The sequence below is a fragment of the Triticum aestivum genome, chromosome 5B (genome assembly GCF_018294505.1).
Source record: "Triticum aestivum cultivar Chinese Spring chromosome 5B, IWGSC CS RefSeq v2.1, whole genome shotgun sequence".
Taxonomy (NCBI): Eukaryota; Viridiplantae; Streptophyta; class Magnoliopsida; order Poales; family Poaceae; genus Triticum; species Triticum aestivum.
The window spans coordinates 209,986,174-210,058,262 of record NC_057807.1 but is presented as its reverse complement, the minus strand read 5'-3'; the positions used below and the strand labels follow the sequence as shown (position 1 = coordinate 210,058,262).

General features: G+C 42.9%; 1 protein-coding gene across 1 annotated transcript; it reads right to left on the bottom strand.

The window, feature by feature from the left end:
* Positions 1–41,218: 41,218 nt before the first annotated feature.
* LOC123111031 (CBS domain-containing protein CBSCBSPB3) lies at positions 41,219–48,687 on the bottom strand. Its single transcript, XM_044531707.1, has 14 exons — positions 48,384–48,687; positions 48,141–48,300; positions 47,242–47,374; positions 44,304–44,474; positions 43,642–43,720; positions 43,445–43,558; positions 43,290–43,356; positions 43,088–43,193; positions 42,943–43,001; positions 42,748–42,857; positions 42,540–42,667; positions 42,337–42,419; positions 41,942–42,031; positions 41,219–41,844 (listed from the first exon to the last, which is right to left on the bottom strand). Exons 1-14 carry the CDS (start codon positions 48,542–48,544, stop codon positions 41,665–41,667), a joined length of 1,641 nt encoding a protein of 546 aa, XP_044387642.1. The 5' UTR covers positions 48,545–48,687; the 3' UTR covers positions 41,219–41,664.
* Between the last annotated feature and the right edge of the window lie 23,402 nt (positions 48,688–72,089).

The following is a 72,089-nucleotide window of genomic DNA, read 5'->3' as shown; positions in this document are numbered from 1 at the left end:
TTTGTTGTTGCTAAGCTTGCTTCATTTAATTAGCTATAGACTCAAAACTGTCTTTCCACTATTTCTTCCTGCGGTCACCAAACTAGTCTCTCTCTTCTTAATTAACTTGCCACATCATATTTTATGCCTACACGGCAGGCTTAGCAGCTATACATGGTGGAGCACTGGGAGAGGCCAAGGCTGGTCATAGTGGGGAGTAACTTATACTGTAACATATTACTATATTACTCTAAACATCTCTATAAACCGGAAAGGAGGGAGTAGTAACATAGACTAGTGTCATATGCATGAAACTATTAGTGAGTATGGGAGCACATGATATTTCCCCGTCCGAACCGATCCCAATTTGGCTTCTCACCTTCTTAGCCCAACAAAAACCCCCCCCCCCCCCCCCCCCGTGCACTTCCCGCCCGGCGCCAGCTGAGCCCACCGCTCCACATTGATGGCAAGTCAGGGCGACGCGACCTCTCACTGCTTCCGCCGTTGAAGCGGCGCGCAGCACCGCCCGCTGCACGCCCGGCATTCCAGACTACATAGTGGAGAGTAACTTTAGAGCAAGTACTACAATTAGATGATATAAGCAGACTATAAGGATTTAAATATAGTATTTGTGCTTAGTTGAAGGAGAGAGAAGAGAAGCGGGTTGTAAACTTGTAGCCGGTTGTAGCAGGAGCCCCAACATATGTTGTGAGACAAAAGGTGGGGCCATTATTAATGATATAGTATTATACTAAAGGGACTAACGGACGCCTTATTACTCATTTTTTAGACAAACCTTGGTGGGGCTACTATTGACATGGACGTAGGGTTTGGGGGCCAAAGGCCTACTATTATACTTGGTCTTACTCGCACGACCGACCTGACGTGCTCTACCCTAGCCGTCACTGTATCATATGGTTTCGCACCATTCCAGATCTTAGCGCTGTCACGCAATTCTTCTCCAGCCCTCCTTCCGGCGTGCACCGTGAGAAGAGACAACAGTGCTCCGAACCCCACCTTTCGTGATCCTATACGGGAGAGGGGTGATCAGGTTTTGGGGGATCACACTCCTGTGACTGCTGCCAGCGATGACTTCCTCAACAACAGCCTTCTTCCCTGACCTCGGTACTCTTCATCAACGGCATGTGTGACAACATCAACCACAGCGGTTCTGCTCCTGCTGTACAGTATGTGATTCTGTCCTCCTGGTTTAGTCCGCATCATTACTTTGATGTTTGCAATTGTCGTCATGATCTATTTACTGCTGATTTGGATTAAATCTCATAGTAAATTTGTAGCGACCCGACCCGAATGGATCAAGTCTCTGTGCTTAAGTGTCATCCCTGGATCGGCATGCTGACACACACAGTACTCGAGGATTTATAACAGAGGTAAATCACATGTATAAAATAACGTAAATACTATTACCTCAATCCAAAATAGCGGAAGTAACAAGGTTGTGGATTCCCATCAACACCAACGGCAAAGTTGAGTATAGGAAATCATAACCCTAACGTATCACTTACTCGTCGTAAGATCCTGCAACATGAGACGTTGCAGCCACAGAGGGTTAGTACATTGAATGTACTGGCAAATTCACACCATAGAGCAATGATGAATAAAGGCTATCACTACATGCATATTTGGCTGGTGGAAAAGCTCTATGGTTACAGTTTTGCATAAAGCTAATTTTTCCCTACTACAAAGGAATAAATTTATTTAACTATCATGGTGGTTGTTAAACATTGAGAATGGTTGACAGCATTCTCAATCCCAATTAAAAGTACTCATTAACATCCCAACACTATTAATTAGAAGTAACATGATGAGATCAACAGGATAATCCAAGTACTAGATAGTCAAGATGTCCATAACCAGGGACACGGCTAATCATGATTAGTTTATACACTCTGCAGAGGTTTGCGCACTTTTCCCCACAAGACTCGATCGCCTCCGTTGGATTTCTCGCACTACATGATGTTTGAGAAACGGATGACCGAGACACAGTCTTTCGGAAGTGCTAGCACCTTACATAGGGTAGACCGGTACACCTACTTTCCCCTACATCTGCTAGTCTACCCGTAAGAGTTCGCACGACTTAATCAACTATGCCAGAGCCCATAATGGCTTGTGGCTGCACACGTAAGTTTCTAGTTTGAAGAATCTCATGATCCCTTTGAGCCTGGGTGGCGGTCCGAAGAAAAACAGGCAAGTCTTGGAAACCAGGTGCCTCAATCCACCCAGATGTGTGTTTAAGTTGCCACCTTAAATAAACCATTAATTAACAATCTCACATCTGTCATGGATACACTCACCCAATCCACGTCTACTAGCATAGCATGGCATAAAGCAAACATAGAAGTAACTCCCAAGGGTTTGAAAATAAAACAGGTAATAGGTACTACCTCAACTACTTCCCATAACCCACAATTTAATTAGATCCTAATCATGCAATGTTTGAGGATTGATCTAATGCATAAAAACTGGGTATGAGAAAAGGTATGATCAAAGTGTTAACTTGCCTGCAATGTTGATGAAGATGATTCGCACTCAAAACTGTTCTATTCGTCACACTCCGGTCAATCTATCGCGATCAAGCAATGGTAACCACACATAAGCAATCACTCAAAAGATCGAAAAGAACGAAGAGTATGATTCGGAAAACATCAAAACCAAGCGAATAACTCTTGCAACATAAAACAATTCCTAACAGTACCAAAACTATGTGTATTTGGCCTTATCAGAAAGTTTAGGTCAAGAGCTTCGATTTGCAAAAAGAATCAACTCAAACGGAGTTATAAAACTCAAGTTACGATCAAACGAAGTTCAAATTCAAATCTGATCTAATTCAAATTTTAAACTTTCAAAAACATGTTTGAGTTGTTTTACTGGATAGAGGGGATCATAACGAAGAGGTGGGCGTTGGTTTCGTTGGATTTGGATGAACGAGTAAAAAGTAGTGATCGTTTGAAGTTCAGGGACTAATCTGTAAAAAAATATTAACACACGGGTCCCTGGCAGAAATTAAAAAGAAAAGAAAAACTCTACCGAATGAGTGTTTGCTACGAAATCCTAACAAACGAAACCGTTCACTACAGATGCTAAACTAGTGAGCGTTCGCTATATAACTAAACCAAATAAAAAACGATCTAACGATAAAAACCAAAATGGAATAATAAAAAACCGGGGTGATTTGCGGTTTATACCGGTTCAAGAATTTAAACCGGCGGCGGCGGTTTCCGGCGAAGTGCGCCGGCGAGGCGGAGCGACGTGCCGACGGCAAGGCGGCTTTCGACGGGGAGGCGGCTCCGGGGTCGACGGCGAGGGCGGCGCGGGGCAGCAGAGTCGGAGGTGCGGGACAGGGTGACGGCGCTGCGGCGGCGGAGCTCATCGACGACGGTGATGGCGAGATGCGGCAGAGGGCGGCGCGAGATGCGACGGCGGCGGCGGCTCAAGGCGTCGCGGGGCTCGAGGGGCCCGGCTATTTATGGAGGAGGGCGGCGCGGTGGCGTGCGGAAGGGGGCAGAGGAGGCCGGGGCGGGCACGGCGAGCATGGCGGCGCGGCGGCGGACTCGGGAGAAGTCCCGGTCGGGGACGACGGGCGAGGCGGTGTGGGCGCTGGGCTGGGCTGGCGGTCTGGCTGGCTAGCTGGGCCGGCCCAGTCGGCGGAAGTCTTTTTTTAAACAAATTTTCATAAAATAAAATAAAACCAAAATAAATAAATAAAACACTATAGGCACATAATATATCAAAATTTGCAGAAAAAGATTTCCTACAAGATGAACATTTTCTAGAGTAAAATAAAATACACACAAATTCAAATAAAGCAAAGAGTGCTTCTACCCTAGTAAAATCCAGTAAAAATCATTTTAAAAATACCAAAATTAATTCAAATTTATTTCTCTCCAATTTTCTGATGTAGGGACTCATGTTACCCTATTTTCCATATATTTTATTTTTGGAGAAAAATAATTTGAATAAAACTCAAATAACTCCAAATTGAAAAATAAATTCAAAAGAACTTTGAATTTAATTATTTGAAACTCCCAACTCATATTTCATATGTTTTGAAGAAGTCATTTTATCTTCGCTCGTGAAAATCATTGAGTTGCATAAAGTTCCAGAATTGGAAATATTTTCCAAATGAAATTCAAATATTTTCAACACCCTTGTCATTTAAATAAATGGAAGAAGTCATGTCATCTTCTCTCCAGGGTTTTGTGGTGAAAAGAATTTGAATTCACGAAGACCATAAAAGCAAAAATGAAAGTTTGGGAAAGTCATTTTATTCCCTCTCATTTAACTTTCAAAAAGTTTCAAATTCACTCACTTTCAGTCAATCAATCAAACAATCAATCAAAACTATCTATTTAATATAACATTCCAAAATTTAGAATTTTGGGATGTTACAAAATTGCTCATATATTCAACAATCCAATCCAAAAACCTGATTATAGGCAATTTACTCCGAGTGGTTTTGCTGTGCTTTTGAAGCCGCCTACTTTTAAGGGGGTGCAATATAAAAGGTGGCGCACAGGAGCAGTATATTGGTTTCAGATCATGTACTGCTATGACGCCACTAAGGGTAAGCCTGAGGGCGATCTTAATCCTAGACAGTAGGAAGCTTTTGAGAACATGGATACCCTCTTCAAAGCCGCCCTAGTGAGTGTTCTTGACGATTCCATTATGGATTCATATATGTCGTTTGACAGCGGCAAAGACATGTGGGTTGCGCTCGAGGCCACGTTTGGGGCCTCGGGCGCTGGCAACGAGTTGTATGTCATGGAGCAATTCTGTGACTACAAGATGACTGCTGAGCACTCTGTTGTTCAGTAGACTCATGAGATACAGTCACTCTCTAAGGAACTTGAGTACTTTAAGTGTTTGTTGCTGGATAAATTTGTTGCTGGGACCATCATTGTCAAGCTTCCACCTTCGTGGAACAATTTTGCTACTTCTCTGAAAAACAAGAGACATAAGTTTTCTGTTTTGGATCTCATTAGAACTCTTGATTTTGAAGAGAAGGCGAGAGCAAAAGACACTTGTGCTCGGGTCGCTAAGGGAGCTTCTAGTGCCCATATGGTACATGAGAAGAACTTCCAACCCAACCAGCCCCAAAACAACAAGAACAAATCTCAGGGGAAAGGCAAGTTTGATGCAAAGAAACAAGCCGTCACATTCTATCAACTTGAAGAAGAATTCTCATAACGGGAAGGGATACAAAGCTCAATTTTGGTAGCACCGCACAAAATTTATATGGCCGCATCTACCGCTGTCAGCTAACCTCATGGTGCTCCAGGTATTCCTACATTCGTAACTAGGTACAATGACCATCGCAAGATGAAATAAGCTTATTCGTACGTTGACTTGCTGATTGTAGAGCGGAACGATCCTGTCATGTATGGAGGAGCAAACAAGCAGTGCAGCCGAAGGTGGAAATCAACCAAGGACTTACGAAATTATATATAATCTTCCTCAAGCAGGTCAGTACCCCCTTCGTCCAGATGATCGTGTTTTGTCATGCCGAGCTATTGATATGTGCTACGGTTTTGCAACATCGTTTAAGTGTAGCTATGTTTTCCTATCTTTTCAGATTCAGGACAATGAAGATGATTTCAGGGGAACTACACAATATGGACTCATGTTCAGTCATCTCTATTGCCTCATGTGTTTGCTGCAAATGTGTCAGCATCAATTGCAAGATGAGGCAGCTAGCTAGCTGTGGAGTTGCCAACATGCTCAAAGTGCTCGCAACATTGAGAAGAAACAAGCATGCCCAGGAAATTAATGCGTGCGCAGGGAGGCCCTTTGCTCAGAGAAGCATCGACCGATTTTCTTTATTTCCACACCTTCTCACAGCTTTGTATTGGTTATAGTATGGTGAATCATTGAGATGCATAAACATGCTGAACTTTTGTTCTTCTGAATGTTAGTATGCATACCGTATCTTCTGAAGCTTAGTTTAATGTGAGTGTCTGCATCCAGTACCGCATCCTCTAATTTGGTGGATGCCAAGTTGAAAAAGGTTACCGATGAGTAGCCATAAGCTGGAGGCGTCTCTTTTTTTCTTTCGAATGGGCAATAAGCTGGAGAGTGTCTCGGGCTGCCTCTAGCACAAGGCCCTCCAGTACGAAAACGGGTAGCCGACTGGGCCGATACAAAAGCCTATCCATCTTAAAGCCCATTTGTTTTTGTTTTTTGCGAGGAGAAGCCCATATTTCTTGAAGAGGGGGCGGTCCCAGAAAACCCTCCATCCTCCTCGCTTCCACTTATACTCCCTCTGTCCGGGTTTATTAGGCCCATGAGCCAATTGCTAAGACCAAGAAGATGCACACAAAGAAAATAAATCTCCTTAATTTACTCCATAACCACCCTATTAAATAGGCCTAGTAACAAACCATACGCATGCAGTGGCCGGCGGGCACATGCATCTTGCATGCATGGCCAGTCAGCCAAGTCCATGCGCCAGCTCCAATGCAGCAACGCAAAAGAAGAGAGCGATTCTTGGGGAAAATCAAGCAGTTAGTGCAGGGGGCCTTATAAACACGAACAACTCGCTCTCCCGCTTCCGTCTCCCCCCAATTCCCCCTGCTCCCCAATCTTCCTTACTCGTCCAGAAAACCCCCGCTCACCTTCTTCCTCACTCGTACAGAAAATGCCTGCTCCTCTTCTTCCACTCCTACAGAAATCCACAGCCCTCCTTCTTCCTCACTCTCACTGCCACTAGGCTCGTCTCTGGCTACTCTACTCAAACCGGTGAGCACGGCGCGATGCCCAAAAGGAAAATGGAGTCGGCTGGCCCCAGCGCCAAGAAGATGAGGCTCCCGCCAGCAGTGATGCCGGTTGTAGATCCCGCACCCGGTAGCGCGGGGAGAAGCGGTGAGCTCCCCCCCCCACCCGGATCTGAGGAACCGGTAGAATCTCCGGTGGACCCCATCAGCGATCTCCCGGACGTCATCCTTGAGGAGATCATCTCGCTTCTCCCCAGCAAGGATTGCTGCCACACACAAGTCCTCTCAACTCGGTGGCACCCTCTATGGCGCACCGCGCCCCTCAATCTCGACTGTCATCAGATATCTATCCTTCCTGAATTTGATCTCCTCAGAGCCATCGTCTCCTCTCACCAGCAGGGCCCCGTTCAATGCCTCTGCATCCCGACACGCTACCTGCTGTCCATACCCGGCATGGTGGACGCTTGGCTGACATCCCCTGAATTCAGAAAACTCCAGCAGTTTGAGTTGTACCATTACCACAAAAGTTTCATACCACGAACACACCAAGAGTTTGTGCCCACACCACCGTTGTCCATCTCACGGTTTTCCTCCTCTCTCCACACCGCCACCTTCGTCCGGTGCCATCTACCAAACGATCTGGTACAAATGCTTCGACTCCCACTGCTAAAAAAACTTTTGCTTGTGGTGGTTTATCTGTCGGAGGCCTCGCTGCACAGCATCATCCACTCTAGTTGCCCTGCCCTGGAGCGCTTGCTGATTGTTTTGGGAACAGAAATCCATATCAGTTGTCTCCAAATAAAGTCGCCTCACCTTAAAAGCATTGGAATTTGTTTTGAAGGACAGCAACTCATCATCGAAGATGCCCCTTCACTTCAAAGGTTGCTCCTTGATAATTGTTATAAACCTTCACAAATAACTGTTATCTCTGCGCCCAAACTGGAGACCTTGGGTGTAATTCGTGACCCATTTAATGATCACAAGGAGTTGGTCTTTGGCTCCTCACTTTTTCAGGTACCGCATATTATCATCTACACATTTGTAATCATAAGCTGCATTTTTCATTTGTGCGCATAAGTTTTATATCATCTTGGAGTACACTTTGGGTAGTAATATTATGTTATATGCTCAATGAAGAGTTCGTCCATTGATAGCCTATCAATGCTGTTGGATTCTGTCAAGATCTTATATATCAGAATGTTTAGCTTTGATCTGAATATAATTATTGGCTTGTTGCGATGCTTTCGATCTCTGGAGAATTTATATATAGAGGTGATGATTTCATGCACATTGAAAGCCCGTATATATTGTACTAGAATTAACTATTCGGTTGTCGTTCTTTTGACACACTCTTTTTTCAGACCTTAACTGTTTTCAATCTTCATGTCTACTTAGGCACAACCACATGGAGCAAAATATATAACCAATCGGTGGCATAATAAACACCAGGATTTTCTTAGTTCTCATGACATTCGTTTGAGGACAATAACAATGGAAGGGTATGCATCCAACCAGGCAAACAAAAGCTTTGTCACATTCTTCCTGTTGAATGCGAGGTTACTATTGTCCATGAGGCTTAATTTTTACCGCAAGAGATTTCTCACGGACGGACATGTTGAATAGCAAAAAAAGAAGTTTCAGGTGGACAAATGGGCTTCTAATTGTGCTCGGCTTCTATTTACAACAAGTTGTAGTCATCCTGAAATAAACTTTTGCACAGGCTGTTGATTTTATGGATCAGACCGATCCATTCGTTTGTGACTGCAAAAAAGAGTGGTTGGGTTAGATGTTACTGCCATGTTCAATCTGGGTTTTGTCTAAAAATTTGATGAACAATTAATCCTTGGGCTTTTTGTACCATTTGTAAGCTTGAGTTGCATGTTGTTGCCCTCGTACTCCCCTCCACCTGCCACTAAACTGCCGCATCTTCCACAGCTGTTGTTCGTTCCGTCTGAGGCCTTGTCGTCGTTCTCTGCCTTGGTTCGCTCGCTGTGCCCGCTGCCGTCTGGCGTTGTCAACATGGTCAACAACCAAGAGGAATCAGGAGATGTCTGTACGTGGAGAGGCTGAGAGTAGGGACCCACCAGGGTCATTGCATTTCGCAAGCAGGTGCCTCGTTATTACAAGCCAAAAGAATAGTTCCTCCTAATTGTTTGACAACTAGGTCCCATGCCATTGTCAATGTAGTCAATAAACTAGAAAATTACACAACGAGCGGATAACACCAGGGACCCAGCAGCTCGCCCACTTGTTTTTTAGTTTCATAGACGGAGCTCAACTATGCGTTGTGCGGCGTTTGTGGCCCGTCTAGCCCACGCTTGCGCTTTTATTTAAGCACATGACGAGCCGAGTTGATATATTTTTTCTTTCTGAAAATGGCTAGCTCAGTTCTTTTTTTTGGAGAATACCAAAACCGAGGCCTACTTGCTTTTCTTAGCCCTACTGGGATGCAAATCTTTCAAGACGAGGAGGGATGTAAGTAGTAAGAAATGGGCTTCCCCAGAAAATGGGCTATAAGCTGTAAGAAATGGGCTGTAAATTTTTAAACCAAAGCCAACCGGCAATTGCATTAAAATATCATTTTTCAGGATTTCTCTACTCTCTACTCTTATAAAAACCAAAGCCAACTGGCAATTACATTAAAATATCATCTTTTCTCCCACAAGATAAACTACTCATACAAATGCACCTTCATGTTCCATGCAACGAACGGGCATCTTGCTAGTTAAGATTCTAAATTTCATTCATTTTTTTGCGGAGAATTGTTTTTTGAATTTTATTTTGATATAATTTTTAAAAAATTATTTTTAATGTGACTCGAAATTTTGTGATTAGAAGAGTTCGGACCCCACCGAAAAATGCAAAATTTCGTTCAATTTTTTAGCAGTGCCCAGAATATATGGTCCGTAATGCTAATAAAAAGAATATGGGCTTCAAATATCCTTAAGAATTAGCAAATGGGCTGTAAAATTGAAAATAACGGCTAATGGGTTGTATGTTGTTTTCCACATATTTGGAGGCTGACTTCTGGGCCTACTAGGTTGACGATGACACTGTCCTAAAAAAAATTGACGCGTACGCAAGGCTTTGTCAACTTAGTCAACACAGAGTAGTGACTATTGGATGTCCATCCAATGGCCGCCGTGCTTCGTCAATATCTGATCTTCCTGCTCCAGCCGCCCAAACCAGCGCCGATGGGATTGCCTGCTCCCTCCTCCTGTGGCTGGTTGTGCTGCCGCCAGGCCATCCCTCTAACCACCCACACATCCTATTATTTTTCGGTGACGTCAGCCTCACCCCGCAGCCGACCAGTCAGCGCTCGTACTCCCCTAAGCGTGGGTATCCGCTGCGGTGGCTTCGCCGGCTTCGGGTGGTTCCCTTCCCGGGCCTCACCCTCGTCCACCGTGTTTGTGCTCTCGACGCGGCGAGGTCAACATGGTCAACAAACAACAGCCATAGGAAGAGGCTGGCAGTAGGGGCCCACACAAGGAAATGCCTCCTTATTACGCGCAAAATAATGATTCCTCCACCTAACGGTTGGGACCCATCGGAAGGGCCTTTGTATTTCACGAAAAAAAACTTCCCCCGCTGTCAGCTCGGACCCACCGGAAGTGCCTCCTTATTACGCACAAAAAAAATGAATACTCCCCCTGCTAGCTGGGACCCACCTTGGTGGGAGGCTGACTTGTGGGACTACTAAGTTGACGGGGATGGAGGGCTTTGTCAACTTAGTCAATATGAACGATTCTAGGTCCAGTGACCGTACGATGTCCATCCAACGGCCGTAGTGCTTCTTCAACCTCTAGTCTTCTTGATCCAGCCGCCCAAAGCAGCGCCGGTCATGATGCATGCTCCTGCCTCCCGTGGCCAGTTGTGCTGCCGCGGAGGCCTCACTGCCCCCTACTATTCCCACCGCTGGCCAGGCCCTGCGGCGACGACAACCTCATACCGTAGCCGAACCAGTGAACCCTCGTACTCCTCTCTGCGTGGGCTTCCACTTCCGCGTCTTCCCCGGCTCCGTGTCGTCCCCTTCCTAGGCCTTGCCGTCGTCCACCGCCCTGGTGCTCTCGGCGCGGCATGGTCAACATGGTCAAGGAACGACTTCCATTGGAAGATTACCGTACGTGAAGAGGCTGACAGCTGGGTCCACGGCGGCCGCAAGGAAGTGCCTCCTTATTACGCGCAAAATAATTATTCCTCCACCTGACAGCAGGGACCCACCAGACGGGCCACCGTATTTCGCGAAAAAATGTTTCCCCCTGACTGCTGGGACCCACTAGCAACATCTTTGCACGCAAGGAAGTGCGTCCATATTACGGGCAAAAAAAAAAAAAGATTCGCCCCCTTGACTGCTGGGACCCACCAGCTACATCTTCGCACGCAAGGAAGTGCCTGACAATCGGGACCCACCTGGTGGAAGCATATGTAGCATTGTCATTCTGGTCGCGAACGTGTACGTACATACTAGTCGATGTAGACGTGCACGTGTCGTAGTAGAGGCGCGCACGTAGCATGTACACGTACGTAAAATGGCCAGGGTGCAAGAAAGTAAATATGGCCACGTACGTACATGCGGGCGGGGTCTCGAACGCCTACTCGCGCATACGTACGGCCAGGGCTACATGGCTGGGTCAGAACGGAGAAACTGTGTCATCGTCGTGTTCATGGGGAGGCAACTGGCTGGGTCGGAATGGAACGCGTCATCGTGTTCATCGGGAGGGCTTGGACGGAACAACCGATGGAAATGAGGCCTGGCATACCGCAGAACGGAGGAAGCAGCCTTGTGTTCGACCGGCCACGGTCTAAACGGAATCATGTTCATCGGGAAGGGTCTGGCGTACCGCAAAACAGAGGAAACAGACTTCTGTTGGACCTCCTACGATTGAAACGGGGTCATGTTGATCAGGAGGGGTGTGGCGTACCGCAAAACAGAGGAAACGGACTTGTGTTGGAGTGCTACGGTCCAAACAGGGGTCCTGTTCATCGGGAGGGGTGTGGCGTACCGCAAAACGGGACTCCATGGGATACTGTTCATCTCCACCGTCGACCTCCTCCAGCCTCCAGTGGCTACTGTTCATCCACCTCAACCTCCTCCAACCTCCACCTGCGACTGTTCATCCACGGGCTCCTGTTCATCCAACCTCCACCGTGCGCTACTCCACCGGCTACTGTTCAACTAGCCCTCTCCACGGGCTACTGTTCAACCACCCCTCCACGGGCTACTTTTCATCTAGCCCTCCATCGGCTACTGTTCAACCAGCCCTCCATAGGGTTGTCCTATTCATCCAGCCCTCCACAGGGTTGTCCTATTCATCCAGCCCTCCACGGGGTCCTGTTCATCCACCCCCAACCAGCTCGATCGGGGTCATGTTCATCCAGAGGCAACACCACGGGGTCCTGTTCATCCACCCCCACCGGGAACTGTTCATCCAAACCCCCCAACAACGCTCACTGTTCATCAAGGGAAGGAGGCAGCAGGGCGTTCGATCGGCTTCAGTTAGCAGCAGTAGCAAAGGAATCACTCGAGTTCAGTAATGTAGCTAGTGCAATCGCTCGGGTTCAGTTAGAGCCCAACGCCTCGCTCGGGTTCAGTTAGAGCCCAACGCCTCGAACACACGAGCGTACGTGTACAAGAGAAACGCGCATCGCTCGGCCCACGACCACCCACCGTAACTGGGAACTCCCCGAAATTTTCCTCGCCCTCGCTTCTACCATGGTTTTTTCCGTCATGGACGGCCCAAAGAATGTCATGCAGCTGCGTCTCCGGCTCGCCCAGGACGAAAAGCCCATTTTCTATCATGATTTTTTGTCACAGAAGTAGGAGCCCACCACATTTATGATGATACCAGGTTTTGTCACAATTATCATCATAGAAGTGTCATAAGTATGACAGAAGAAATTCGTTCGGCCCAAAATGTCACGGATGTGTCTTTTTTTGTAGTGAGAACATTCGACAAACTACTCCAAAAAAATATAAGTGAAGATCAAATGAGTAGTGAAGTAAATAGGTAGCTATGTGAGAACTCTCTCTCTTATTTAAAACTTTCAAATCTAAGTATTTTATTAAAACAGCAAGTAAAACAAAATAAAATGGCATTCCAAGAATAGCACAACTCATGTGAAGAAGCAAAAACTTCGGTTCAACCGATACTAACCAATAATTGTTGAAGAAGAAAGGTGGGATGCCTACCGGGGCATCCCAAAGCTTAGATGCTTGAGACTTCTTGGAATGTTATCTTGGGATGCCTTGGGCATCCACAAGCTTGAGCTTTTGTGTCTCCTTAATTCCTTTTATATCAGGTTTCCCTAAATCTTAAAAACTTCATCCACACAAAACTGAACAAGAACTCGTGAGATAAGTTAGTATAAATCAATGCAATAACCTTATCATTCTCTATTGTAGCAAATCACTAAAATTATTATTCAACATTGCATACTAAATGCCTCTGCATCTTTAATACTCCTATCCTCCAATAGAATCATTAAACAAGCAAACATATGCAAACAATGCAACCATAACAGCAATCTACCAAAACAGTACAGTCTATAAAGAATGCAAGATTCATCATACTTCCCTAACTCCAACAATTCTGAAAAATTACCACACTGTATAAAATTTATTATATCTTACTATGCAAAAAAGTTTCAACATTTTCTCACATTCTGACTTTTCTAGGGAATTTTTGCAACTGCGATAAACTTTCTGTTTTGAAACAGCAGCATGTAGACTTGCAAAATAAGCATGGCAAAGGCAATACTTGACATTTTTATTGAAATAAAAGATGCAAAACATTATTATAAATAACAGCAAGAAAATCCTAACAAAATAAAATGACGCTCCAAGTAAAACTCATATCGTGTGACGAATGAAAACATAGCTCCAAGTGAGGTTACCGATAATGTTGAAGACGGAGAGGGGATGCCTTCCGGGGCATCCCCAAGCTTATTTGCTTGGATCTTCCTTGGATATTATCTTGGGGTGCCTTGGGCATCCCCAAGATTAGGGTCTTATCGCTCCTTATTCTCCTCATATCGACATCTCACCCAAAACTTGAAAACTTCAATCACACAAAACTTAACGGAACTTCGTGAGATAGGTTAGTATGACAAAGAGCAAACCATTTCACTTTGGTACTGTCAAAGACAAGATTCATAATTGTTTCCACACAATGCCTACTGCAGCATATCATTTCCACAATTTATATTGAGCCATATAAGCCATAGAAACTAGGAAATAAGCAAACTATGCATTGGAAACAGAATCTGTCAAAAACAGAATAGTCTGAAGTAATCTGTACTCCAACCATACTTCTGTAACTCCACAAAATAGGACAGCGTAAATAATTTTTATATCTATCACCTGTAAAAAATTTAGATCAAAATAACATTCTAGTAAATTTCCAAATTCCTAGACTGGACGCAAAAGTTTCTGTTTTTGCACAGATTCAAGTCAACTATCATCCACACTATCCCAAAGGCTTTATTTGGCACTTTGTTGAAACAAAAGCAATAAAACATGATTACTACAGTAGCATAATCATGTTGTAACATCCCAAATTTTTAATTTGGAATGTTATAAAATAGATCATCTTTGCATATCATATTTCATTGCATTTTGGCTTGATCCTGGAAATTTCATGCAACTCAAGGACCCACGGAGAGAGTTGGAGATTTCGTTATTTTTCATATTTGAGTTTTTTCAAATTTTGAAAATAGGATCATTTGATTTTAATTATTTTATCTTCGAATATTTCTTATACAAAAATAAAAGAGAGGGAATAAAATGACTTTCCAAAAATAAAGAAATATTGAGGATTTAATAATAAAATCAAATAAGATTTTGTTTCGGAGTTTATCGCTATTTTATTTGATTTTAGGAAAAATGCGTGTTTTTCAAAATTGCATTTTAGGCCCAAATAAATGTTCATCTTGTCCGGCTTATTTTTAGAGGACGGGGAAATTTTATTTCAGGATTTTTGGAGTCCATTTAGTATTTTTCTTTTAATTGTTTTTATGCACGTCCGAAATATTTTAAAAAAATAGCGAACCGACTCGGGCCGCTGTGGGCGACCCGGACATGTCCATCGCCCGACTTTAAAAGTTGCCCCACCCCGCCGGCCTACCCCAGCCCGCCTCACCCCGCAAACCCTAACCCTAGCCGCGCCACCGCCGCCGCCGCACTCCGCGCCCCGCGCTGGAGCCGCCCGCCGCCGCCGACCTCGCCGGAGCCCGCCGCCGCCCGAGGTAGCACCCGCGCCGCCGCCGGTTTTCTTTGGAAAACCGTTGGTTTTTCTGTAGTAACCGCGGCTAATTTTTTATATATAGATCGGTTTAGTTTTTTCCGGTTTATTTATTTTGCGGACGTTTGTCCGTACGTTCGTTTTAACGAACGGTTTTCGTCATTTAGCCGCAGACAGCGAACGTTCGTTCATTAGCCTGTTCGTCGGTTTTTCTTTTTCTCGGATTTTCCGCAATTATTTCCAATCGCGGTTTCTGATCCGATTTCCGTTCTAGTATAACTTTTCGCTCGTTTATCGAAATCGGGCGATTTAAGCGCCTAGAGTTTCGTCTCGAAACCCTCTTTTCGTTTAACCAACTCAAACAAGTTTTTGCTACTGTAAAATTTGATTGAGGTCCAGATTAGTTAACGAAGCTTGTTTCTTTCGCCGTTTGACTTTCGTTGCTTCATTTGATTTGATTCTTTTTGCAAACCGGAGTTCTTAAGTTGAACATTCTGGTTAGATCTCTTATTTGAGTTTTACTCGTGCATTAGATGAGTGCTTATTGTATGCTTGTTTGTTTGCGATAGAGTACCCGGAGTGCGCCGCTTGCTACTACGAGTCTCTAGGTTTCACGGATCATCAGGAAGGCAAGTAACACTTTGATCATACCTCTTTACTACCCAGTTTTATTGCATTAGGTCAATCCTCAAACAATTGCATGATTAGGATCTGTTTAACATGTGGGTTTTGGGGAAGTAGATGAGGTAGAACCTATTACCTGATTTATTGTCAAACCTTTGGGAGTTACTTCTACGTTTGCTTATATCGCTATGCTATGCTAGTAGACGTGGATTGGGTGAGTGTTTCCATGACAGATGTGAGATTGTTAAGTTAATGGTTTACTTAAGGTGGCAACTTTAAGGCGCCTGGGGAACCCAGTGTTGCCTCTATTTTTGGAAATCCCGGGGTACCGTGTGATTCTCCTATGGACCGCCACCCAGGCTCAAAGGGATCATGAGATTATTCATGCTAGAAACTTCCGTGTGCAGCCGCAAGCTACTATGGGCTCTAGCATAGTTAATTAAGCCGTGTGAACTCTTATAGTGGTAGACTAGCAGATGTAGGGGAAAGTAGGTGTAACTGTCTACCCATCGTAAGGTGCAAACGCTTCTGAAAGACTATGTCTCAGTCATCCGTTTCTCAAACACCATAGTGCGAGAATTCCAACGGAGGAGATCGAGTCTTGCGGGGAAAAGTGCGCAAACCTCTGCAGAGTGTATAAACTAATCATGGTTAGCCGTGTCCCCGGTTATGGACGTTTTGAGTATCTAGTACCTGGATTATCATGTGAATCTCATCATGTTACTTAAATTTAATTTGTTGGGTTGTAATAATGATGCTTAATTGGGATTGAGTTGGGTGAACCTTCTTAATGTTTAACAACCACCATGATAGTTAAATAAAATTTATTCCTTTGTTGTAGGGAAAAATTGGCTTTATGCAAAACTGTAACCATAGAGCTTTCTACCAGCCATATATGCATGTAGTATAGCAATATTTCTATTCATTACTCTTTATGTGTTACATTGCCAGCATATTCCATGTGCTGACCCGTTTCCGGGCTACAACGTTCATGTTGCAGACTTTTCAGATGACGAGTAAGGTGCCTTAGGTCGTGATCTTATACTCGGTGATGCCGTTGGAGTTGATGGACTCGCTTATCTTCCAAGCCTTCCGCTGTTATCATATTTAGATGGCCTTAAGCCATATTTATTGTAATAAGTTCTCTTTTGAGACATTCGATGTAATAAGTGTGTGATTGCTACTCTATTATAAATCCTTCAAGTACTGTGTGTGTCAGCATTACCGATCCAGGGATGACACTGATGCACAGAGATCAGACTGTTTGAGATCTGGTCGCTACACATGTGAACACACAAAAACAGTAGGTAAAAGTGTTGGGTTGTCTCCCAACAAGCGCTTTTCTTTAATGCCTTTTAGCTAAGCATGATGACTTCAATGATGCTCGCATAAAAGATAAGGATTGAAACATGAAGGGAGCATCATGAAGCATATGACTAGCACATTTAAGTCTAACCCACTTCCTATGCTTAGAGATTTTGTGAGCAAATAATTTATGGGGGCAAGAATCAACTAGCATAGGAAGGCAAAACAAGCACAACTTCAAAACTTTCAATATAAAGAGAGGAAACTAGATATTATTGCAACACCTACAAGCATATGTTCCTCTCTCATAATAATTTTCAGTAGCATCATGAATGAATTCAACAATATAACTATCGCATAAATCATTCTTTCCATGATCTACAAGCATATAAATTTTATTACTCTCCACATAAACAAATTTCATCTCATCAATAGTGGTGGGAGAAAACTCAACAAAATAACTATCATGAGATTGAAAATTAAAATCATGATGACAAGTTTGATGGTTATCATTATTCTTTGTAGCATACATGTCATCACCATAATCATCATAGATAGGAACTTTGTTATCGTAGTCAATTGAAGCCTCATCCAAAATGGTGGACTCATCACTAAATAAAGTCATGACCTCTCCAAATCCACTTTCATCATTGTAATCATCATAAATAGGAGGCATGCTACCATTATAACAAATTTGCACATCATAACTTGGGGGAATAAAAATATCATCTTCATCAAACATAGCATCCCCAAGCTTATGGCTTTGCATATCACTAGCATCACGGATATTCAAAGAATTCAAACTAGCAACATTGCAATCATGCTCATCATTCATAGGTTCTATGCCAAACATTTTATAGCATTCTTCTTCTAACAGTTGAGCACAATTTTCCTTTCCATTATTTTCATGAAAGACATTATAAAGACGAATAATATGAGGTAACCTCAATTCCATTTTTTGTAATTTTCTTTCTATAAACCAAACTAGTGATAAAACAAGAAACTAAAAGATTCGATTGCAAGATCTAAAGATATACCTTCAAGCACTCACCTCCCCGACAATGGCACCAGAAAAGATCTTGATGTCTACTATGCAACTTTCTTCTTGTAGACACCTGTTGGGCCTCCAAGTGTAGAGTTTTGTAGGACAGTAGAAATTTTCCCTCAAGTGGATGACCTAAGGTTTATCAATCTGTGGGAGGTGTAGGATGAAGATGGTCTCTCTCAAACAACCCTGCAACCAAATAATAAAAAAGTCTCTTGTGTCCCGAACACACCAAATACAATGGTAATTTGTATAGGTGCACTAGTTTGGCGAAGAGATGGTGATACAAGTGTAATATGGATAGTAGATATTGGTTTTTGTAGTAAGAACAATAAAAAACAGCAAGGTAGCAATTTATAAAACGGAGCGCAAACGGTATTGCAATGCTTGAAAATGAGGCCTAGGGTTCGTACTTTCATTAGTGCAATCTCTCAACAATGCTAATATAATTGGATCATATAACCATCCCTCAACGTGCGATGAATAATCACTCCAAGGTTCTTATCTAGCAGATAACATAGGAAGAAATTGTTTGTAGGGCACGGAACCACCTCAAAGCTATTCTTTCCGTTCAATCTATTCAAGAGTTCGTACTAAAATAACACAAAGCTATTATTCCCGTTCGATCTATCAGAGAGTTCGTACTAAAATAACACCATATGAACACATCAACCAACTCTAATGTCACCTAGATACTCCAATGTCACCACGAGTATCCATGAGTTGATTATGCGATATGCATCAAACAATTTCAGATTCATAATACTCAATCCAACACAAAGAACCTCAAAGAGTGCCCCAAGATTTCTTCCGGAGAAACAAAGACAAGAACATGCATCAACCCCTATGCATAGATTACCCCAATGTCAACTCGTGAATCCGCGAGTTGAGTGCAAAAACACATATCAAGTGAATCAATATAACACCCCATTGTAACCACGGGTATTCATATGCAAGACATATATCGAGTGCTCTCAAATCCATAAAAGTATTCAATCCGATAAAACAAAATCTCAAAGGGAAGACTCAATTCATCACAACAAGATAGAGAGGGGGAAACACCATACGATCCAACTATATTAACAAAGCCCGCGATACATCAAGATCGTGACATCTCAAGAACACGACAGAGAGAGAGAGAGATTAAACATATAGCTATTGGTACAAACCCTCAGCCTCGACGGTGGACTACTCCATCCTCATCATGGAGACCATAGGGATGATCAAGATGGCCTCCGCTAATGATCTCCCCCTCCGGCAGGGTGCCGAAACTGGCTCCCGATTGGTTTTTCATGGCTACAGAGGCTTGCGGTGGCGAAACTTCTGATCTAGGGTTATTTCTGATGGTTTCTCTATTTATAGAATTTTTGGCATTGGTTTCATGTGAAGATGGGCCTCGAGGTGAGCACAACCCACTAGGGCACGGACAAGGGCCCAGGCGCGCCCCAGTGTCTTGTGCCCTGCTCCTTCACCTTCTGGTCCTTCCATGAAGCTTTGGGGGTCTCTTTTGTTCCAAAAAAATCGTCAAAAAGTTTCATCTCATCTGAAGAACTTCCATTTCTGCACAAAAAACAACACCACATAGTTCTGCTGAAAACAGCGTCAGTCCGGGTTAGTTCCATGCAAATCATACCAAAACCATATAAAATTGTTGTAAACATGGCATGATTACTTCGTAAATTATAGATACACTGGAGATGTATCAGGCACCCCCTCCGGTGGTTCTTGGTTCCAATAATTTTCTTTTATTCTGAAATAAATCTCCAAAAAGTTTCGTCCAATTCTGAGAACTTTTATTTCTGCACAAAAACAACACCATGGTAGTTCTGCTGAAAACAGCGTCAGTCCGGGTTAGTTTCACACAAATGATGCAAAATAGAGTCCAAAACAAGGGCAAAAGAGTTAGGAAAAGTAGAGACGATGGAGACATATCAGTACCAATAGGGCATGTAAAAGTAGTTTTTTCTTGATCCTCTTATGACAGGTATTTGGGAAAAACCAGAGTATCCATCTAGAAAACAGAAATGTGTATGTTTTGATAGTCTTTTAGCATTTGATCAATGAAAGGTAGAGGGTAATGATCTTTCCTAGTAGCTTTGTTTAATTTTCTAAAATCAAGTACCATTCTATAACCTGTGATAATTCTTTGTGGAAGAAGTTCATTTTTATCATTAGTAACAACAGTAATACCTCCCTTCTTGGGGACACAATGAACAGGACTTACCCACCTACTATGAGCAATAGGATACATTATACCTGCTTCCAGAAGCTTTAATATTTCATTGCTTACCACCTCTTTCATCTTAGGATTCAACCCTAGTCGGTGAGTAACAACTGGTTTGGCATCAGGTTCCATATTAATTGTATGCTCACATAGAGTGGGACTAATGCCCTTAAGATCATCAAGAGTATATCCAATAGCAGCATGGTGCTTCCTCAGAGTTTTCAATAATCTCTTTTCTTCATGGTTTGAAAGGTTAGCACTAATAATAAAAGGATATATCTTCGTTTCATCAAGATAAGCATATTTCAGGGTATCGAGTAATTGTTTAAGATCAAACATAGGATCTCTCGTGGCAGGTAGAGGATCTCCAAGAGTCTCAATAGGCAAATTATGTTTCAAACCAGGCATTTGTTTAAACAATATCTCATTTATTTCATTTCTTTCATTCGTATGCATATCATTTTCATGGTCTAGCAAATATTGTTCTAAAGGATCAGTAGGAGGCACGACAATAGAAGCAAGACCAATAATTTCATCCTTACTAGTCAATTCTTTATCACGAGGTTGTCTACAAAATTTGGAGAAATTAAACTCATGAGACACGTCACCAAAACTTACACTAACAGTTTCTTTCTCACAATCTATCTTAGCATTAATGGTGTTCAAGAAAGGTCTACCAAATATAATGGGACAAAAATCATCTTGTGGGGAGACAAAAACTAGAAAATCAGTAGGGTATTTTATTTCCCACACAAGACTTCAACATCTCTAACAATCCCAAGTGGTGTAATAGTGTCTCTATTAGCAAGGTTAATAGTAACATCAATATCTTCTATTTCAGCAGGTGCAATATCATTCATAATTTCTTGATATAAAGTAAACAGAATTGCACTCAAACTAGCACCCAAATCACATAAGCCATGATAACAATGATCTCCTATTTTAACAGAGACAACAGGCATGCCAACAACAGGTCTATGTTTATCTTTTTCATTAGGTTTGGAAATTCTACTGGCTTCATCACATAAATAAATAACATGCCCATCAATATTTTCAGCCAAGAGATCTTTAACCTTAACAACATTAGGTTCAACCTTAATTGGTTCAAAGGGTGTAGGTGTTCTTGTATAACTCTTATGAACCATAGCTAAAGCTTTAGCATGTTCTTTTATCCTAACAGGAAAAGGTGGTTTCTCAATATAAGCAGTAGGAATAACAGGATCAACATTACAAGTGGTGGTTTCTTCTCTAGCTCCAATGGGTTCTACTATTTTTACTTCAATTGGAGGATGCTATTTAAACCATTTCTCCTTAGGGAGATCAACATGAGTAGCAAATAATTCACAAAAAGAAGCTACTATCTCAGAGTCAAGTCCGTATTTAGTGCTAAATTCACGAAAAGCATCGGTATCCATAAAAGATTTACACAATCAAACTCAAGGTTTATACCTGACTCCTTACCCTCGTCGAGCTCCCAATCTTCGGAGTTGTGTTTAATTATTTCCAAAAGATCCCATCAAAATTCAATAGTCGTCTTCTTAAATGAGCCAGTACAAGAAGTATTGAGCATGGACTGATCTTACGAGAAAGCCGAGCATAAAAATTCTGAATAATGATTTCTCTTGAGATCTCATGATTGGGGCATGAATATAACATTGACTTAAGCCTCCCACAAGCTTGAGCGATACTTTCTCCTTCATGAGGCCAAAAATTATATGTATAATTCCGATCACGATGAAAAAGATGCATAGGATAAAACTTTTGATGAAATTCCAATTTCAATCGGTTGTAATTCCAAGCTCCAATATCATCACATATACCATGTCAATGCCTTTCCCTTCAAAGATAAAGGGAAGACCTTCTTCTTGACTTCAACTCCGGGTAAACCTTGAAGCTTAAATGATCCACAAACTTCATCCACATAGATCAGATGCATATCAGGATGTAGTGTTCCATCTCCTGCATAAGGATTAGCTAGCAGTTTCTCTATCATACCTAAAGTAATTTCATAATATATATTTTCAGTAGGTACAGTAGGTTGAGGAGCAACTCTTTGTTCTTCCGGTCAAGGTGAATATACCTCGAACAAGCCCCTCAAAGGATTATTTTCCATAGTGACAAGTGACAATAAATTTCAGTGCATAATATAAATTTTTCCTTACCAAATTCCACTCACCAAAGGTGCTTCACTCCCCGGCAACAGCGCCAGAAATGAGTGATGATGACCCACAAGTATAGGGTATCAATCATAGTCCTTTCGATAAGTAAGAGTGTTGAACCCAACGAGGAGCAGAAGGAAATGACAAGCGGTTTTCAGCAAGATATTTTCTGTAGGCACTGAAATTATCTGTAATAGATAGTTTGGTAGTAAGATAATTTGTAACGGGTAACGAGTAACAAGTGTAACTAAGGTGAAGCAAGGTGGCCCAATACTTTTTGTAGCAAAGGATAAGCCTGGATGAACTCTTATATAAAGCAAACTGCTCCCGAGGACACATGGGAATTATCATCAAGTTAGTTTTCATCATGCTCATATGATTCGCGTTCGTTACTTTGATAATTTCATATGTGGGTGGACCGGTGCTTGGGTGCTATCCTTACTTAGACAAGCCTCCCACTTATGATTAACCCCTCTCGCAAGCATACGCAACTACGAAAGAAGAATTAAGATAAATCTAACCATAGCATGAAACATGTGGATCCAAATCAGCCCCTTACGAAGCAACGCATAAACTAGGCTGTAAGCTTCTTTCACTCTAACAACCCATCATCTACTTATTACTTCCCCTTCCGCTAGGCCCAAATTATGGTGAAGTGTCGTGTAGTCAATGTTCACATAACACCGATAGAGGAAAGACAACATACATCTCATCAAAATATCGAACGAATACCAAATTCACATGATTACTTATAACAAGACTTCTCCCATGTCCTCAGGAACAAACGTAACTACTCACGAAGCACAATCATGTTCAAGATCAGAGGGGTAATAAATATCATTAAGGATCTGAACATATGATCTTCCACCAAATAAACCAACTAGCATCAACTACAAGGAGTAATCAACACCACTAGCAACCCACATGTACCAATCTGAGGTTCTGAGGCAAAGATTGAATACATGAGATGAACTAGGGTTTGATAGGGATGGTGTTTGTGAAGATGTTAATGAAGATTGACCCTACCTTGATGAGAGTATCGTTGGTGATGACGATGGCTTCGATTTAACCCTTCCAGAGGGAAGTTTCCCTGGCATAATAGCTCCGCCTGAGCCCTAGATTGCTTCTGCCCAGGTTCTGCCTCGAGCCGGAGGCGCTTTGTCCCGAAAGCTTCTTTATGGTTTTTTTTGGTCAAAATCCTCCATATAGCAGAAGATGGGCACCGAACGATAGCAAGGGGGCCCACAAGCCTTGGAGGTGCGCCCTGGGGGGGTAGGGCGCGCGCCCAGGCCTGTGGCTACCTGGTGGGTCCCCTTGTGTTGTTTCTTTGCCCAATATTTTTTATATATACCAAAACAATTCTCCGTAAAGTTTGAGGACATTGGGGTTGTGCAGAATAGGTATCTCAGATTTTCTCCTTTCCGGTCCAGAATTCTAACATCCGGCATTCACCCTCTTCATGTAAACCTTGTAAAATAAGAGAGAAAAGGCATATGAATTGTATCTTAAAGTGTAATAGCAGCCCATAAGGCAATAAATATCAACCTAAAAACATGATGCAAAATGGACGTATCAGTCTCCAACATATCTATAATTTATGAAGTATTCATGCCATGTTTACAACAATTTTATATGGTTTTGGTATGATTTGACTAGAACTAACCCGGACTAACGCTGTTTTCAGCAGAACTGACGTCGTGTTTTTTTTGCAGAAATAAAAGGTCTTGGAATGGGCTGAAAATTTATGGTGGTTTTTTATGGACTAGAAGAGACCATGGAGCATCGGAGCCAAGCCAGAAGAGCCGCAAGGGCACAACAAGGCTGGGGGGCACCCCCTAAGCTTGTCGCTCCCTCGTGGGCCCCCTTAACGTGAGACTGACGCCAAAAGTTCCTATAAATATCCAAACCCCCAGGAAGAACCATAGATGAGAAGTTCCGCCGTCGCAAGCCTCTGTATCCATGAAAGCTCGATCAGGATCCTGTTCCCGCACCCTGACGGAGGGGGAAATCATCACCGGAGGCCAACTTCATCATCTCGGCGGCCATGATGAGGAGGTAGTAGTTCACCCTCGAGGCTGAGGGTATGTACTAGTAGCTATGTGTTTGATCTCTCCCTCTCGTGTTCTTGATTTGGCACGATCTTGATGTACCGCGAGCTTTGTTAATATAGTTGGATCATATGGTGTTTTCCCCTCTCTATCTTGTTGTGATGAATTCAGTTTTTACCTTTGAGGTTTCACTAGTATCAGATTGAATACTTTTATGGATTTGAGAACACTTGATGTATGTCCTGCATATGAATACACGTGGTGACAATGGGGTATTATATTAATTTACTTGATGTATGTTCTAGCACTCAACTCGTGGATTCCCAAGGTGACATTGGGGTAATCTATGCATAGGGGTTGATGCACGTTTTTGTCCTACTTTCTCCGGTAGAAATCTCGGGGCACTCTTTGAAGTTCTTTGTGTTGGATTGAATCCTATGAATCTGAAGTTGTTTGATGTATATCGAATAATCAACTCATAGATACTTGTGGTGAAATTGGAGTATCCAGGTGACATTAGAGTTGGTTGATGTGTGTCATATGGTGTTATTTTAGTACGAACTCTAGAGTTGTTTGTGACATTTATAGGAATAGCTCAATAGATTGACCGAAAAATATAATTTTGAGGTGGTTTTGTACCCTACAACAATTTCATCTTATGTTCTCCGCTATATAAGAACTTTGGAGTGATTCTTTGTCTCACATTAAGGGATTGTTATATGATTCAATTATGTTAGCACTGTTGAGAGATTGCACTAGTCAAAGTATGAACCCTAGGCCTTGTTTCCAAGCATTGCAATACTGTTTGTTCTCTGTTTTATTGCTTGCTACCTTGCTATTTTTAGATTTTCATATTACGAAAACCTATATCTACTATCCATACTAAACTTGTATCACCATCTCTTCACCGAACTAGTGCACCTATACAATTTACCATTGTTTTGGGTGTGTTGGGGACACAATATATGTGTTGTATTTGATTGCACGGTTGTTTGAGAGAGACCATCTTCATCCTACGCCTCCCACAGATTGATAAACCTTAGGTCATCCACTTGAGGGAAAATTGCTACTATCCTATAGAACTCTACGCTTGGAGGCCCAACACATGTCTACAAGAATAATTTGTGTAGTAGACATCAAGCTCTTTTCTGGCGCCGTTGCCGGGCAGGTGAGTGCTTGAAGGTATATCTTTAGATCTTGCAATTGAATCTTTTAGTTTCTTTCATTATCACTAGTTTGCTTTATATAAGAAACCTACAAAAGAATGGAATTGAGGTTGCCTCATGTTATTCATCTTTATAATGTCTTTCTTGGAAATGATGGAGCGGAAAATTGTGCTCAGTTGATAGAAGAAGAATTTCATAACATGTTTGGCACAAAATCTTTGTATGATAACCATGATTGCAATGTTGCTAGTATGAATTATTTGAATATCCATGATGCTAGTGATATGCAGAGCCATAAGGTTGGGGATTCTATGTTTGACGAAGAATATATATTTACTCCCCCAAGTTTTGTTGAGCAAATTTATTATGATAATTGCAAGCCTCCTATTTATCATGATTACAATGATGAAAGTGGGTTTGGAAGAGTATCAACTCTAGGAAGTAATGATCACACTATTTTGGAGGGTGTTGAATCTTATTGTAATAATTATGAAAGTGGATTAGGAGAGGTGTGACTTTATTTAATGATGAACCCATTATTTTGGAAGATGTTTCAATTGGATATGACAACAAAGTTGCTATTTATGATGATTATGGTGATGACATGTATGCTATAAAGAATAATGATAACCATGAAACATGTCATCATGATTTTAATTTTCAATTGGATTATGCCAATCAAGTATCACATGATAGTTATTTTTTTGAGTTTGCTCCCACTACTATGAATGAGAATAAATTTGCTTATGTGGAGAGTAATAAAAATTATATGCTTGTGGATCATGAAAAGAATGTTTTATGTGATAGTTATATTGTTGAATTCATTCATGATACTACTGACAATTATTATGAGAGAGGAACATATACTTTTACATATCTCAATAATGGCAAGTTTCATCTCTTTATGTTGAAAGTTTTGAAGTCATGCTTGTTTTCCCTTCCTATGCTAGTTGATTCTTGTTTCCATAAATTGTTTGCTCACAAAATTCCTATGCATAGGAAGTGGGTTAGGCTTAAATGTGCTTGCCATGTGTATCATGATGCTCTCATTATGTTTCAATTCTTTACTTTTATGCGAGCATCATTGAAATCATCATGCCTAGCTAAAAAGGCATTAAAGAAAAGTGCTTGTTGGGAGACAACCCAATATCTACCCCTATTGTTATTGTGTGTTCACATGATTAAGCTACCATATTAATCATGTTTTATATCTTTTGTTTCAATAAAGTGCCAAGTAAAGCCTTTGGCATAGTGTGGATGATAGTTGACTTGATTCTGTGCAAAAACAGAAACTTTTGCACCCACTAACAAAATTGTTTAAATTCACTAGGATGTAATAAAATTCTGTATTTTTTACACATCATTTATATACAAATTGCCTACATTTTCATATTTTGTCGGAATTTGTGGATCTACAGAAGTATGGTCATTGTTCAGGTCACTACAGACTGTTCTGTTTTTGAAAGATTATGTTTTTCAATGCATAGTTTGATTGTTTTCTAGTTTCTATGGCTTATATTGGTCAATATAAATTGTGGAAATGATAAGGTACAGTAGGAATTGTGTGAGAATAACTATGAATCTTTTCTTGATAGTACCAAAGTGAATGATTTGCTCTTTATGATACTAACCCAACTCACGAAGTTCCATTTAAGTTCTGTCTGATTGAAGTTTTCAAGTTTTGGGTGAGATATTAATATGAGGAGAATAAGGAGTGACAAGACCCTAATCTTGGGGATGCCCAAGGCACCCCAAGGTAATATTCAAGGAAGACCCAAGCAACTAAGCTTGGGGATGCCTCGGAAGGCATCCCCTCTTTCGTCTTCAACATTATCAGTAACCTCACTTGGAGCTATATTTTTATTCGTCACATGATATGTGTTTTGCTTGGAGCATCATTTTATTTTATTAGTATTTGTTTTATGTTATTTAGAATAATATTTTGTATCTTCTGTTTCAGTAAAAATGTCAAGTGTAGCTTTTACCATGCTTATTTTGCAAGTCTATATGGTGTTGTTTGAAAATAGAAAGTTTTTTATTGTTATCTTAATTCTTTAGGAATGTAAGAATATGATAAAATCTTGAAATTTTTACACAGCAAGACACAACAAATTTTCTATAGTGTGGTAAATTTTCAGAATTTTTGGAGTCAAAGAAGTATGAATCATCTTGCATCCTTTACAAACTATCTTGTTTAGGTAGTTTGTTGTTATGTTTGCATTGTTTGCATATGTTTACTTGTTTAATGATTCTATTTGAGAATAGGAGTATTAAATATGCATAGGCATTTATTATGCAATGTCAAATTATAATTTAGTGATTTTCTACAGTAGAGAATGATAAGGTTATTGCATTGATTTATACTAACTTATCTCACGAGTTCTTGTTGAGTTTTGTGTGGATGAAGTTTTTGAGATTTAGGGAAACCATGATACGAGAGAAATTAAGGAAACACAAGAGACCATTCTTGGGGATGCCCAAGGCATCCCAAGTTGATATTTCAAGAAGCCTCAAGCATCAATTCTTGGGCATGCACTGGTAGGCATCCCACCTTTCTTCATCAACAAGTATCGGTTAGTATCGGTCGAACCTAAGTTTTTACTTCTTCACATGATATGTGCTATTCTTGGATTGTCATTTTATTTTGTTTTGTTTGATGCTTGAATAAAATACTTAAGATCTGAAATTTTTAGATGAGAGAGAGTCCTCACATAGCTACATAATTGCTCGACTACTCATTGATCTTCACTTATATCTTTTTGGAGTAGTTTGTCATTTACTCTCTTTCTTCACTTATATCCTAAGAGTAAATGGTAGAATAAATTTTATATCATGAAGTTCAAATTATATGTGCTTCATATGCTTGTATCATACCTAGTAGTAGCTTCACATTGGGTTTATTAAAGCAAAATCACAATATTGGTCATACAAGCAATTCATGAATAAGTAGTATAAGGAAGAGAACTTTCACATACAAATATATTATCTTGGACATATTTTATGATTGTGAGTACCCATTAATTATTTTCAAACTTTAGGAAATTAGTTGAAGTTGGACAAGGAAGACAACTTAATGAGTTTTGTTTGGGTATATTTGTATAAAAGTTATATTGTTATGGATCCTACAACATGTGGTGCTTGCTTAGGATCTTTTGCTAGCCAAAAATTCGTACTAAGTAGAGATACTAATTGTGCATCCAAAAACTCTTAAACCAAGTTTCTTGCCATGAGTGTTCACCATATCAACCTATGGATTGAGTAAGATCCTTCAAGTTGTCATCGGTGCAAAAAGCTATAAACATTGCTCCTAAAATATGTATGATCTTTTATTGCAAGGGAAAATAAGTGTCATAAGAACTTGTGATGGTAGAGAAATAAAAGCGACGAACTGCATATTAAAGGTTGCTATCACAAGGGGCAATATAGCGTGGCTTTCCTTTGCATTAAGAGCTTGCACATCCAAAAATAAAAAGCGCATGACAACCTCTGCTTCCCTCTGCGAAGGGCCTATTTTTTACTTTTATGTATTTACTTTTATGCAAGAATCAATATTATTCATCCCTATTCCACTCTATTTATTCTCTAGTGGGCAAGCATCATGTGATGGGGAAAGATCGAGGCAGACATGACCATTCAAATATATTTGATCATGGTTTATTATTGTTGACAATTATCTATATGATAAATGAGTTGGGAGGCAAAACATTAAGCCCCTATCTTTCTCTGTGTTCGATGGATGCCATTTGTTCTAAAAATGCTTTGAGTACTAGCAATCATAGAAGACTATATGATAATTGAGTATGTGGAGCTCTTACTTAGACTTTGTTGAAAATAAGTTGAATTGCAATTGTTTGGTGACTAAGAACATAGGTTGTCAAATTTCAAAAGAATGCATTGTTTGAGCCATACATGTGAATTGATTCCTAATTTATCATGATGAATCCTATGAGAAAAAGTTTTTGTTATGATGCTAGGAAAAGTGACTGAAATTATCATTGATCAAACTTATACACTATGCTAGCATTCACACTTCATAAATTATTTCTTTTATCATTTACCTACTCGAGGACGAGCAGGGATTAAGCTTGAGGATGCTGATATGTCTCCAACGTATCTATAATTTATGAAGTATTCATGTCATGTTTACAACAATTTAATATTCTTTTGGTATGATTTGACTAGAACTAACCTGGATTGATGTTGTTTTCAGTAGAACTACCGTGGTGTTGTTTTTTGTGTAGAAATAGAAGTTCTCGGAATGGGCTGAAAATTTATGGTGATTTTTTATGGACCAGAAGAGACCCACAAAGCACGGAGCTAGGCCAGAAGAGCCACAAGGGCACGACAAGCCTAGGGGGCGTGCCCCCCGAGCTTGTCGCTCCCTCGTGGGCCCCCCTTGATGTGAGACCGATGCCAGAAAATCCTATAAATACCCAAACCCCCAGAAAGAACCGTAGATGAGAGGTTCCGTCGCTGCAGCCTCGGTATCCATGAAAACTCAATCGAGACCCTGTTCTGGCACCCTGCCGGAGGGGGAAATCATCATCGGAGATCATCTTCATGATCCCGGCGGCCACCATGATGAGAAGGGAGTTGTTCACCCTCGGGGCCGAGGGTATGTACTAGTAGCTATGTGTTTGATATCTCTCTCTCTCTCTCTCTCTCTCTCTCTCTCTCTCTCTCGTGTTCTTGATTTGGCACAATCTTGATGTACTGCGAGCTTTGTTAATATAGTTGGATCATATGGTGTTTTCCCTTCTCTATCTTGTTGTGATGAATTGAGTTTTTACCTTTGATGTTGCACTATTATCGGATTGAATGATTCTATGGATTTGAGAACACTTGATGTATGTCTTGTGTATGAATACCCATGGTGACAATGGGGTATTATACTAATTCACTTAATGTATGTTCTGGCATTCAACCCACGGATTCGAGGTGACATTGGGGTAATCTATGCACAGGGGTTGATGCATGTTTTCGTCCTACTTTCTCCGGTAGAAATATCAGGGCACTCTTTCAAGTTCATTGTGTTGGATTGAATACTATGAATCTGAAGTTGTTTGATGCATATTGAATAATCAACTTACGGATACTTGTGGTGACATTAGAGTATCTAGGTGACATTAGAGTTGGTTGATGTGTATCACATGGTGTTATTTTAGTACGAACTCTAGGGATGTTTGTGACATTTATAGGAATAGCTCAATAGATTGATCAGAAAAGATAACTTTGAGGTGGTTTCATACCCTACAACAATTTCATCTTATGTTCTTTGCTGCATAAGAACTTTGGAGTGATTCTTTGTCGCATGTTGAGGGATTGTTATATGATTCATCTATGTTAGCACTGTTGATAGATTGAACTAGTGAAAGTATGAGCCCTAGGCCTTGTTTCCAAGCATTGCAATACCATTTGCGCTCCGTTTTATCGCTTGCTACCTTGCTGTTTTTATATTATCAGATTACAAAAACCTATATCTATTATCCATACTACACATGTATCACCATCTCTTCCCGAACTAGTGCACCTAGACAATTTACCATTGTATTGGGTGTGTTGGGGACACAAAAGATCTCTTGTATTTGATTGCAGGGTTGTTTGAGAGAGACCACCTTCATCCTCCACCTCCCATGAAATGATAAACCTTAGGTCATCCACTTGAGGAGAAATTGCTACTGTCCTACAAAACTCTATGCTTGGAGGCCCAACATGAGACTACAAGAATAGGTCATGTAGTAGACATCACCTCCCCCAAGCTTGAGGGAGAATCTCTTCTTTAATTTGCACAAAGTTAAATATTTCTTGTAAGGCGGTTTCTTTCTTATCATCAGAAAAATGTTCAGAGAAGTAATATATCATATCTTGGGGACTACGCACACAACCACGTGCAAGATTATTAAACCATTTCTTAGCATCGCCCTTTAGTGAGAAAGGAAACAACTTAAGAATATAGTAGTAACAATTTTTTCCTCATGAGAAAATAGGGTGGCTATATCATTCAATTTAGTAAGGTGTGCCACAACAATTTTAGATTCATAACCACGAAAACGATCAGACTCAACGAAAGTAATTAACTCAGGATCGATGGAGAATTCATAATCCTTGTCACTAACACAGATAGGAGAAGTAGCAAACTTAGGATAATATTTCATTCTCGCTATTATAGACTTTTCTTTCAACTTACTTGGTAGTTTCTTAACATCATCTCTATCATTACAGGCAAGAAATTCTCTAGCTAGCTCCCCATCCATGACATAACCATCAGGTATCTTAAGTGTATCAACTCTAGTAGGAGAGCTAGGCATAATAGGTGAATCATAATTTTCATCAATTTCAGCATTCCCAAGTTCTTTAGCTTTAGCAAGTTGTTCATCAAGAAATTCACCTAACGGCACAATTTTATCAAGTAGAGTACCAGCATTGTAAGCATCATTCATATCCGAAGTAGCATCAACAATAGCTTGCGACATGTCAGATTGAATAGCAGGTGGTGGTGTCGCAAGCCTACCAAAACAGAAGGTGAATCAAGTGCGGAGATAGATAGCAGTTCCTTACCTCCCCTTGTCTTAGAGGGTATGATCTTGGTCTTGGTGTCTTTCAGATTCTATATAGTGATCAACATATATAATTCCCAAGTGACTCAAAAAATAGAGCTACGCTCCTCGGCAATGGCGCCAGAAAAAGGTCTTGATAACCCACAAGTATACGGGATCGCGACAGTCTTCGAGGGTAGTATTTCACCCAAATTTATTGAATCGACACAAGTGGAGCCAAAGAATATTTGCAAGTATTAGATGTTGAATTGTCAATTCAACCGCACCTGGAGAACTAAATATTTGCAGCAAAGTGTTTAGTAGCACAGTAGTATGATAATTTGATAATAGTGGTAGCAGTAGCAATAGCAACGGTAACAATAGCAGTTTTGTAGTGATTGTAACAGCACCAACGAAAATAACATAGCAAAGATCAATATGCAAAAAGTGTAGGCATTGGATTAGTGATGGATATTTCTGTTGGATAATATTTATCATATAACAGTCACAACCTAGAGTGATACACAATAGCTCCAATTCATCAATGTAATGTAGGCATGTGTTTTGTATATAGTCATACATGCTTACAATAAGAATTTGCATGACATCTTTTGTCCTACCCTCTTGTGGCATCGGCATCCATAAGGAAACTAAGGGGTATTAAGACCTCCTTTTAATAGAGATGCAGAACAAAGCATTAACACATGGTGAATACATGAACTCCTCGAATTACAGTCATCCCCTGAGAGTATCCCTACTATTGTCACTTTGGGGGTCTACGGATCAGAATAATAGAAAGTACATATAACTAGCAGATAGGATCAAGAACTCAAATATATTCATGAAAACATAGAGGGTTCAGATCTGAGATCATGGCACTCGGGCCCTAGTGACAAGCATTAAGCATAGCAAAGCCATAGCAACATCAATCTCAGAACATAGTGGATACTAGGGATCAGTCCCTAACAAATAGACTCGATTACATGACAACTCATCCAATTCCATCACTGTACAGCAAGCCTATGAAGGAATTACTCACTCTCGGTGGTGAGCATCATGAAATTGGCGATGAAGAAGGGTTGGTGATGATGATGGCGACGGATCCCCCTCTCCGGAGCCCCGGAAGAACTCTAGATCAGCGCTCCTGATGAAGAACAGGAGGTGGTGGCGGCTCTGTATTGTAAAACACGATGAAACTTCTTCGCTTATTTTTTTTCTCGGGAAGACAGAAATTATAGACTTGAGATTAGGGTTGGCGGAGCTACGTGGGCCCCACAAGGTAATAGGCGGCGCGCCTAGGGGCGTGGCCGCTCCCTATTTCCTTGTGGGAAATAGGTGGCCCCCTCGGGTGGGTCTTCGCTCCAATAAATTTTTTATATTCTATAAAAAATCTCCAAAAAGTTTCGTCCAATTCCGAGTACTTCTATTTCTGCACAAAAAATAACACCATGGTAGTTCTGCTGAAAACAGCGTTAGTCGGGTTAGTTTCATTCAAATCATACAATTAGAGTCCAAAACAAGAGCAAAAGTGTTTGGAAAAGTAGATACGATGGAGAAGTATCAGAGAGAATGCCGGTTGGGTATCTCGCCCCCCCCCCCCCCCCCCGCGCATGTTGGTAGTGCGGCACGGCCAGCACCAGAATGCCATGGGGGTCGAGGTGCCAGTCGTGCGGGAGGTTGACGTCCGACCACAACAGCGGGACACGGTACTCCCAATGGTACTACGTGTGGTACAACAAAGTGTAGAGTCGGTCAAGTGTGCGTGCAGTCCGGCCCTCTTGCGTCGCCAACATGAAGTTTGCTAGGCAGCACGATGACCTGGCCTCGTGGTCGTGCTTGCCACGCTTGCCGCCATGACTAAAGTAGCCCATGGCGACGGCAGCAGGGGAGAAAGCTCTAGATCTGGACTGGGGCGGTGAGAAGTGGATGAGGCTGGCCCCTCCATACGCTTGAATTAAAAAGGACATGTGTGGGCGCTTCCTGTGGCTGACGTGCGGGCCTGCGAGCACACATGCCATTTAATACGACCAACGGTGGGAGTTGGATAGCTGACACGCGGCCCTGAATCGTACACCGAGAAGATGCGCAACATGTTTGTCTCGTGTCCGCGTGGACGCAAATCAAGTACAAATTTGGGCCGAAAATGTGTCCAGATGGTCATCGAGCAAGCGTGATTTGGGTTTGCGTGGGCCAGCATTTCTGTCCGTTTTGACCCAAACGAACACGCGCGGACCAAATGCGTCGGCATGTTGGAGTTGCCCTAAGGCCAAATCAAGGTGCATACCCATTTTTTCCACTCGTGTTCGCTCAGGTCCATGCGCGAAAAAAATGGTGGCCCAACACACCTACACACAAACGGACGGATGTTTGATTTCTGTCTGTTTGGACCCATTTTCGGCCCAAATTTTGGCTGGATTTGCGTCCTCCCGGACACAGAACAGACGCCCAAGGCGTCCTGCCCTTGCCCACCCTTCGATGGCAAACACACTATTCATCACCACCAACACACCTGGATTCTTCACCATCGCCGCCGCTACCCGACTGTCGGCCTCTACGCCATTGCCCCAACCCCAAATGTCGCATCAACTAATGCCCCAAATCCGTTGCTGCATCGACTAATGCCCCCACCACCACCACCCACTCTGGTGTCGTTGTGGCCGCTTCTTGCCGCCGATGGAGTAGTACAAGGACAGCCTACATAGTGGCGCCAGCAGCCCTCGTCATACCACCGAACCTCCAAGGTCATCACCGGAGGACGCGTGGTTTGATCACTATACTGCCTCCGTCTCCGTCGTCGGGTCAAGGACAGGGCGACTCGTCCACACCTGCCTCTGTCGCTGCCCACAAGGTGTTCGTCCGTTTGTCTGGCATGGCCAAGGCTCATCCGCGCCCGCCTCCGTCCAGTGAGGAATGGAATCATCACTCCAAAGGATCATGCTAGATAGCTCGGATGAGTTTTTCTAATAATAACTTCATGTGTTCATCATCGTCCAAAGAATCATCCGACGATGAGGATTGTAGGATCGAAAGTAGGTCTAGAGGGGGTGATTAGACTACTTGACCGATAAAAACCTAACCTTTTCCCAATTTTAGTTCTTGTCAGATTTTAGCAATTCTAGCAAGTCTACTAGCACCCTACACATGCAAGTCCAATATAGTGGCAGCGGAAAGTAAAGACTTTGCACATGAAAGTAGAGGAAGGGTTCAGAGATAATCAAATGTAATGAAGAAATGATGACTTTTGGCGTGGTTCTGATAGGTGATGCTATCATCCGTCCACGTTGACGGAGACTTCATCCCACAGAGGGTAACGGTTGCGCGAGTCCATGGAGGGCTCCACCCACGAAGGGTCCATGAAGAAGCAGCCTTGTCTATGCCATCACGGCTCACGCCCACTAACTAGGCTCACTCGGGGTAGATCTTCACGAAGTAGGTGATCTCCTTGCCCTTACAAACTCATTGGGTTTAACTCCACAAGCTTGGAGGCTCCCAAGTGACATCTAACCAATCTAGGAGACACCACTCTCCAAAAGGTAATAGATATTGTTGTTGATGATGAACTCTTTGCTCTTGTGCTTCAAAATATAGTCTCCTCAACACTCAAAAACTCTCTCGCAGATTTTGAATATGTGGTAGGAGAGGGGTTTTGGTAGAAAGCAACTTGTGGAGGATAGAGATCAAGAATCAAAGGTTGGAGTGGAATCATCTTGATCTCAACACAAGTGTAGGTTGTTCTCTCTTAGAAAATGGATATGGGAAGTGGTAGCTTCGAAAATGGTTGCTCTGTGAGTTGGTGAAATGAGTGGGGTATATATAGGCAGCACCAAAAATCCAACTGTTACACCTTTATACACTACTCAGTGGGACCAGGTGAAAACACTCGGTGAGACCGAACAGTACAAAAGATTTGAACTTTAGGCTTTTCGGTGAGACCGGATGAAACCTCTCGGTGGGACCGAGCTAAGCTGACCTAAGCACTTTCCACACTTCAGTGTGATCGATTGAAACCATTTGGATTCTGAGATGAATGCAATTGGTAACCGAAGGTTGGCAAGTGCTCTTCGATGGGATCGAAGGGCCAACTCGGTGAGACCGAGATGCTGGGGTTTAGGTAGTACTATGTCAAGTGTATCTCGGTGAATCTGGCTGGACGTATATAGGTGGGACTAAGATTGACTTTAGGGTTTTGGACATAGATGAATGTGAGAGTGTAATTGAGGGTTTTGGAGTAATATCTTCAAGCACTTGAGCAGTTAGACCATGATTAAAACCTCATCCCCTTTTAGTAGTATTGGTTTTCCTATGGACCCAATGTGATCTTCGATCACTAAACCAAAAATGTAGAGTCTTGAAGCTTTGTCAACACATTTCCTTTGCATTTTGAGGGGTCCACTTTCACATCCCATTGCCATACCTATATTGAACTTTCCTGAAACATTCTTTGAATAGGCATAAGTTCAATGATGCACATGTTGCTATTAACTACCAAAACCACCCGGGCATAAGTTGCACTTTCAAGGATGTTGTGGTTGCTACGTTGATCGTCAATGAGCACATTTCTAGATAGCGACCATCGTTTAGGGAATCGATCTTGGGCCACGCTCTGGGTTGAATCATAACAGATAAAGCGGTTGTTGCCTACTCTACATCGATTATTTCAAGCTCAATGACCCACTATTATCTGCCAAGCTTTTCCGACGACACTTTCGGATGATGAGACATGCGTTCATCCGTATTTGGGAGGGAGTGATGGGGTATGATGATTACTTCAAATGCTAGCTGATGCCCTAGGAAATTAGCTTCTCCTCTTATCAGAAATGTACTGCAGTTGTTCGGATGCTTGCATACAAAATTCTCAATGATCTTGTGGATGAGTATGTATGCATGAATGAGTCCACATGATTTGAGGCATTGCACGAGTTCTGCAAAGCTAGGCTTCAGCGTTTGGCCCGAAGTACTTGAGAGAACCAAATGATGCGGATACAGCCCGACTGTTAGCGGGCAATGAATCGAGAGGCTTTCTGGGAATGCTTTGAAGCATAGATTGTATGCACTATAAGTGGAAAATTTGTTCATTACTTGGTAGGGGCAATATAAGGGACATGCTAAAGCTTGCACGGTCATACTTGAAGCTGTGGCATCACAAGATCTCTAGATTTGGCACTCTTTTTTTGGCATGGCAGGTTGCCACAATGATATCAATGTGCTTTAGTGCTCTCAAGAGTTCGCGAGGCTATCAGAAGGCAAGTCCCCATAGGTCAACTTTGTGATCAATGGCCACCAATACAATAAGGGATACTACCTAGCTGTTGGTATCTATCCTCATGGTCTACGATTGTCAAGACAATCTTTGATCCTGTAGGAGAGAAGAGGGCTAGGTTTTCCCAAGAACAAGAGAGTGGCTAGGAAGAATGTGGAGCGTACTTTTGGTGTGCTCCAATCTCGATGGGCTATTGTTCGGTACCCTGCTAGAACATGGAGCACTCAGAGGATGTTGGAGGCGATGACTGATTGTGTGATCATGCACAACATGATCGTAGAGGATGAGCGTGATGACAACCTCTTTGACCAAGGGAGGGACTACTAGGGTGAAAATGTTGATCCTAAGTATGGAGAAGCAATGTTTGCACAACTCACCCCATTTCATCAACAAATGCGTGATTGGACAACTCACATTCAACTTCAAAATGATTTGGTTGAGTATATGTGGACTCACATAGGAAGCCAGTAGATGTACCCGCTCCTTTTCTTTCAATGTATTTGCTATAATTTTAAATTCATTTGGTTGTAAACTATGAGATTTTTATTGTGTTATGAAAACTATGTGACTTGTTTGTTTAATCATGTTCAATGTTTTATTTTTATTTGTTCATTTGATTTATATGTATCGAATGTCAAATAGAGAAAAATTGGCAAAAAAAACTAGTGAGGTGGACCACATGGGTCGGCCCGTTGGACACACTTCCCAGAAATGCACGACCAAGGGCGGAAGCTGCCCCTACAACTGAACCAAGCGAACAAAAAAGAGGACAAATACCACGTTCGATTGCGTCGGCGCATTGCAGTTTGCCTAATGGCAAGTTTGGCAGCCTGCACCCCCTAAATCAGGTCTCTGTGGTGGGAACCGGCTCCTCTAACTTAGCTTCTGCTAAGTTAGGGAAACAGTACCCTAACTTTGTCTATGGGAACTGTTGGATGAAAAATAGATGGACAGGATTTGGTATTGTTCACAGACATGTGGCATACTGTTTGAATGATCACTATAGCTACAAATATTGTTGTCTTACATGCAATAATTGACACTATTCGAGAACTGTAGCGCTAGATCTCGGCCATTTATTCTAGATCCAACAATTAAACCATAGCTAAGTTAGGCTCTAACTTCACAGGAGCTAAGTTAGAGGAGCCGGTTCCCAGGATGCAATCTTCGTTTGTTTGGATGTCTATGCGTACTGTTTGGCCTGCATAGTGCGAACCTCTTAGCTAGGTTTGCTAGGAACAACTGAAACAACCATTTCCCATTAGTCATCCTCGCGACGTGCAGCAGAGGGGCACGTGTCACCGACCTCATGCGAGCTGCGAGATGGCGTGAGCTTGCATGTCTTCTTGAAAAAACGGTGGGAGGAACTAGGTCACCTCTCGCCGAATCAGTTGCCCTATTTAGCTCTCTTGGCTCACCGCCGAAACCACAACCATCATTTCCTCGCCCAGTCCCCTCCCCCTCAAGCTCTCTGTCTCAAGTGAATTCAACACTAACAAGCGGGTAAGCGATGCATCTTCTGTGGTCGAACATAGACGGCGGCGACAACCGTTCTACATCTCTTCTCTGGCTTGTTCCGCTCCACCACCCAGATCCAGCGATAGTTGTAAGTTCGATCACTCCCTCCTCCCTACTCGTTCGGGCTTAGATATGTCAGCATGTGGTAGGAGTAGACCTATGAGCATGTGGTAACATAGTAGATTGTAGATCTATGAGCATGTGATGTTGTGATATATCAAATGGTAGTGGTGATGATTGCTAGCATGCTAGATTTTGCTTGTAGGCTTTGATAATGTTCATGTTCTTTTCCATATCAGTTTCAGAGATACTATGGTAGATGTGGTACTAGCTTGACGATCAGAGCATATGTAGTATGCTAGTATATGCAAGTATGGTTGATATGTAGGTGTGATAGTGTGTTGAACTTATTGGTTTTCTTTCAGCTTGAATATTAGTCCATATGCGGTGTGTTGAACTTCATGATTGGGGCTACATGTGTAGTATGCTTTGTCTTTCATTTTGTCATGTGTAGTGTATTGAACTAGTAATGACGCTAACGGTTGTAGTATTTGAGCACCGAAGATTTTAGTCAGACCATTGTCTTGTCCGACAACCAGATGATGTCGTCCTATGTTGAGGACTCCCGGCCTTTGTCTAGATGCCTCCATATTTAGAAGTGTTCGAGGGTCCTGTTAGGCAGCCATCATTTGTGGTGATGATGCCTGCTACTGCAACACATCAAGCAGCCATCAAGACTCGAAAGGCAAAGATGTCCAGAAAAGGAAACTCGATGAAATGATAGCCTTTACATGTCCACCTTCGTGCTTAACAAGATGTGTGAGATCATATCCAATAGGGTGAGGACTGGCAAGTGCTTCGGGAGGTGCACTTGAACTCTGTTGTGAAGGTCTTCAAGTTCTGTGGCCAAGAGGTACCTCAACCCAGGTCTACGACCACCTCGGGAAGTGGAGAGCGAGATGAATTAAAGTGTTCAGGTTCAGCGACCTTAGTGGTGCACAATGGGATCAGGACACCTTCATGATTCTGTTGGAGACAGAGCACTAACATGGCCACACCATGGTTAGCTCCCGTACCACTTGTTAAGACTTGTTTAGCTTATCTAACACGTTAATCACTACTAACAACAATGTGTTCCTTTCTTAGGACCACCCCAAGGACGTTGAGTTCCTCAACACTCCCATTCAAAACTACTCAATTTGCCTATGCCTGAGTATCCAGACACGCAGGAGTCAGAGACCATCATCCTTGATGGTCTTGATAAGCCGATCACTATCTTGTTGTTGAGAGTAAGAAGAAGAGGGACGACTTAATGGACGAGGAGTTAAGTGTCTTCAGCAACATGACTAAGACTGTTAAGGAGATGGCAACCGCCATCAAGGAGACCAAGCATGTCGACATACAACCTTCCCTCTACAGCTCTGTCATGGACATGGGTGGCTTCAATCAAGAGGCTCTGATGGTGGCTCTTAGACAACATGGCATAGGGTCTTGGGTTTGTTGGCGGGGGGAAACCATATGGTATTCTAGCTTAGGACCTGGCTGGACAAGCACTACTACTAGTGTAGTTTCTAGTGGCAGCGGCGGTGACGGTGTGCATGATGATGACAAAGACGACAACGACAATATACATTTCGTGGTAGCCTCTAAAAAGACCCTGCAAGACAAACTTACTGTTTTTAAAGCCAAACTTACGGTACTTAACCAAATACTATATTCCCGCAAAAAGTAAACACTATCCTAACTCTCTTAGCCAAGTCATGACAAATTGTGGACATCACCTAAGTATAAGGAAATTATGTATTTTAATGCCTGTTCGGCAACGCACCGCTCCAGCTACTCCGCTCCGCTCAACGCTGGAATGCGGAGCAACAGAATAGCAGCTCCGGAAATATGAACTGCGCTCCGCTCCGCTCCACCACTTCAGCTCCGCGGAGCTGGGAGCCGGAGTGTTTCCGAACGGGCCCTTAGTATCTAACCCCAGTTGATAAAAATAAATAAATGTGTGCCACTAGTAAAGAAGAGCAGACAGATATACACATGGCTGTAAAGTTGTATCTGTTCTTAAAGGTTGGGTATCATTGCCTAATCCAAACAGTGTCTTTCAAGCTACAAAAGCAAGTTTGTGATAGTTGGAAGAGGAGCACGAGATCGCTCCATTCCACTCAAAGCCACCTAGGGAGGTTAAGAAACTACCAACCACCTCAACAAAAGGGATAGGTAACCACTAACATGTGCAGCCAGCAACCATAACTCGACCCCCACACACCAACCCGATCCTTTTTTACTAATCATGACTTCATTATCAATCCATCACATATACAAAGGGATATAACTAGGGCCCACCTACTCTACTGGGCAGATAAGATCTTGAGAGGGCACAGGATCAAATAATAATGGGCGTTATTTGTCAGCCTGAGTAGTATGTTTGACAGTGTGCATGACCCAATTGTTTACATTTGATTTTTGTAGGACACTGGCAGAGAATAATCCACTTAATGTTATGCTCCAAAATCATTTTACATCCTCTGTTTATCTACAAAAAAAGTGCAAAAGTATGAACTAGCATAAACGCTTATGTTTATACGTTTCGTTGTAGCCATGAAATCACTGATGTTTGTGCAAAATGTGGAGGGACAAATATTAGGCAGCTCCTACCGCCTGCTGTTCGACCTTTCAATTACCTGACAGACTGGAAACATGTGACCTCATGTGCCTCATTCTTTCTTTTCTTAGTATGCAATGATACCAAGATAACAATAGATTCTAAAGTGGATGGATGTCAGCTGTTGAGAGGCGGGTTTAGGAAAGTATTGATTCATCTGATAATCACACCCTGGATCGTTTCAAGTACACCATGACTGCCGCGCCACTGAGAGCAACAGCACCAGCCATGAGCCCAATTTTAACAGAAGACACACCATTCCTGCTGCGAGGTGCTAGCTCCTGTAATGGTTTTACCACCTCTGTGTTTGGATTAGACTCGTCCACGATATGCAACTTGAGAACCTGACAGTGGAATTTTCACTTTCATGAGAAATCAAACAGCTAATAGTTGAGGAATCATGCAACTCGCAATATCGCAACATCCAAGAATACAGAATACCTTCAAACCGGATGATTTGGCATGGAGCACGGCGCCAGCAAGATCAGTATCCGTTGTCAGCATCACCCGGTCACCCTCATCATCTTCGTACTAAATTCCAAATCACGATTAAAATTAAGCTCGGCAGTCCAGGCAAATATTTTACTATCATGTGGGGGTTGATGAATGATGACAGAAGACTCTTGCAATCCATATGTAGTATGGCCAATGAGGAACAGCCAATGGTTTAAGGTATATGCATATAAGAATCGCTTTCATCTTTATGTATATAAAGGCGGTGATTTCAGCACTGGCAGAGGGAAAGCTTGACTTTTACTAGACTCAGACACCTAATCTGTCTTCTGCATGCCTACTGAAACATTTGAATCCTTTCATGCCAAATTACTTAATCTTACCAAGATTTGAATGATGTCCTTTTCATCAATGATTCTCAATCTTTGCCTTACAGAGGACACAAGCTCGTTTAAGCTCTCTGAGCCTGTAGCAACAACATACAAGTTTAATTTTTGGAAGATACCATACAAATAAAGATCAGGTTATATCTGGAACATGCAACAAGGTTCAACATATTTGTGCAACCTATCAAGTGAGCACTTACCACAAGTGAATCTATGCACACGTCCCTTCCGGTCTTGAAGCTTAAAGGGAAACGAATTACCAATGATAGGGGGATATATACTACTCCGCCCATCCCCAGCTTCTGAAGCCATAAGTAAGGATGCTTCGCTGAGCAATGTATGAGAACACTGTATTAGGGAAAACCCAAAAGTATATATACAAAAATGCACAAATGAACATGGACGAACCTACGGCTATCAAGTTCGTCATCTGGAGGTTCTAAAGCAAGCGCAGAGTCCCAGAACCTCTGCATTACTGAGTTTGCCATGTCATTAGCAGTCCCATTGCCCCCTTCAACCTAAAAATAAGTAGTACATTGACGAAATTAGGATAGGAAACTTTGGCAGAGGTTAAGAGAAGGGCTGGAAGGAGTAAGGGGTCACCAATTGAATGGCTGCATGGGTAAGTTGCAGGACATCAAGGCAAGCAGCAATTTGGCCCTCTGTTCAAAAAATACATGTACCAGATGAAGCATCAGGAACTCAAGAGCTATTCACTTCACAGGCTGAGATAAGAATAGGGTCATACCTCTGTCCAGAACAGGAATGTGCAAGAATTTGCCATCATGCATTATATGTAGCGCATCAAGAATTGTCGTGTCTAACGTAGCACAATCAGGGTTTGCAGTCATCACCTTTATAAAATTCACAACTAATACAGTGAGTTATAAGTAATTATACAAAATGAGATGCCATTTGAAGAAAGACAAGTGTCACGCAGGCGCAGAAACCTTTTCTACTAAGGTCAATTCTGGGGAAAGATTCTGTGACACAACACGCATAAGAACATCTTTTGAGCTGCATTTGAGAATCAATATCTATCAATAACTGGAAAGAAAAATAAATAAATAAAAACAATAGTGTGATGCTACTACAGAATGCTTACGTAAAGATCCCCTGCACTGTATTCCCTGTAGTGACAATCACTGAATTAACTCGAAACTCACGCATTTTCTGTGTCGCCACATACACAGGATCTGAAGGGGAAACAATTGCTACCCTGAAAGTTGACATCACACTCTCACTATCCGAACATCTTACTTGCAGTTGAAAGGGAATTGTCAGAGCAGATAAATAACATACTTTGTGCCCTCCGTGACAATGGTTGACAGAGAAGGTTTGAACATCCGCTCTCTTAGAGTTTCTATGAAAGCATAAGGAGCTGTATGCAAAAACAGTTAAGACCTTAAATTGATTGGTAAGGCAGAACTACACCAAAAAATATACTAGTTCTTAAGGACAAACAAGTGTGATGACCCAATCGGAGGGAATCGAGATCACACGTCAGGGAGTAGGTGAGGAAAAGGAAGATAGCTTGCAGAGGAAGAAGGTGAGAGAACAGGAGCAGGTGGTGAGATTCAGAATACCAGTGTCAACTCCCATGCCCTGTTTCAGGTTACACCAGACTTAAATAACACACGCTCCCACGGCTGGGCCTTGCCCACACACTGAACCCAAACGCATACACGGTCCCAGGCCACTTGAAGTCCACCTGAAGCACCCAGGTGATGCAGGTGTGACAACAAGTAGCAACATGCTCAAGAAAAACAGACACATATAACAGTTCAATACAACATGATACACTTGATAAGTCAGTATGGTATGAATGTTCATTTTATTTTGCTTCAGAAAGGTAAACATATCATGCTTATTACTCACAAAATAGACCATTCATTTTACGTATCAGGGTACTACATCAGGGATCAAAGAGAGTGAATTCAATGAAAATATTTGCATTGCAAGACCTGTAAAGTTGCCTCCCAATTGACGCTCAACCCCCTCTACTGCAGCTGCTATCGCACTCCCTTGTTCAGCTGCCTTTTCCAATCTTGCTATAGCATCATAAAGGCATTTTGCAATGTCTAGCATAGCCATAACCTCACCATTTTCCACAACTGGGAGGTGTCTAAATTTACCTAAAAGATGAAAGAACATATGGAAAAGATAATATTAGTGAAGAAAGGAAGCATCAATCTAAACAAGGTCTCTCTGCAAGAACAAGAAAACAACAAGCCCCCACATATGTATGTTAGTATTCTACTAGGGTCATGACGACAGCAACTCAGCAACATGCCAAAGAAAAACAAAGCCATGTTTTTATTAGACATGCAGATAAGGGCAACTTGAAGTTGGAATGAGAGAGGCTCATCAATGATCACGTGATATGAAATCAAACACCATATTTCATCTAGGGTGTGTTTGGTAGGGTCTACGAAGGGTGCATGAGCCCAAGAGTTCCCTTCCCGACCCACTTTTGGGTGTTTGGTAGAGTGTATGGAGGGTGCATGAGTCCACACTAGCTTAAGCACAAATACACTAGAAGCATGCATGAAGAGAGCATGCATGAAGAGAGCATGCATGAAGAGGGGTGTTGAGTTGAGCATGCATGAAGAGGGAACAACTATGCTGAGATGAGAACGCAACCAAACACACCCCTAAAGATTGTAGTAGTTCTGAAAATATCAAAAATCACAAGTTACACTAGAACTTCAGGATGTACTCCCTCTATTCCAAATGTGTACTAAGTAACTTCTTTAAGTTTGACCAAGTCTACAGGAAAATGAGAGGACACAACCCCCCCCCCCCCCCACCCCACCCTGGCCGCCACCCTAAGCTCCCCTCCCTCCCCTCGCCGTTGCCGGAGGATGCCGGCAGGCGAAGCCCTCGCCGATGGACGGCGGCGTGGGGCCCTCGTTCGTGAGCTGCTCGCGCACTGCTGTTTGGTGCGCTGGAGCGGCGGGAGCACTCGGTGGCGAGGCAGGCGGTCGTCTGCGCTCAGGGGAGGTCGAGATGGTGTGGAACGTGCGCGCGGTGGCGCTGCTGAGGCGGCGGCAGGCCATTGATGCAAGCGGCAGAAATGAGGGCGCCCAGATATGGGTCGTGCAAGCCCGCCCTGGCCCGCGGCAATCTTTCTGCCCCGACCCACCCTTCCCCCTTCAGCCACCCCTCCCGGCCGCCGCCGGTGGTAGCCGCTGGGTGGGTGAGCACGCGTGCGGCGGTCCTTGACAGTTGTTGCTTTACTGTGCCCCGGCAGTTCCTGGTGGCGGAAGCTGCGGGCTGGCGCGGCGGCGGCGGGTGCAGGTGGCTATTGTCGCCTGCTCGTCGCGCTCCCGGCGGTGGCCGGCCTGCTGACGCTGCGTTGGCCGGTGCCCCTCCTGTGACGACGACATTCCTAGGCCCCCCTCCATGTGTGCTGGTCTTCTCCGACGTTCTTCGCCAAGTCTGGTCTGCCACTGCATCTGAGGTCTTTGCTCATGCGTCGGGGCGAAATCCCCGCGCGGTAACGGCCTGCGCTGTCAACGGCAACGCCCGAGGGTGCTGTCACCTCCTTGGAGGCGTTGGCATGACCCTGACCAGATCTCCTCCTCGAGCACCGGGAGAAATCCCAGGTCCGGCCTCCCGGGCTGGGCAGCGGCGGTGTCTCAATGCTGTTCCCCTCTTGAAGGCGCTGCTTTGGCTGCAAGTGGAGTACTTGATGCGGCAGATGGAGACTGGTGATGCATCGCTCTGGCGTAGACTGCTACACAGGGAGCAGGTCGCAACGTATGCCACCACCCGCGCTTCCCCAACGAATGCTATGCCAGTTCCTGTCGGGCCCTTCACCCGCCAACTCTCTAGGCACATGGGTGCGAGGTACGTTGGCCTGGGCAGTCCTGGAGCTGCAATCGTTCATGGAGGTGTCTGGCATTGGCCGTGATGCTACCCTGCTGGGCGAGGCCTAATGTCGTTGCATGTCTGTAGTTGAGGGCACCTCCTTACCTAGTTGTAGTCGCTTGGTAAGGACGGACTTGTATGTGTGTGTGTGTGTGTGTGTGTGCGCGCGCGCGCCCCTCTTGCGTTTTCTCGAAAAAAGTCTACAGGAAAATATGCTAATATATATGGCATGAAAATATAATCATGGTGTATCTAATAAAACTAATTTGGTGTTTTCGATATTGATAAATTTTTCTAAAGGCTTGGTCAAAGTTGAAGAAGTTTGGCTTAGTACTTCAATTAGTTTGGAACGGGGGGAGAAGTCAATTAATAGTTAAGAATGCACATGCAGAGAGGCTCACTAGCTAATAATAGCATCAGCAATTTATATTGCACATAAGTGGATTTTCTTCAATGTTCCAGTAAGTACTCTCTACTTATCAGTTGTCATAGTTCAAAAAAGCGCTAGGCGTTAATTGTGCGTTTTGCCACCGCCTTGCACTTTACTGACCAAAGCGCATGCTTATGCGCAGTTATGCGCAGATTAAGCGTAGTTATGCGCAATGCGTTTTGCCAACGCCTAGAGCCTAGGCGCGCTTAAGCGCTCGCTTAGGTGCGCCTTTTTTAACTATGTCAGTTGTTGCAATTAAGTATCTTGCATCAAAGTTTCAGTGAAACCATTTATTTTCACATGGCAGTTTTCACAGTTAGGTGTTCTCAATTAGTTCAACCAAATCGCTTGAATTAATTATAATTGAGTATGATGATACCCAGGAAAGAGTCATGATGGTGAATTTTTTATTTTTTTATCTTGCACAAAATGATGGTGAAAAATTGAAAATTACTCAAAGTGATATATCAAAAAACATAGTGCAACTGTTTGGTGAAAATTACAAGTATAGGAGTTTAGTTCACTTTGCTGCCAAAAAAATCCTTCAAATTTTAGCCAAGTGGCAGAATAATGGGAATGACAGTATTAACTAAATATACCTTGAACCATCTTTTGCAATGCCTCAATAGCAAGTGAGTCAGCAGTGACATAAGTAGGATTTCGGGTCATGATCTTGGACATGATGGTTTGCTCCACCCGCAGCCCCTCTGCAATCACTCGTGTGGATATATCCTACAGCAAAATTTGAATCCCAAGGAAAAAAATTGACTTCAGCTTGAAAGCAGTAAAAGTAGACCATGTACCACTTGGGATAATACTAGTTATTAAGTATTCACAACTTACTATGGTGTACTTCATTTTACTAAAAAGTACAGTACAAAGCAGAACTAGCCAACAAAAAACAAGCACAGAAAATCTTTGTCTTGCCTTTACCAAATTTGTTTCTTTTAGCAAGAAACCACTACTAAACAAGTACAGGGACATCAGTTTCCACTTTACACCATAATGAAAAAGGGATAAGAAAGGGCAAAAGAAAGCCTACAGCAGTAAGCTAAACTTCCAACGAGCGACTAGCAATTGTCAAAAATTGGCTTGATCAAAAGCCCTAAAACAGAGAAAAAAGAACTTCGGGCTGTCTAGTTGGAAGGTGACACATTTTCTTCAGCATAGTTCACCCTTTTCCCCATCGATCAACATGTAATCACACAACATACCAATATTTGTACAAAGTCAATGGTCACAAAAATTGTCTCACACTAGGGGAAACCAGACAAGCAAACTTCGGGTAGCAAAACTCCAGAGAACTCTCGTCTTAACAGAAAAGGCCACTTGCTAAGGTCCAAACCAAAGAATCCAATCCATACATCATTTTTTCTCAAAAGAGAAGTGGGAAGAGATAATATCCTAGATTCCTCGTAGCTTCAAATCATCATATTTTTCCACAGCTACTATGAAAGCACACAACATATTCCACTGAAAAGTAATAAAAGTAGTTCACCTTATCGGTGACTATGCCAGATAGGAGGCCTTGGGCATCGGTGAGCAGCACCGCGTCGACCCGCCTCGCCGCCATTCGCCGGGACGCGTCGTAGACCGTCGTGCCCTCAGGTATCGTCAGCGCCTTGGACAGCCTTAGCTTCTTCACCGTCCTCTCCCCCCTTACCAGAGCCCAACCTCAGTCAGAGAATCCAATCTATCGCAGTCCCAATACGAAAAGGGGTGAAAGCATCGAGGCTCTTACGGAAGATGTTTGGGAGAGGCGAGCTTCGGGGAGGTCTTCCCATTTCCGTTGGCGTTGGCGTTGACGGCGGAGGAGGGGTCATCGGACCTGCGGGACGAGGCAGACGGCGGGCGGCTGCGCGTGCGCCTGGCTGGTGGCGCCGCAGCAGCCGTGGAGCTCATGTATGTGATTCTGGCGAGAGCTCGGCACAGTTAGGGTGGCGGCGGCGGCGGCGGCCGGCGAGGTGGGAACAATAGCAGATTGAATGGTGTTTCTGCTGCCCTCCTCCTCGCCTTCCCTTCGATAGCGTGTGCGTATTTCTGCTTCAGTCCTTCTGGTATTAAATTATTTGGTGAACCGGTGATGACATTATTTTTTCGAAGTGGACTTTCCACTTTATTAAGTTTTTCGGAAACACTAACACTCACAGGTGTGGGCGTTTGCATCTTGCCCATACACGTGGGTCCGCGTCCATTTGTGGGTGCACGAATCTTGGCATGTTGGTGGTGCCACGTAAGACTGGACTGGTGTGTGGGCATTCATCCGGTCGCCCACACGTTCGTTTCACCGTACAGAGGAGCCGGTGTGTGGGCGTTTAGCAGTTCGCCCACACGCCAGTTTTCACTCACGCACAAGGGTTGGTGTGTGGGCATTTGTCATTTCGCCCACGCGCCCGTCTCCTCTCCCACGCGCCAAACTGCTAGTTGCCATGTGTTTTGCAGTGTACATGGCAACTGCCCTTGCTTGTAAGTAGATGACAACTCTTTTTTTTACCCGTACATGTCAGTTGCCATGTGTTTTTGCAGGGTACACGACAACTGCCTAGTGTGCACGTAAGTAGATGCCAACTCTTTTTTACCCGAGTTGCCATGTGTATTTATGGTACATGGCAACTGCCCTAACGTGCATGTAAGCATATGGCAACTCTTCCTTTTACATGGCAACTGCCCCAGCGTGCTTGTGAGCACATGGCAACTCTCTCAATTGCCTAGTGTTAGTAGGTGGCAACTCCTAAAGTTTTGAAATCATGGCAACTGCAATAGACCAGACCATACATGGCAACTGCAGTTGAGCAACCATGGCAATTGTAGTTTAGCCACATGGCAACTTCAGTTAAATGAACATGGAAGAGGGTCCAGACCATGACAACTGCGGGGACGCTGGTGAATGTCACGCGGGGCGTGCGGGACCATAAGGTAGGAGGCCTGACGTACGGGCGTGTGGGCGTTATCTATTTTGCCCACACGCACGCATGTGAGAGGGACCGCGAGGAAAAAAAAGAGGTGTGTGGGCATTACTTGTTTTGCCCGCACGTAGGCGTGTGGGCTGATCCTCTTAAACACCACATAAACTGTGTGGGCAGACCCCTTAACGCCCACACGTGTGGGCGTTATCGGCGTCTAAGTTTTTTTCTCTTCTTCCTTCTTTCAAAATGTCTTTTATCAATGGTCCAACTTTTTTTAACACAGTACAGACGCAAGCGCTCATATACCGCGCACACACTAACCCCCGTGAACGCACAAACGCGCACACTACCCCTATGAGCACCTCCGAAAGACTGAGCCGGCATATCATCTTGAAATTTACGAAGTCACCGTAGGCACCTTGTCATCGACGGGAACGTCTCCTCCCACTGAATGTGCATCGCCGGAAATCCTGAAATAAATCTAGGAATAAATGCAAGCACCAGGATTTGAACCCTGATGGGCTGGGGATACCACAGTCCCTCTAACCATCCAATTACAAGTTGGTTCGCGATGGTCCAACTTTTTCTTTCTGTAGGAAACAGGGTGTTTTTATTCCTCAATCAAAGGGCAGTCCATCTAGAACAACACCCAGACACGAACGAATTACAAAACAGTGTGTTTCTCACATCTACAAAAATTACCTACAAAGTGACTCACAACATTTTGATCACGCTTCACATGCGTGATCTTCACCTTTCTGCCCTCATGTAGGGATCTTGAGATAGTATCAACCATCATGGTGTATCTCGAACGGCATGCGTGCCCTTGTGAAATCAGATTCTTCGCCCTGAGACAGTCGGTCTCCACAACAATCGGCAGTGTAGTCCATGGCAAGGCAAACGCGATCCCTCCATATAGGCTGAGAGCTCTACCTCCACCTCATCCGCACATGAATCTCAAGGATTGACAAGTTGAAAAAAACAACAGCTCCCATATCATCACGCAAGACCGTTCCTGCTCCAGTCGTACCATCCGTGTTACAAAACGACCCATCAACCGATAGTTTGGTCCATTCGGCTAGTGGTGGAGACCTTGCAAGCCTTGAGAGTCTCGGGAGGATTAATCTAGGCTGCTTCTCCGCATCACTCATTGTGCGATGGAAAAGTGAAGCAGTTGCTCAAAGAATCTACAACGTTTTTAAATATATTTGTAGCTTGAACTTCTTTGGATCTAAAGGCTATCCTAGAAGTTGGTTTTTTCGGCTCTATATGTCCTCGTCCACACAGCTCACCTAGTTGCATCCACGGAGTATCGTGTCATGGTTGTATCCTAAATAAAAGTGTCTCTGCTTGTCTTCGTTATGCTATTGTGTTGGATGAGTGTGATACTAAGATATTAGTACATCATTTTGTTTTCCTTTTACACAAGGACTGATAGAGGCAAAGGTGTCCCGTCTTTCGATGAGATGGTGGCTATCGTTTTGGAGGAAGTCGACTTTGACGATCCGACTACGAACGTGCGAGGACGTCGCGCCTTAGCAATCGCTAAACCAACTCCGAGAGGTTATTGACCACGCCGGAGCATGATCAACCTGACCACGAGGGTCTGTTTCCTGCAGGCAAACGAAGAACAAGCAAGAAACTGAGATTGCAATCTAGATATTGCGAATATAAGATGAAAGCTTTATTGATCAAGATGGGGTTCTGTGACGTCTTTGTCTGGTCGTTGAACACAAACGAAGTTCGCGAAGTTGCAGCTATGGCGAACTTTTATCTAAACAAAACCCAAAGTCTAAACGGTGCCCTAAGGGCTGTATATATGGAGGAAGAGGGGGTGAATTTCGTGGCCCTTGGTGGAGGGGTCCGAAACTAACCCTATCTCTTGTTTCCCCACACATACGGGCTCTAAAAATAGCCTATACTTATGTATTTCGAAATTACATGGGCCTGGCCCAATAATAAGGTGACGCGGCACCTAGAATAGCCTCTGGACGAAATTTATGAAGTGGCATCTTGTATATTTCGTCCAAGGCTTCATGCACTCATTATGGTGGCTTCAAAGTCCTGAAATCATCACTTGTAACTCTGTTCTTGTTCTCCTTGCGCATGCCATCATCTCCATGCTTGTTCTTGCTCCAATGTTCATCCTTCTCCAAGCTAGGCCCTTCATTTGTAAGCAAAACAAATGTATCCAATTTAGGCAGCATCATATTCTCATGAACATTAGAATCATTACCAAGAAACGAAAGTACCTGGTAATTTAGTTGACGTGCGCGAGCTCTAGTAATTGGTCCAGTATGTATAGCAGCAGGGGCTATGGGTGTAATAATGGTATTGATGTCCTCATCATCATCCTCTTCTTGAAATGAAGTCGTCCTCGACGGAAGTTCATCTTCCTCACCCAAATAAGGCTTCAAATCTGCAATGTTAAAAGTGGGACTAACCCCAAAATCTGCAGGTAGCTCAAGTTTATATGCATTATCATTTATTTTCTCCAACACCTTAAAGGGACCATCAGCACGTGGCATTAGCTTTGATTTGCGCAAATCGGGAAATCTATCCTTATGCAAATGTAACCAAACAAGATCTCCAGGTGCAAACACAACATGTTTTCTACCCTTATCTCCAGCAAGTTTATATTTAGCATTCATACGCTCAATGTTTTCCTTAGTTAACTCATGCATTTTTTTGACTGGAGACTGCAGGGCTTACACCCCACAGCATTTATTAAAATCAAGAACAGCAAGTACATAGAAAGGTTCCTTAAGAAAAGGAACAAAACAGAAGAAAATAAAAGAGAACTATGTACAATCTAACCTAAAAGAGAAGGAAAATCTAACTATAGATGTCACCTCTCAAGGAGGAAGGAAATCAATCCATTTAAGCAGTGCCTCCCTGTGTTTAGACTTGATTCTGTGAGCCAAAAGGGAAATGTCATGGACAAAACCATTTCTCCACTGTCTGAAGGTAGGTCTGATATACCTGAACGCTTTATCATTTCTGACTTTCCAGATATTCCACCAAGTAAGAAACACCACTTCAGAAATGAAAGGCTTATTGAATTCCTTCCTAGCATGGCATGCAATCTGAACCATATCCTGATTGTTGGGCCATGAAATCTGCAGGTAATTCCAGACTCTCATGCTGAAGTTACACTGAAAAAACAAATGAATCCTGTCTTCAAGAGCTCCTATAGGGCAAAGCACACATTCAGGCCCATCATTGATCTTCCACTTTCTGCGCTGAATCATATCCTTGGTGTTTACTCTATCCATAATGACAAGCCAGGCGAACATTTTGATTGTCATAGTACAGCATGACTTCCATATCCAACATAGCAAGGGGTTAGTTGGAATTGGCTCATGGACCAGATCATAATATTTCTTGGCTGTGTATCCAGACTTCTTTCCATGTTTCCAATACCAGCAATCCTTAGCATTATCATCCAAGGAGATATCAGACAATATTCCAGAAAGTTGATTTAGCTCCCTGTAGGCCATTTGAGATAATGGCAGAGAGAACATGCTATGAAACTCATCAGTGGCCATTACTTCCAGAACAGAAGAATTTTTTTGTATGCAAAATGAGAACAGCCTGGGGAATCTATCCTGTAGTGGAATGCAAGAATTATCCACTTCCCAGGAATCTGACCAGAATAGCAAGGAGTCACCTTTTCCAACGCATACTGAAGACACAGCCCTGAATGTATCCATTAGCTTACATATGTCCCTCCACCAAAAAGAGCCACACATAGCAGTGTCATGTGGGACTCTCTGATAATAATAACTGTCCCAGATCAAATGAACCCATGGAACATCAACTTTGTTATAGAATTTATTGAGGAACTTCATTAACAAGGCTTCATTCTGCAGCCCCAGGTTCAGGATGCCAAGCCCACCCTTTAATTTAGGTCTACATACCAGAGGCCAGGCCGCTAAAGAGTTCCCCTTTTCCTGGCCATATTTTCTCCAAAGACACTGTCTTTGTATTCTTTCCAGTTGTTTCAAAATCCCTTGTGGAATAGATAAGCTACAGAGGAAGAATATTGGCAATGAGGAAATAACGGAATTTACCAACTGCAGTCTGCTACCTTGAGGTAGAAACCAAGAGCTAGCAGTCAACCTTCTTTCCATGCAGTCCACAAGTGGCAAAAGGTCCACAATTTTGGGCCTAGTGGTTCCCACTGGCAACCCTAGGTATGTGAAAGGCATCACCCCCAGTTGACATCCAAATTGAGCGGCAAGAACATTGGCATAATTGGTATCCACATTAATTGGGTACATTGAAGATTTGTGGTAATTAATCTGCAAACCAGTTGCCAGAGAAAAGGAGTCTAGAATAGCTTTTAGCATCTCTAACTGAGCAAACTCAGCAGCCACAAACAATAATGTATCATCAGCATATTGAACCACTGGGTAGTCAGGATCATGAGTTACTAGGGGTAAGGAAAGGAGTCCTTTGCTGAGTTGATCATTAATCATAGTCTGCAGAAGGTCAGCAGCAAGCACAAAGAGCAAAGGTGAGATAGGATCACCCTGCTTTACCCCACATTTACACTTGAAATGGCTACCTGGAACCCCATTAAGCAGGATTGATGAGGTTGCAGAGGACAACAATTGTTGTATCCAAGAAATCCATCTATTATCAAATCCCTTTGCCACCATTATTTTTATAATTGCCTCATGCTGTATGGAATCAAATGCCTTTTCAAAATCCAACTTAAGCAACATGATTGGCCTTTTTGATTGATTGCACTGATGAATGTACTCAAAAGTCCATGCAATACAATCCTGAATGGATCTAGATTTGATAAAACCATACTGATTCTTGTGAACACATTTAGTTATTTCATCTTGAAATCTGTTTGCAGCAAGTTTAGTAAGGAACTTCAACCCCACACTTGTCAATGTTATTGGCCTAAAGTCACTGGCAGTCTCAGGTGACAGCTTTTTGGGGATGAGAGTGATATATGCCTCACTGAGATTCTCTAGTTTAACAGTTCCTGCATGAAACTCATTAACCAGAGAGATAAAGTCACCAGAAATGATTGGCCAACATTTTTTCATAAAAAGTCCATTAAAACCATCAGGCCCTGGGGCCTTGTCAATTGGCATCTCCTTGATAACCTGTTCAATCTCCTTGACCTCAAAAGGCTTGGTGAGAACATCCAGTCCCTGTACCCTAGGGATTAGAGAAAGAATGTCATTTCCCATGAAAATTGGTTTGACAGTACCCATTCTTCCTTTGAAAATCTCCAGAAATTCCTTGGCAATAGTGTTATGATCAGAAGACACTGATCCATCTGACAACTGCAGAGTGGCAATAGAATTTTTCCTATATCTTTCAGTTGCCATTGCCTGGAAGAATTTTGAGTTTTCCTCACCCACCTTAATATATCTAATAGTGCATCTCTTCTTCCAATATAAGAATTGTAGATGTAGCAGGTGATCATGATGTGATTTCACCAATTTTCTAAAATTGGATTCAGGCAAAAATAAAGGCCTATAGTCTTCCAAATCATCCAGCCACAAAATCACCCAGTTACATTTCTCAATAAGACCTTTAATATGAGATAAACCCTTCTGCCATTTCTTGAGAGCAAATCTCAACGATTTCAGTTTATCCATAATAACTGCTGATATGTGGGACTTCTGGGACTGCCTTTGCCAGACTTGTTGAACACACTCCATAAAACCAGGTTAATGGATCCAATAATTTTCAAATCTGAAAATATGAGCTTTCGGGATTCTGGTGCTTATGGAAACCACACAAGGGACATGATCCGATGCAGTTTTGGCTAGAGGATTGACCTGCGTGTTTGGATATTGATCAATCCAACTTGCAGAGGTGAAAAACCAGTCCAACTATTCAAGAAGTGGGAAATCCTGCATATTAGACCAGGTGAATCTTCTTCCTTTTAAAGGTAACTCCAGCAGTCCCAAATGCCCAATGATCTCATTAAAAAGAAAAATATCATTGATATCACCCCCAGGAAGATTTCTATTATCCAGAGATCTTATGAAATTGAAATCTCCAAGCAGAAGCCAGTTTTTCTCAGGTTCCACATTTAAATTATAAAGCCAGCTGACAAATTCATCTCTTAAGGTACCTTGACAGGGTCCATAAACATTAACCAGGTACCAAAAATCACCATTATGCATGGACTTAAAACTAATGACAATCCCATAGGTTTTACTTCCACTAAGTCCCCTAAGAAAACATCAGAGCGCCACACGACTAAAATGCCACCGGAAGCTCCCCTAGAAGGGGATTCAATAAACTGGTCAAAACCCGCAGGACAAATGCTCTTAATTAAAGCACGTGGGCACTCCGATAACTTTGTTTCTTGCAGACAAACCACTGCACAATGACTCTCAAGAACTTTCTGCCGGACCGCACGTTGTCTTGCATCAGAATTCAGTCCACGTACATTCCAACAAAGCACATTCCAGCTACGCATGGGCATTTGATTCATATGATAACACAGGATAGCATATTAAAAACAGTGGGACACCTAGTGCCGCACAACCCATAACACATAATAGCAAAAGAGCCAAAAGAGCCAGATCATAACCAGAGTGCCAAGTTTCAGAGGTAACATAACAGTCAGCAAATTTGACAGGCTCGCTACACCTAGGAAACACATTAAACTTTAACATTTAAGTGTTGCTGGAGGGGGTATTATCCTTAGGATCAGCCATAAGCTTCTCCCTGGAAAGCAGGTTGGGGTCCATCTCCAGCTCAGCTCCAATTGCCTGCAGCACAGCGATCGGTGTCTGCGTGTGGACCTCCTTAGGCTTGTCATGACGAACATCGTCAGTGTTTTCCACTCCAGCAGCATCAAGTATCTGTATGGGCTGGGCCTTCTCTTCCATGGGCTTGGACCTTGGGCGTCGTTTAGCAGGCTGTAAAGGAAGCTACTCAAAGACCATCGATTTGAAACCATCAAGTTTTGCCGCGCTCCTCGTACATCTTCTGACTGAGGTATCAACCAAAGGAGCAGAAATCTTGCGCCTTCCGCGCTGGGCTTTCTGCCGTGGCATCGCTTCAAACGCAAAACCCACAGGCAAGGGCCCCTCTTCCTGACCAACAGGACCCACGGGCTCCAAAGACAGCTGATTATTACTGAATTCCACAGGCTCAGCAATATCAGTAGGTTCATCGCTTGCAACTGAGCAACTAGGGGCTGCTAGGGAAGCAAACAAAGAGCGAGCAACAGGGCGCCGATTGACGGACGCAGAGCTTGACAAACAAGAGACCAGCGAAGACGCTCTGTTGGTATCATCAAAAGCAATCGACCACTTGCACTTGGAGAAAGTAACTGTCCCAAACTGCTTGAAGAAAAGTGGCCTTGGCACTTCTTTCACAGAAAATTCAGGCATCAAATTCTCAAAAGACCGCTTCCAAAGCAGTTCAGGTGGAAGAGAGGGTCCAGCCACCACCCTAGCCATCCCAATGATGATCTGGTGATGTTGAATCACCGGAGGTTGATAGGGGACAATAGCCAAAGGATTATCTTCCACAAAAGCAGGTTGTTCCTGAACTTCAGCAACCAAATCAACTATCTGCTGTTGTTGAGGCCCTTCATCATGCAGAAGCTGTTCCACAGATTCTGATTGTTCCGGTTGATCAATGACAATTGAGACTTGATCTTGTTCTGGCATTTCTGGCGGATGTGGGTGATTGATATTGTCATCATCGCCCCACTGAGCATTACCCCAATCAGCATCCACTGGATTCTCGGGGGGAGGAGCAAGTGCAAGAGGCGCTTCATTCCAGCCAATCATCGGGTAAGGCGGCAGAACAAACGGGATGTTGTCAGGAATGAGATGACCAGGCATTGGATGAGGGTTACCATCCAGAGGCATCGGGTCTTCATCATTAGGCATCTGATCAGCAAAATCTGCCCCAAGAACATAACATGCAGCAGTCCAAGAAACTTGGGCACCACCCCACTCAGCATAGTCCCCAAAAACCACATCTCGTGGTACTAACGGTGTATCAGGAAAGCTGGCTTCAACAACAGCTCGTACCAGGTACGGGTCTTCACTATCCCAGGAATGAAATTTTCCAAAAGTACCGACTGCCTGAGAAATATATTCAGTCGTACGATAATCCAGGGGAATCCCAACAAACATTAACCAACCCCTACGAAAACCAGTATTCCCTTTGAAGTTGTCACCCTCATCATGCTTCATAAATCTCAAATTGATCATTACCCAGATCAAACGGCGGGTGCTGAATCAGGGTGTATCTGACAGTGGGATCTCGAACTTGGAGCAAACCAACCCCATGAAACCAAGGCTGAGCAGAACGAACAAGAATACCTCTGTTCTGAAGAAACTCCACCACTTCCTCTCTGACCGGCCCTAGAGGTCCATCCGGTGCTGGCATGACTTCAGCAACCATATAATCTTCATGGCGACGGGGAGGGCGGGCCGCCGGCGTGAAGAAAGTGCGAGGTAAACGCCGATCACCACCATCAATGATGTGATGTCCCGGAGGCACTAGGCGATGTGGATCAAGCTCGAAGTTCGCCATGGGTGGCAACGGCGACGAACTTAGGGTTTCTTTGGAACGACCGGATTTATCCTTGGCAGGTGGAATAGGAGAATGGAGCAATGTGGGCGGAGACGATATGACAGGACTAGATATCCCAATAACTCCGGCTCCCTTCCCCTGAACAGCTGATGTTTCCGAAATACTCGTGTTTCATTGCAGAGTGCTCTGCCTCCAAACCAATCCGTGCGAGCGCGCAAAATCATTACAGTCACGTCTAAAGTGACCCACCCTGGAGCAAGCCGAACAGACCGCTCGCCTTCCACAAGTGATTGCCATGTGGCCCTTCTGACCGCAATCAGTACATGTTAGAACTTGGTCCACCATGTCATCGACCATAGCTTCAAAAAGTCGCGCTGCCTCTTGTGAAGAAGGAATTTGCATAGGTTCACTAGACGGGCTGAGGTGCGCAGGCGAATCCAAACTAACATCAGAAGGTCCAGTAGAGGGGGTATCCTGTATTGGCCTAGTAAATGAATCATCATGGGCCACCAAGCCCACACCCTGCGGGTTCCCAAACTGAGCGGGCCCAGAGGCAAAAGCCTTATTTTGAATTAACGAAGTTCTCGCTTCCTGAAATTGCGCTGCGAGATTACCGGACCTCACGATTTGCGGATCCACTGAAACCAGTTCGTCCACCACCGGAAGCGCATCCGGCCGCCGGAGTAACTCCAGTGAACTATTAACCGTACCAAAAACTATGGGTGGCTGCGTCACCGTCCAATGCAAACCAGGAGCAGGAGGTTGCCGAATGACAACTCGCTCATGAGCAGAAAGATCATAACCCCCATCAACTATAGTATCAATGCAAGCCTGAGATGCAGGGTATCTATAACCCTTGCAAGCCGAATACTTTTCAAAAGTGGCAAACGACAGCTTCTTATTTGCAGAAGATCTAGATTTGAAAGCAGACTTAACAGGGGGTTTATGCATAGCCAATAAACCAAGCGAAGATCTACGCTTAGTGGGGCTAATCAAAATCCATTCAGCATCACATTCTTTACGCCAGATCTTAAGTTCTCTGACCCAATTTGGTCCTCCATTCCCCCATAGATGAAAATAGCATTTGAACAGATCGCAAGCAAAAGAGCGAAGATCCATAATAATAAAGCCAACTTGCATGCATGAAACTTGGAAAGAAAAAACTTTGTCCTTGACATGACTAACCCGAAGATCAATTGCAGAACCACCAAGCGCAGCTTCCAGCGCCGCTGCCACTGAATCCTCAGATAAACGGAAGGCATGCCTACTAAAGGACACAATCAATATGAAAGATCTCCCTCTTCCCATTGGATGAATTGTGCGACCAGTAGATCTGAAGACTTCATCCGAGAAAACCCTACCCTTGGAGAAATCCAAGCCAAGGGTTGATCCACCAGAAGAACCCATTGGAGATGGGTATTGCCTTGATCCAGAGAAGACGCCGAAGAGGATGATCGGAACCGATCAGCAGATCAGTGGAGAGAAAGGGAGATCGCCGGAGAAGAGACTAGCGACCAGGTGGGAGGTGGGAGCGCCATCGAGGGTGAAAATCTTGTTCAACTCATGCATTTTTAAAATCAATTCAGCACGTTGTTTAGCATCAAAATTAACCTTCTCCGAAGATGGAAGAGGCAACAAATCAATAGGTGCACGAGGTAGGAAACCATACACAACTTCAAAAGGGCACATCTTAGTAGTAGAATGCAATGAACGATTATAAGCAAATTCAATATGAGGCAAGCATTCCTCCCACGTTTTCTTATTATTCTTCAAAACAGCCCTAAGCATAGTAGACAATGTTCTATTGACTACTTCAGTTTGTCCATCAGTTTGGGGTGACAAGTAGTACTAAAAAGCAGTTTAGTCCCCAACTTAGCCCATAAACATCTCCAGAAGTGGCTAAGAAATTTAATATCACGATCTGAAACAATAGTATTTGGCACACCATGCAAGCGAATAATTTCACGAAAGAACAAATCAGCAACATTAACAACATCATCGCTTTTATGACATGGTATAAAGTGTGCCATTTTCGAGAATCTATCCGCGACAACAAATATGCTATCCCTCCCCTTCTTTGTTCTAGGTAAACCTAAAACAAAGTCCATAGATATATCCTCCCAAGGAACACTAGGTACAGGCAAAGGCATATATAAACCATGAGGATTGAGTCGTGACTTAGCTTTTTGACATGTAGTGCAGCGAGCAATAAAACGCTCAACATCCCGTCTCATCTTTGGCCAAAAGAAATGTGTAGCAAGTATATCCTCCGTCTTCTTCACGCCAAAGTGTCCCATTAGTCCTCCTCCATGCGCCTCCTGCAACAACAAAAGACGAACGGAGCTAGCTGGAATGCATAGCTTGTTAGCACGGAACACAAATCCATCATTAACGACAAACTTGTTCCATGTTCTTCCTTCTTTACAATTTTGCAATACATCTTTAAAATCAGCATCATGCACATATTGATCTTTGATGGTCTCCAAACCAAATATTTTGAAGTCAAGTTGTGAAAGCATAGTATAGCGACGAGACAATGCATCAGCAAAACATTTTCTTTACCCTTCTTGTGTTTAATGACATAAGGGAAAGTCTCAATGAATTCAACCCATTTAGCATGTCTACGATTCAGTTTAGCTTGACTTTTAATATGTTTCAAAGATTCATGATCAGAATGTATAACAAATTCTTTGGGCCATAAATAATGTTGCCATGTTTCTAAAGTCCATCATAAGTAGAATAATTCAGACTAGGCCCACTCAATTTTTCAGAAAAGTATGCAACAGGTTTGCCATCTTGTAATAACACACCTCCTAATCCAATTCCACTAGCATCACATTCAAGCTCAAAAGTCTTATTAAAATCAGGAAGTTGGAGTAAAGGAGCATGTGTCAACTTATCTTTCAATACTGTGAAGGCTTCTTCCTGTGCGGTACCCCAAACAAAAGGCACATCTTTCTTTGTAAGCTCATTGAGAGGTGCAACAATGGTGCTGGAATCTCTCACAAAACGCCTATAGAATCCAGCGAGGCCAAGAAAACTCCTCACTTGTGTGACCGTTTTGGGCTGCGGCCAACTCTCAATAGCTTCAATCTTGGCTTTATCAACTTCAATTCCCTGTGGAGTAACAACATAGCCAAGAAAAGACACTCGGTCGGTGCAAAAGGTGCACTTCCCAAGGTTACCAAACAAATGTGCATCACGTAGAGCATTAAAAACAACACGTAAATGTTCCAAATGTTCCTCCAAAGATCTGCTATAAATCAATATGTCATCAAAGTAAACTACCACAAATCGTCCAATGAAAACACGTAAAACTTCGTTCATTAATCTCATGAAAGTACTAGGTGCATTAGTTAACCCAAAAGGCATGACTAACCACTCATATAATCCAAACTTAGTTTTAAATGTTGTTTTCCATTCATCTCCCAATTTCATACGAATTTGATGGTATCCACTACGCAAATCAATTTTGGAGAATATTGTAGAGCCACTCAATTCATCAAGCATATCATCTAGCCTAGGAATAGGATGACGATAACGAATAGTAATATTATTAATGCCTCTACAATCAACACACATACGTGGTGTACCATCCTATTTCGGCACTAGAATAATAGGAACAGCACAAGGACTAAGGGATTCTCGTATATAACCTTTGTCGAGCAGCTCCTGTACTTGACGCATAATCTCCTTCGTCTCCTCTGGATTGGTACGGTATGGTGCACGGTTGGGTAATGATGCACCGGGAATTAAGTCAATCTGATGCTCAATCCCTTGAATGGGAGGTAATCCCGGTGGCATGTCTTGTGGAAAGACGTCAGCGAACTCCTGCAAAATGTTAGTGACAGCAGGAGGCAAAGAGGAAGGCACGTCCTCGAATGAAAATAATGCCCCTTTGCACACAAAAGCATAGCAAACAGATTTACTAAAATCTAGCTCATCAATATCAGATTTAGTGGCAAGTAAACATGCACTTTTCAATTTAATTTCAGAAGCAACACTAGATGGTTTACTATTAGGCTTCATTTGTTGCTCAAATTCTTTTGCCACAATCTGATTTTCACTCTTATTTTTCTCCTGTTTTGCTCTATTAGCTCTATTAATATCATCTTTCAAAATGGACTCAGGAGTCATACGAAGCAAAGTAATATTTTTATCCTTATGAACAAGAGTATACTGATTGTTTCTACCATGGTGTACAGAATTCTTATCAAATTGCCATGATCGACCAAGTAATAAGGAACATGCTTGCATAGGTACCACATCACAATCAACATAATCAGCATATGTAGAGATACTAAAATGCACACGAACAGTACGTGTTACCTTAACCTTGCCGCTGTTGTTGAACCATTGTATGTAGTAAGGATGTGGATGTGGTCTTGTGGTGAGAGATAGCTTCTCCACCATCTCCATGCTAGCCAAGTTGTTGCAGCTCCCTCCATCTATGATGATGCGCACAGAACGTTCCTTCACAACTCCCTTTGTATGGAACAAATTATGCCTCTGATTTTGCTCAGCTTGTGTAACCTGCACACTCAAAACACGTTGAGCAACTAAACATTCATACCTGTCAGCATCTTCAGGAGCCATGTATTGCGTCTCATGATCAGAATCATCTCCACCGTGTTCTTCACTTGTAATAAGGGCTAAAGTCTCGTCATCATAGTCACTAGTAGACTCATACCCACCATCCTCAGTAGCAATCATCACATGCTGAGATTTGCATTCTCGCGTATAATGTCCTCTTCCCTTACAACGACGACAAATAATATCACTTGTGTGCCTTGTTGATGCCATGGACGAAGTAGAGCTCTGTGCAGGCCCGGCAGGTGCGCTCTTGGCAGATAGTGGTGGTTGTGCCTGCTTTCTTGTATCACGGCTGGAGGTAGCAGCTGATGGAGGTGCTGGTGCAGTGGAAGTAGAGGATGCACGCGGTGTCCATGATGAAAGTCGACCTGCAGAAAAGTTAGTTCGCGACAATGCTTGTCGATCCTGCACTTCACGTTCAGCTTTACAAGCAAGATGGAATAAACAAGTGATATTAGTATACTCCTTATACTCCAGAATGGTCTAAATCTCTCTATTTAATCCACCCATAAAACGTGCAAGCATAGCTTCAGTCTCCTCAACAATACCACATCTAATCATGCCAGTTTGTAATTCCTGATGATATTCTTCTACAGAATTTTTTCCTTGTCTTAAATGCTGCAATTTTTGAAGCAATTCACGTTGATAATATGGTGGAACCCAACGAGTACGCATAACAGTTTTCAAGGCAGCCCAAGTAGTTGGAATAGGATATAATCTACACTGTTCAGACCACCATACACATGCAAAACTAGTGAAAGCACAAACAGTAGCAGCAACCCGTCTCTCCTCGGGATATTGTAAACATGTAAAATGTTGTTCAATTTCTAACTCCCAAGTAAGATATATATCAGGAACATATCTACCCTCAAATGGTGGAATATTCAATTTCAGTTTTGGAATATGGTCATTATCTTGTACCCGAGGTGGTGGTGCAGGCCTACCATTGCGAATATATACCTGAGGTCGACCTGCTGGTGGTGGTGTTGGTGGCTGCACGTAGTTCTGATTTTGATCAACCTCATCCTCGTAATAGTCCTCCACCTCTGCAGTAACAACAGGAGCTACAGAAGCACCAACAACAGTAGCAGCGGCACCAGAATTTTGTCCGGGCTCAATAGGAACACGCTGTGCTCGCCCTACTGTATCGCGGCATAGAGCTGGTTGTGGGAGACGTTTGAGTAATTCATAAAACTTGGCGTCCAACTCGGTGTCAATTGACTTCTCAATGTCATCCATCTTCTCCATTGCCTTTCCAAAGCTGGCCATCACGTCTTCCACCTGTTGATCCAACATTTGATGAAACTTATCATGAAGCTCCTTGTTCGTCATGTTCTCCTAGTCAATCTCGTCGACTTGTGTTCCTGCCATAGTTAGCAGCAATAGAAACAGACAAGAATATGATCCTACAGACTACTGGAATATGGTGGTGGTGGGGTGTCACAAATCCGTCAAGCGAATCTCAAATTCTTACCAGTTCTTACCCAGCAGCAGGTGGTGATCGGCCACCGTCGTAGTCAAAACTCTCAAAGCTTGGATAGAGCGATTACCAGGGAGAGTCAAACGCACGACGTAGATGTATGTGGAGCTGGGAAGGCTTATAATATGGTAGCAAAAAAGATCAGCAATAATCAATTCAAAGATGCAAAGTTGAATAAACGCTCAACGATGGTACTGTGCTGGTCCTAGGCTAGACCGTGCTAGAGACGCGAGCCTAGAACACTAACAAAATCACGGCGCTGCACTTAAACAAGGGGAAAGCACACTCTGGAATTTTTCTTTTCGCTCTTTTTTTTGCGCTGCTCTTTTTTTTGCGAAAAATCACTATAATGGCGAGTGTCTCAAAACTCTTCCCAGGTCAAACTGACAAGATGGGCACGGAATTTTTTGACATTTTTTTTTCGGAAATCAGGGCAACGATGATGAAAAAGTGCGACAAAAAATCACTATGATGGCGAATGTCTCAAAACACTCATGGGGACCTAAAAATAGGATAGGGAAAAAATATTTTCGGTCGCCGAAATTTTGGCCTAAAAACTGCCAGGGGTCTCCAGACTTTTTTTTTCGAATCCTACTCAGGCAAGGAACACACGAATCGGAAATTAGATGGATCTCGGAAACAAACCTACTACGAAAAGAACTCGGATTGATGCTGGATATATGGTGGTAGGATATGGCAGCGATGGTGGTATATGATAGCGGTGGTGGTATATGGATATGGATCGGTGGTATATGGCAACGTTGGTGGAATATGGCAGCGGTGGTGGTATATGGCAGCGGTGGTGGTATAAGGCAGCGGTGGTGGTATATGGCAACAACGATGAAGATGGTGCGGCGGCGGCGTGACAAACTGTGACAGAACTCGAAACTCTAAAGGACTAGACGCTAAGACCAGCAACTAGACACGACGATGCAACCGCAAATTCAACAAAGCAAAACCCTAAAAAGATTATGCAAAGGCTCAGATTGGTTCGGATATGATGAACTAACCCTAAATTTTTTTTGGCTTTTTCGTGGACTATAGGTATGAAGAGGATTGATTTAGGCTCCTTCTCTGCATCACTCATTGTGCGATGGAAAAGTGAAGCAGTTGCTCGAAGAATCTACAACGTTTTTAAATATATTTGTAGCTTGAACTTCTTTGGATCTAAAGGCTATCCTATAAGTTGGTTTTTTCGGCTCTATATGTCCTCGTCCACATAGCTCACCTAGTTGCATCCACGGAGTATCGTGTCATGGTTGTATCCTAAATAAAAGTGTCTCTGCTTGTCGTCGTTATGCTATTGTGTTGGATGAGTGTGATACTAAGATATTAGTACATCATTTTGTTTTCCTTTTACACAAGGACTGATAGAGGCAAAGGTGTCCTGTCTTTCGATGAGATGGTGGCTATCGCTTTGGAGGAAGTCGACTTTGACGATCCTACTACGAACGTGCGAGGACGTCGCGCCTTAGCAATAGCTAAACCAACTCCGAGAGGTTATTGACCACGCCGGAGCATGATCAACCTAACCACGAGGGTCTGTTTCCTGCAGGCAAACGAAGAACAAGCAAGAAACTGAGATTGCAATCTAGATATTGCGAATATAAGATGAAAGCTTTATTGATCAAGATGGGGTTCTGTGACGTCTTTGTCTGGTCGTTGAACACAAACGAAGTTCGCGAAGTTGCAGCTATGGCGAACTTTTATCTAAACAAAACCCAAAGTCTAAATGGTGCCCTAAGGGCTGTATATATGGAGGAAGAGGAGGTGAATTTCGTGGCCCTTGGTGGAGGGGTCCGAAACTAACCCTATCTCTTGTTTCCCCACACATACGGACTCTAAAAATAGCCTATACTTATGTATTTCGAAATTACATGGGCCTGGCCCAATAATAAGGTGACGCAGCACCTAGAATAGCCTCTGGACGAAATTTATGAAGTGGCATCTTGTATATTTCGTCCAAGGCTTCATGCACTCATTATGGTGGCTTCAAAGTCTTGAAATCATCACTTGTAACTCCGTTCTTCTTCCCCTTGCGCATGCCATCATCTCCATGCTTGTTCTTGCTCCAATGTTCATCCTTCTCCAAGCTAGGCCCTTCATTTGTAAGCAAAACAAATGTATCCAATTTAGGCAGCATCATATTCTCATGAACATTAGAATCAATACCAAGAAATGAAAGTACCTGGTAATTTAGTTGACGTGCGCGAGCTCTAGTAATTGGTCCAGTATGTATAGCAACAGGGGCTATGGGTGTAACAATGGTATTGATGTCCCCATCAAGGACACAGTCCAAACATTGAACATCGTAGCGTAATATTACTAACCAAGTGATCCAAACCCCAGCTAATGTATCTATTGTAACGTTATTCTTGGTGAGAATTATGTAACCATTATATACTTGTAGCTCACTACTTTAATTTATAGGACCTTATTTCATATCTCCATTTGGATTATACTTCCTTACTGTGTGTGTGCGCGTGTGTGTTTTAATTGCAGTGTATGTTTTGCTTATGGAGCTATGGATTCATTGCATTGGTCTAAGGCTCAATTTGTCCGCGGGGCCTGAAATTGCATCTTTACAGTACCCTAGCCGGTTTTGATGATTTATGTCGAAACTTTAGGAGATATTTCATCGAGTTTATTTCAATTATAGCATGTGTCCTATTGTGTATCCGGTTTTCCTAAAAGTGGAATATCATTGATGACACACCCCTCGCCCACCCCCACAAAAGTTTGTATTTTCTAGGCTTTTAGTGAATTCAAGATTCATATGAAGAGGGGCACAAGCATGGTACTTGATCTTAAATCGAGGAACATATGCTAAGCCAAAGTCCTCCAAAATCTACTTCCTAACATTCCTCTTTGTATGAGTTTCTCCTCTTTGTATGAGTTTCTCCAGGTCCCATACTTTCAAATATTTTATCTAGTACTACTGAGCTACTTAGGATTATTCATGCTCGGAGGAAGAAACCCAATTTTCAAAAGTTCAAAACCATCATTTCTTTTGTTTTGTAATTGTCATGCCAGTCCTCTTGAAAACATTCATTGTTTAGTCTGACGCTTCCGAGCACAACCTTTTTCTTTGGCACCTTCAAGCCGTCTCGATTTGCTTCTCTATTGGTCACAATGTCCGTTTGGCTTTGGTACCATTGCCTTTTCAATCGATACTTTGATCTGCAACTTAGCTCTCTTCTACGAATTTTCATTATGAAAATGGTTCCGTCTAGTAGGTACCATCGAGCAATTGTTACCTGGTACTTCTGAGCCATTCTATCTTAGCAGAAAAGGTGCTACCTTGTCCGTTCGGAACCACCACTCACTCTTTCTTCTGTATTTCCAAGTACTGTATTTCACCTAATTCATGAACATTGCACTGTCCGTTCAAAGTTTTTGAATTTGTTTAATGGTTTTTCTAGTTTCCTACTGATACTTTTGGGCCTAGTTTTTTTATAACGGTTAGATTTCAGATCTCCTCTACATATTATCTACCATACCTCCTTCGTGGATGCAACCATCATCAAGCATTTCACTCTCTCGTTCAACCCATTGCAAGTTACTCCATCCCACTGCACTCTAGTCTATCCACTTACCATATAGAGAAAGAGGGATCCAATGCAAGACAAGAAGAAGTGTTGGGTGATTCATGGTTACTTCTTAATTCCCAGAAAGCCAAGAACTCCTCTTTGTTGACTCCCCACACCTCAAGTTCATATATTTCACCACATTTCTATCATTTGTGAGAGAGTGTTCCTACGATTGTTGATAGAAGCTTTGATTGAAGATCATTCGATTGTTCTTATCAAGTGACTTTGCTTTTCTTGTTGCTCTTGAATGACGACCACATCCTAGATGGTTAAAAGTCACTTATGATCCTATCAAGTTCTCTGTGTGAAGGACACAAGAGATTTGTACTGGCCTAGAAATCGCCCACTTTGTGAAGATCTACCCTAGGCTTCTAAGTGCAAGCCATGATGTAATAGGCTGATTGCGCTCGGTGGGCCACTTTGTGGATGATGCAATCGAGATTCATTGTGATCTTAGAACCTTGTGGTAAAAGCCCCCATCTACATGGAGTAGGATAACACCAACTATCTGAACCATGGGAAAAATATCATCTCATCAACCAATGTTTGCATTCTCCTACTCACTCCTTACCTCCATCCAATTTGCTATATTTCCTACTCATTATACTTTCTTGACTATTTAAGGATCAACTAACCTTCTTGTGTTCAAAACTCCCAACACTTCAAAGTGGTGTATAATTTTGCCCCCCAACACGCACGCACGCACGCGCGCGCGCGCGCGCACACACACACACAAGACCATAGGCCAAATCTTCTACATGGGCGGGTGTGACGAGGCGTCGGAATATACCCGTGTTGAATTCCAAAGGAAGAATGATGGATAATGAATCTGCATACTTAAAAATTACTATCGGGGGATCAGGCACAACCTCAATGCAGAATGGGTAAGGGTTAAGCTCAGCCAACATGCTTGAGGTAGTTAAATGACCTTTCAGATAATTTCTCATTTTGTTGACCGGTGGATGTCTTTTCGAAGTTGGATGTACTCCCTCTATCTCATAGTATAGTGCGCATTACTTTTCGCAAAAGTCAATCTTCACGAATTTTGACCAAATTTATAAAGAAAATTATATATGTCTACAGTACCAAACATATACTCCCTTTGTTTCTTTTTACTCCATATATAAATTTGTTGAAGTCAAACTAGAGAAAGTTTGACCAAATTTATATAAAAAATATCAACATCTACAACACTAAAGCTATATGGTACGAAAACTAATTTCATGATGCATCTAATAATATTGTTTTCATATTGTGAATGTTGATATCTTTTTATAGTCAGTCAAACTTTACAACGTCTAACTTTGATCAAATTTGATATGCTAAATAAAAAGAGACTAAGGGAGTACTATATACATAAATATTCCATGATGAATGCGATGATATTGGTTTATATTATTTTTATAAGCATATAGTTAAAGCTTACAAAGTTTGGTTAAATGAAATCTAATACGCACCACATTTTGGAATGGATATTGGATTTAGTTTTTTTCAGGGGTAGTTATTTGGGTTTTTTTTTGCGACAGAAATACTTGTATTACTCAACAATCAAGACTTTACAATCATCTTTAACAAGTTCCAAAACCTCAGAAGGACCGGATTGAATCCAGGTCATGGTTCTACCCTCCATTCTCCCGTAGGCAGCTAGACAATCGCTAGCTTTATTCTGCACTCGCGACACATGAGTAATACAAGTAGATCGAAGACTGATGAGATACCTAATCTCATTAATAAGAGAAGCATAAACTGAGCGATCCTGTCCATCTGAAGTGATCATGGCCACCGCCTCCGAAGAGTCCATCTCAATGGCGATGGGAAGATTCGACCTCTGAATCGACAAAGAAAGACCCTCCATGCACGCACACAGCTCCGCTTCCAGAGCATCTCTGCAAGAATACAGAACTCTGCAGGCTGAAAAAATGATGGCACCATTCGAATCCCGAAGGATCATACCTGCTCCCGCAGCTCCAGTAGAAACATAGGACCCATCTGTATTGAGTTTAACCCAGTCCGATCTTGGTTTAGACCATCTGAGCTCTGGAGATGTCACTCTTGCCGGCGTAGACGAAGAGCCAAGCACCATAGTAGACTTGCCCTTAATTGGATCCATGTTCGAGTTCAGTTTGATCGCCACTAGGGATTCCAAATAGCTTTGCAAGAACCGAACCGATGCCTCTAAAGGTGGGGCTGGTTTTTGATGTACTAATTCATTCCGGACAAACCAGCTACGCCAGAAGGTCATCATTATCATGCATTGCTCAAGTTCACTTAATTGTGAAAGGGCAATCAACAACCACTCCTTCCCACTATTAAGCAGCTTATCAATACTAGGTAACCTCCATACCTTGGCCATCTCTTGATACAAATCTCGCTCAAACTGGCATCGCACAAAGGGATGGAAATTGTCTTCCTCCTCAATACCACAAACTGGGCAGATACTGGACACTTCCAAACCAATTTTGTGTTTATTTCTCCATGTGGGAAGACCGCCCGTTGCTACTCTCCAAGCAAAGTTTTTGACGGTAGGGGGCGCCACATTCTTCCATATGTATGACCAGCACGATCTACTCCCATCTGGAGAAGAACTAGAAGAAGTCACCCTTTCTCTTTGAGTTTCGTCAAACGCCAACATATAAGCACTCTTTACTGTAAACACACCCAGCTTATTGGGTCCCCATGCAATAACATCATCAGCCTGCCTTGGTGAAGCTCTGATTTTTAGGATCTCGTCAACATCCGCGGCAAGAAAGTACTGAGCCAATAATTGCCCCTTCCATGACCCATTATCGTTTAGGAAATCAGAGACATAACGGAAGCGACATCTCCCTTGCAACGAGATGGGCTTATATGAGTGAGGCCTCGGGATCCAGTTGTCACGCCATACTCGTATACTCCTCCCGTTGCCCACACGCCAAACCAAACCCTTCTTTAACAAGTCCAAACCGTGACTGATAGCCTGCCAGGAAGAGGATGCATTTCCTGTGAAGACCGTATCCTCAAGTTTACCCTCTGGATAGTACCTTGCTTTCAACACTTGCGCACACAAACTATCCGGTCTAGATATCAATCTCCATGCCTGCCGAGCCAAAAGTGCTTGGTTAAACAGGCGGAAATCACGAAAACCAGCACCCCCTCGGTCCTTTGGTTGCATGAGATGATCCCATCCCCTCCAGTGGACCTTCCTCTTTCCTTTGGCCGAGCCCCAATAAAAATTCCTGACCATTCTGGTAAGATCATCACAAACTGAAAATGGCAATTTAAACACTCCCATGATATAAGTTGGCAGCGCCTGTGCAACAGATTTCACTAGTACCTCTCTCCCGTGCTGGGCGAGTTGTCCATCTCCCCACTGAATCAGACGTTTTGTCAGACTTGTTTGGAGATTTTGAAACTTCCCCTTAGACATGCGTCCCTCAGGAGTAGGCAGTCCCAAATACTTCTCCTCGAAAACAAGACTTTTGACTTGCAGCACTTGCCGAACCTCCTCTTGAACTATGCTCGGACAAGAAGCACCAAAGAACATGGAATATTTATTATAATTAAGACTTTGCCCAGTGGCTGCACCATACATGGTTAATGCATCCATGATGTTCTCTGCCTGGCCCCTGTTTGCTTCGAAGAACAACAAGGTGTCATCAGCGAATAATAAGTGGGATATACCTGGTGCTCGCCGGCAGACTCTCACCAGGGAGATAGGACCATTAGCCACTCTGTTTTTCAGTATAGCAGAAAGACCATCCGCAACAAACAGGAATAGGAATGGTGAAAGGGGTAGTTATTTGGTTTATAAAGATAGATTTTCATTCAACGGTGCAAGTTATCCCATGACTAGCCTTATTATAGTATAAGCGTGTCCTTCCCCGAAAAAATAAATAAAAAATCAAACATGCCCTGATTGATTTTCTTTCTTAAAAAATCAAGCTCGTCCATACGAGTGGATTGGATTTCTCCGTGTATCCCGGCTGTTCGCTCTGTCGCGTACTCGTTAAGATTTGTCTCTCATCCACCACCACCAGGCCGCACGCATGTGGACCGGCCTGGCAGTAAAACCAGCAGACTCCTGCGGTCCGTCTGCTCCCCAAGCACCCCACCGTCCATCCGCCTGCTCCACCGGTGGCTTGGATTGCCACGTCCAGCCTTTTATGAGATAGAGGGCATATCTGAAATATCCACAGAGCTGGCGGGGCTGGCTGCTCGCCACGGGCGGGGCGTGGATTCAAAATTGGGTCGAAGCGGCTGGATTGGGTCGAGATGGCGACACAATGGGTCATGATTCACGCGTCGCCGAATTAATAAGGCGTAGTGGGTGCTGCGTACAACATTTACATCCAGACTAG

Bases quoted from the DNA above. Each gene is read 5' to 3' on its own strand.
- LOC123111031 (XM_044531707.1), bottom strand. From the start codon at position 48,544: ATGAGCTCCACGGCTGCTGCGGCGCCACCAGCCAGGCGCACGCGCAGC. The intron at 48,301-48,383 runs GTAAGAGCCTCG...GGCTCTGGTAAG, and splicing joins GCCTCTCCCAAACATCTTCC to GGGGGAGAGGACGGTGAAGA. The intron at 44,475-47,241 runs GTATATTTAGTT...TTCATCTTTTAG, and splicing joins ATTGCAAAAGATGGTTCAAG to GTAAATTTAGACACCTCCCA.